This window comes from Notothenia rossii, assembly GCF_949606895.1.
Source record: "Notothenia rossii genome assembly, chromosome: 10".
NCBI lineage: Eukaryota > Metazoa > Chordata > Actinopteri > Perciformes > Nototheniidae > Notothenia > Notothenia rossii.
The window spans coordinates 58,086,640-58,158,728 of record NC_136908.1 but is presented as its reverse complement, the minus strand read 5'-3'; the positions used below and the strand labels follow the sequence as shown (position 1 = coordinate 58,158,728).

Sequence of the window (72,089 nt, the reverse complement as noted above, 5' to 3'; positions counted from 1 at the left end):
CACTTCCTTTATTGACTTCACCAAATGTACGGCAATAGACCCTAGAATTATTTGTTTCTAGCAGTTAATTTCTGAAATAGGGTCCTATGGTTGCCAGTGGAAGGGGAGGGGCCTCTCTATTGAATACCTCCGACTACCTAGAGCATTTAAATTCTTCGTAAATGTGTGTGTGCAAAGTGGATGTGTTTCTTTCCCCTGAACCAGGGAATTAAAACCATCTTCTGTCTGTTTGGACTGCAGTACGCACCCCGTGGATGACAAAAGGTCAACACAAAATTAATATGGGCATTAATATTCCTAATGCTAACTCACAGCGCTCTGTGTGTCAAAGTTTCGAGTGAGGTCTGCACGAAGTTTAATAAGACTTCTCTGCGTGTGATCTGTGCTCAGCACCTGGCAAAGTTCAACACACGAGCCAATGCAGGTGTAAGCGCACAAACTATGACACACGCGCACACACACACACACACACATTGTGAAATATGCTGTTTAAGTGAATGTTATGAATATCTCTGAAGCTACTGATCAGCACAGAGTGTAGCGGTGCAGAGGGGGCTGTGGGGTCTAATTGATTGTAAAACAGTTTAAAAAGTGCCTGAAGTGCAAAAAGACTGAAAGGTTGTGTCGAGTGTTAAGGGATGTAATTATGGCTAGGATGTGAGGAAGGATTTGACTCCACAAATTCCTTTAAACTGTCGAACACTGTGTGTGTAAACACCGCGGCTGAAAATACAAAAAGCAAAGAGAGACGAGTAAAAGTGCTACTGGATAACACAATCATTTCTGCGGGTGCTTTATATCAGATGGATTTCATTCACGACGAAACGGCCTTTCATTTGAAAAGACAGCAGCCAAATAGAAGATTTATGGCTGAAAAGAAAGCCATTTATGTTCGTGTTGAACGCAGGAGACTCGACTATTCCCCATCTGTTGGGGCTCTACCTGGTGTCATTAATGCGGGTCCTTGTTTAGGAATGCACAGCCGCACATATGCCTAATTAATCCAGCCGACAATTAGATATTGTTCAAATTGCAGCTGAGCGCAATTAGCACGTGGCGGTCTGCATATGCCAGCGACGGCACAGATTAGGCAGAGATGCTTGTTAAAATCTCCTACCTGAGGCCAATTGAGCAGCACTCCTGCTAATGATGTTGTAAATGTTGTTGATGGAGAAATAATCCTCTTTTTCTTTCTTAAGCAGAGCCTTTGGAGTCTGGAAACCTGGTTGACTCCATAATAACGTACTTCATTAGCATTCCCTGATTACCTTCCGCTATTGTCTGTAGCGTAAAAAAACAGAGATGGGAATGATATCACCTCTAAATCCACAATCCTAAAAGAAAACCTCAAAGTTATAGATGCAACTTTCCTTCCAAGTTTGATCCAAAAAAAAAAAAAAGTGTTAAAGTGAAGCAGTCATATCCAATATGCTCTTCACTGACTCTTATGATATTCTACGGGTATTAAAAAAAAAAAAAAAATCCCATTATTTTTTCCTCACCAAGAGGGCTATGGTCGTGTGACATGTTGGAGGCCCCATTTGTGAGGCCTCAAGACGAAAAAAGTTAAGCAAGGGAAAGGCAGGAGCTAAGCAGCGAAGCCTCACACCCTGATCAGGCTTGGCTGGACTGTGTTTTTTTTGCCACAGCAGTTGCCTGGGTGACGCTTCACAGACCGCGCTGACCTTCCACAATTTCCAACCGTCAATCTAAATGGGAGCCCCTTATCTCATCTTCTCCCCCACTCACACCCCCCTTCTTTGTAGATGTGCACATCTTTTTATTCTAAATCCAGTCATTATTGTTCCTCTCCACTGGCCAGCAGGAAAAGCCCTGCTGAAGTTGGAGAGTTAATTGAGCATGTCTCTCTCACTGCTGGCTCTGTAGCGACGGCTCCACTGTCTGGCTGTTCTTCGTGCTGGCGAGCCTCTTTCTGCTCGATGTATTTGCCTAGATTGCCGACGCAGGGCCTGGCCGAGGATGTCTTGTCTGCCGGACTTCACTTGAGCATTCATGTCTCGGCTACGGCAGCATCCGCTCATTACGGAGAGAGAAGTGTCAGAACCGGAGAAACCAGACGGCTAAGACTCCTCTAATGTAATCTGGACATAGAACTTTTTCCCTCCTTAATGATATGATAGCTTGACTTCATTTGAACTGGTGCCCTGTCAGGCCTAACAGCTTGAAGTTACAGGACCACGGAGCTCCACGCGTTGCAGGATAGAGAAGCCAGCCTCAACTGCTTTATAATGCAAGTCTTTTTTACTTTTACGATGGAACATCTCATAATCTAAGCATCTAAGAAGTGGTACAATGTTACCTAGGCAACAATTAAACACACAGTGATATATCTCTCAGAAAGATTGAAAGCCTAATCTGAAATGTTTTCTCGTCCTTGGGGGAACAAAAAGGTGAAGTCAGTTATCTTCTATTATTTGGTTTAAAACATTCCCAGCAGTATCCAACATCTCTGCCTATTTGATTCACTTTGAGCATGTCTCTCTCCTGGATGCATTCATCCTCCCTAAACTCCTGAGTTGGAGTGGTTCGCCTCAGGCAGAGGAAGCAATAATGTGAACCCTGGAGAGCTATTCAGAGTGAAGAGGAGAGTGGAGAGGAGCCTCCTCCACTGTTCTCCTCCAGCGGGCCGTTTGGGAGGCTAAACGGCGCCGATATCCCTTATTAAACCATCTGGCTGATGCTAATTAGATTATCAGAGATAAAGAGAAGGAGTTTTCTTTGTACATTTTAATGAGATAATGTGTCAGGCAATTGGAAGGAGAAGCGTTATTTTCCGAGAGCAAAGACTTTTCAGGTGAAAGTGTATATGAATGAACAGATGCACGGGAATGATTAATAGTGCTTATCTGGAAACATCTTGCCGACATAAGAGAAAAAAAGATGAAGAAAGTAAAAGTGTAGGTGTTGTCGTAGCTTCCTTACTGCATGTGGATGAAATCAGGCCACCCACGGTTCCAAAGACCATTCGATTGACACTTGATTGGCAGGTGCTTGATGGCATTTTGATCAAAAACAATCTGATCCTATTGGTTTATTCTTGTAATATCTTGGAGTTAATTGCTGAATTAGACCAGTAGGCACATTGGCAGATAGGCTTCCAGACTACAGATAGTCTTGGAAGCTCTCGCTGCTAATGAGAGTGAGGAGGGGGACTATTGATTAGGCGTGTCACAAGAGGAGGACATAAAAGTACACATTCAATAAAGGACTTCATATCCCGTTCGGCTAGTGTAAAGGTTAAGTGCTGGAGAATATCGCCGGAATCAATAATTGTCTTCAACTTCCCGTATGGCCCGATATCACTGCTGTTCAGCCTTCAAAACACTAACTGAAGTCATATATGAAATGACACATAGGAGGCTTATGGGACTGTTTGAAAAACCGATTTAAAACAAACAGGAATGTCTTACAGTACGTGTTACATTTTAACAGCAGAAATTGGAGCTTATTAAGATTTAACAGCCTACGTACATAACCGCTGCGTCTTCCCCTCGTACAATAAATAACAAACTCAATTTCCCTATGGTAATGAAAAGAGAGAGGCTCCTTAAGCAAGACAAATGAAGGGTTTGCAGCACCGAGTAACAACATTAGCTGGCTAATTAAACAACAATGGAGGATGCCGCTGACTCTCGCCATAATTATGCAATGTGGTTTAATGAAAAAGGTTAACTGCGCAGAAGAAATACGAAGCTCAGAGTCTCCCCCCCCCTGCCAGGAGAGGATGGCTCCCAACAAACACAGCTCCTCCTATTTGTCTCCCTCTTATCGAGGCAGAGTGATATGCATTTCCTGCAACCGCATTGTCTCTTCCTGACGGCAACTCTATCCACTTCACAGATGGATGCACGGTGAAATGGAGAGAGCAGCGGTATTATGTGGCCCACAGTGTTGCTGGGGTGACTGCAGTGCTCACAGAGGCACAGCTAACTGTCACTCTAAAAGAGGAGAGGAGAGAAAATGTACATATAGAAGAAGTTACTTGTTCAGCGATCAAGATCAGTGTTCAGTGAGTGTGAGATGTGTTTTGTAGCGCCACGAGCGCCCCCACTGCTGAGCTCCAGGCTGGGGCCCACGTCTGGTGATGCCTTTCTGGGGGCCATTTCAAACACGCTTGATGTTCATGTCAGAAAATGTCACTGTATTATACTGTGCAGTGTGTTGTCTTCCCTCACTTATATTCCCTACTGAGTGCATCATAACGTGCAATTACGTAACTACCACTACGGGTTTTTGCACTACTTAAAGGTGGGGTAGGTCATTTTGGAGAAACCAGCTCGAGTGCGCTAGAATTTGAAAATACACAGCCGGAAACAAATCAGCCACTTCCTATCTTATCTTATCATGAATTAAATACATGTTATAATTTTATAATCAAACTTGAACTCCATCAATATAACCTTAATCTATAGAAATAACTTCTTAATGAATGTTCATGTAAGCAGCAAAGATGTGTACCGTAATTTTCGGACTATAAGGCGCACCTGAATAAAAGCCGCAGCAGCTAAATTGAATGATGTGTACATATATAAGCCGCACTGGACTATAAGCCGCAGGTGTTTTAATGTTTAATTACCATATGTAAGGGTTCGTGCAGAGGGGATTGTCGGGAAAGAGAGGGCTGTTTGAGGAAGCTCCCATTTATTAACATTTCAACAAACAAGTTGCATATTTGCATAACGTATTCAAGTGTTAGCATTTAGTGCAATAGTAGCTACAGAACATGTGCTGTGTAAACTGTACTGTATCACATAGCGTTTCAGACACACAAACTTTTCAACTTTCAAACTTAAACGGTGCGCTCCCAGCGCACGTACCGGCAGTGATCTACAGCAGTGGTTTTCAACCAGTGGTACGGGGACAAACTGTCTCGCTCTCGTAATGTCTGTCTCTCTTGCTCTCGTTCTGTCTCTCGTACCACTCTCGGTTCCACTTTTACGCGCTACCTGTCTCACTCTTTTCCGGCCCCCAGCTTTTCCTGCTGGAGCCCGCCGCTTAAAGGTGGGGGGCGCGGACCGGCCATAGAATCCATAGAGTTAAAGGTGGTGGACTGTAACCTGTAAAACCCATAGATTTAGGAGGTCCCCTAGTGGCCGTTAACTGTAAAAATCCATAGATTAGCCGCACCGTTATATAAGCCGCAGGGTCGAAAAATTGGGAAAAAGGCGCGGCTTATAGTCCAAAAATTACGGTACTTAATTTATGATTTGGCTAACAGACAACTATGCTAATTTTGTTAGCAAACTAACGGTAACAACAGTACAACAGAAAGTAAGAAAATCCAAACAGATAACGATATTAGCATAGCTAGTTTACATTAGTACAACCCATAAGGTTACTAGATAAAGTTACATTTCAACATTACGGTTTTATTCTTTAGCTTGGTGTTATTGACAAATGTTGTATGGCTTTTTCAAATGAATAAACACATTCTATCGTATCTCTTACTTACAACATTTCAGATGACATTTCTTTCACCAAGCTCAGGATTGGACAGGGTCCTCAGAGGAGACGGACCCCAGCCTGAAGCTACACCTTTCTTTCAGATGCAGCGTTCTTTGTTCAAATGGTTTCTAGGATTATAAAATACTCGCTGGAAAAGTGGAAAAAGAACAACCCAAAACTACAGCCTATTAGTAATCTCTACAAATCTCATCTCTACAAATCTCATCGTAACAGAATGTTTTTCAAAATGATCTCAAATGTCATTTCAAGCAGATATGATCTGACTGTTTGCGGTAATAGGATGTGAAGGGCGTATTGGTTTCGAAGCAGAAGCCTCTCCTGCTTCGTTTAAAAATGCAATTAATTGTGGTTCCATGCTGTGAGGTGTTCATGGCTATTCCACGAGGACTCATTTTCATGCAGACACTTAAATATTCTATTAATTGGTAATGTAAATACCCTTTGGGTTTAGGAGATCTCTGATGCGTTGCCATATAGAGCGATGCTGGAGACTCCTGCATGTATGTGGTGGTTTATACAGAAATGCTGTTAGACCCCTAAAAAAACACCTGCTTTACTCCTCTTCCCTGACCCCCATGACCTGTACAAATGTGGGTATGGGCTTATTTCAGATCATACGAAGACTGTTTTTAACATCGAGGGCCATGTGCCTATTAGACGTGCTTGTGAATGGGTTTTTATTGCGATGGAGGTTGCACTTCTAACTGTCGGGTTATGTGCTCACCATGAACCCTTTCCCCAATAAAAGCCTGGGGAATGTTGGGAACGAGGAGCAGGTGGTCGACGGAAAAAGGGAAAACGAGCAGTAAGAGAAGTGATGCGGAGAGGTCAGCAGATTAGATCATCGGTAAGAATGGCCGACCAACTCGTATTTAACATGTTTATGATCAAATTGAAATTGAAAACTTGCATTTTTATAGATTATACAGCGATGTCAGAACATGTATTGTGTATCTGTTTATCACCAGTCTAATAAAATGCATTTTGTTGTCCTGATTTGTTGTCTTTAGTAAAAGCATTTATATGGTAATGGCTACCATTTGTTGTACTGGTACACAAACATGATTTGAGGAACTACAGACTGAAAAAGCACGAGAAGTCAGAGTGGATTGATTTTTAAGATGCTTTTGAGAAACGACGCCTTGTTCAAACACAATCCCTATGTGCAACATATTACCGCAATGTCTGACCTTCAAGCTCCAAAATGACTTTGACAACATCAACAGATGTCTTGCATATGCTCGTCTTTTTCGAACATCCCATATTGGTATGCTCTCTATCTATTTAGTATCACTGGCGGATACCATGACAACCATTCCATTAGTGTAAGATTGAATTAACAAACAAACACAAGCACTTACTAATTTAGAAAGAAATGACCAAGAAGGTACTCTTTAAGCCCAACAACAAGGCTAACGGCCCGTCTACACTACAGGCATCAAAAAATCTTGAAGCTGGGCGTGTCTGAAGCTTGGCGATTTTTTGCGAGCAACGCGACCAACAACCAATCACATGAATCTCCCGCCCCCGAAATACAAAGCAATAGCAATGTTCAAACGAAGGAAACTGGATATAAACTCTCCAAACAGGCGAAAAACCTACCAGTTTCACCCACTGTCTCTGCCACCTCCCTCCATGCCTGGTTCCTCCGGTTTGTATCCCGGTAAATAGTTCTGCTCGTAAAGAACCGGGTGATTTGCTACCGTAATATCTCGTTTGGAATATGAGGAAATGAACTGCGGTCTTGCTCTCCCAGCTTGCACGCGGTTTGATTGGCTAGCGCTTGCACTGGCGGGATTTGCATATACGGGATTTGATTGGCTGATGCCAAGCATCGAGCCTCAAAAGTTGAACATTGTTCAACTTTTGATGCCGATAGATGCTCGTGATGCTTGCAAAGCCATGCCATGCTCCACACAATGCAGTTCGGCGAAGATTAAAAATCTTCTACGTCACCCCATTCAAGTGATTGGGCGAAGCGTTGAAAGCTTTTTTCGATGCCTGTAGTGTAGACGGGCCTCAAGGCTTTGTTTTATAGACATTTGATATTGGGAAAAAACATCTATTTTGACGAGGTAACAATAAGTGTTTTTTGAAAAGCAAGTAAGGTAAGCAAGTTCCTTCTTGTGCGTGTCGACGGCTCTAAAAGCACTCGCTAAACAGAGCCAGCACACTCCCTGCGATCTCCTGCCGAGGCAGCCTGTTATTTATTCACAGCGAGCCGAGCAAGACTTGAAAACTGTAATGATCAATTATACACTTCTGTGATTGTACATATTGTATAAGTGTTAATTATTCACTAAACAAAGTGACATTAAAGACCATTAGCGTTCCTATTCCACAAAACAGGAAAACACTCCCAGCATAAGCCCGATCTTAGGAATGATGTTTTATTGGTGTGCTGTTTAAAAAATGCATGATACAAAATATTTATATTTATTTTTCAAAGGCTCGGAATGCAAATCTCTGATGATGAGCTCTAAATGGGATGGTGTCTTTTCAAAAATGTATGCAGTGCACAAAGCCCTCTCCCAGCTTGCAGCGTGAGAGGCTTTTTTCATGAATTTGTTATGAAATGTGGGTTGACAAATACGAAAACATGAATATTGAAAGCATTTACAGCATTTCACTTTATGAGTTGACACATTTATTATGCTGATTAAAAGCCTACAGTTCCAAATGACTCTGCGTGTGTGTGTGTGAGTGCATTGTGTGTGTCTAAGGCACTTCAAATGCATTCTGCGGTTCACTTAGAAAACATTCTCGTACCTCAAGGCTTCGTAAACCCACTTGCATTACACAGATAAGATGCCGCTGTGCATATTGTACAAGTTCAAAATATGCACTCATTGCATTCATCAAAACCCCCATGTCTTATTGGAATGGAAGTGCATTAAGCTTTAATACTGACGCCTGAGAAGCCTAAACACAAGTGAACAGCTGCCATGCAAGCACGCACACATCAGCCATGCGGACACAAAGGGAAGTGGAAGATTACCATTTAAATGCTTTAATAAAACCATTTGATTCTTAAAATTATAACAAAGCAACCATGTTGAAAGAACACATGGATAAGCATATGTGCAATGATGGTCTTTTGTGTTGGTGATAGAATGAGCCACAGTGCAAGCTGCAGTCAAATCCAGAACAAAAGATACAAACGGATATAGTGAGCATCAGATGCCTTTTTGGGTTAGAAAATATATAAAAAATATGTATTACAGAGTTATTTTATAATACAACATATCTACAGTAATTTACAGTTCTTAACTCCCCCTTATTCTTTTGCGGGTAACACACCTCACTGCGGGGAATTCCTCTTCTTACTCTTTTAATATTCAGTGTTTGACAAAAAAAAAACCTGCTTCCGCTCAGAAAGAAAACCGGTAGATTGTCAGAGAAGAAAAAGGCTAAATAGCACTACAACTAGCGTGATTGAACCTTGTTGTGTGAAGATCAGAGTCCCAAAATCACACCTGACAATTCAAACACCGAAAGTTACACACACGCTCACACACACACACCCACCCACACACACACTTCACGTGTCCCCTGCCTCGCTCTCCGGGGTGCTGCTTTATTAATGAGTTCAACACATAAAAAGCATCCGGAGGACGGGAAGTGTCACTCATCAAAACGGGCTGTTTTTGAACAGTCTTGGCGCATGTTAAAGAATTATTCTCTTTCATAAGGACAAGAGACAATCAGTGATTGCCAGGGTGTTTTTCAGATGACCAGACTGTGAATCCTCAGACATGGCATGAATATTGTATGTAAAGTGTGCAAAGTTAGGCTGCCTGTTGGGAGGGAGGCAGGACTGAAGGCTGTAGACATTTGTTCATTATGACTGTTTGCAATGGGAAAAGAGTGTGTGGCTTGTTAGTGTGTGTGAGGGAGAGACAACATGAGCGAGTGATTAATTTCATTGATTTAATGCAATGTTTTGGGTAAATACAGACAGGTGTAAACCACAAATGAGTTGAAACAGATCAATGGAATTGATTTTTTTTTTTTTGTGAATAAACTTTCCGGCTGGCTCAATAAAAAGCTGCTTTTCTCAAGACTGACCTGCCAGCAATAACAAACCACGATATGACAGGTGAGTGAAAAGCCTCAACTCTCCACAACCTGCAATCAGTTACCTACAAATACACCACACTATAAATAACACCTCACAGATGCAGATATACACATATGTGGATACCAGTACAAATGCCAAGCCACACACACACACACACACACACACACACACACACACACACACACACACACACACACACACACACACACACACACACACACACACACACACACACACACACACACACACACACACACACACACACACACACACACACACACACACACACACACACACACACACACACACACACACACACACACTCTACTCCTGTGTGATCTTGCCTGTGCCTTCCCAGACTGGAACAAATAATGGGGGGGAAGTCGACTGTGGGATTTCGAAGCTCTCCCTGTCAGTGACACTGTGTCAGCCCTGCATCTCCCTCTACCAAACACACACCTTTGCTCCCCCCCTTACTAAAACAGCATAGGGAACAAGCCCTTTGAATAATAAATACTCCCAAGTTTCCACACAACTCCGGCCAGAGATGCCCGTCCGCAAACAATGTTGATGTGTAGAGGAGGAGAGCCATGGAAGGAGCCAGGATGAATACGAGATACATGTTCAGACGCAACACAGGACTGAAGAGGGGCTTCGAGGAGGCGAGAGGGGCCTGCAGAGCAAGAGAGCTAGTGGCCGGAAACTTCAAATCCCTGTGTACACACGGACAACTGACATCCCTGCAGAATGAGCAACATAAGCAAAAAAAAGTTTGTCTTGAGGGGAAACTGTAGGAAGGGAATATTCGTTATGAAAGAAACAATGCTGGGAGAGTGACCAAAGGTTGTTCTCATATTTGTAAAATGATGGAGCAGCACTTCATCACCTGATGCATGTTTTCACAACTTTTATTTCAATTCGAACGGGTCTTGACAGAAAGTTGATTTCAGATACCAGTTTTGGAATGAGTGCGCCCGTCAACGCACCATTCTGATATTACGTTATTATTTACGCTACACATGAACAACAACACCGTTCACTTGCTAATCCATACATACATCTATCGCTACCTCCATCATTGGCTCCAGAAAAAACTATTGTTGCGTCTGAAATCGATGATGGAAGTATCTAACGTTGCATTCATTTCTGACGAATTGTGGTTGAACTTCAGAAATGTGTGAAAGGCTGTGTCATTTATTCCTAGATGTATTTATTTAAGTATTTTTTCAGCTATGATTGACTGTAGAACTAGATAATACAAGATGGTTATGTGGCAGTCATTCTCATGTTCATGTCACTTCAACATAGAATTAGAAATACAAGCTGTATTTATAAAAAAAAGAAATATCAGATTGGTAGTGGGCGTGATGCAATTTCAAGAATCAGAATCAAAAAGGAAAATGGTAGGAACATCTGTAACGTCAGAAAGTTATCTTGACGTTTCTCCATTAAAATATTTGAGAACTTGGCAAAACGTCCCGAAGGCCATGAGGCATACAGCATGAACAGCTTAGCGCAGACAGAGTGGTGATAACGAACGGGGCCCTCCATGAGTGGCACAAGGTGGCCCCATACTTCACTTTCCTTCCAGGGTGTGTAACAGGGGAGGGCGAGGCTTGGCTGATGAACAGGGGCCATTGTAGTAGTTGATGTGTCCATCGTCAGCCGATATTTAATCCTCCGGTTCCGCAGCGTGGCCCGGACATGACAGAAAATCATTAGCCACTGTGGGCCGTTAACTGTCACATGAGTGATTGAATAGCCAGTGAGCCATGGAGTTTTGTATGGCAGTTAAACGTCTGTCCTGAAGACTCGTGGTGGCGGTCCATTGAGGTCAATGATGAGGCAGATTTGGCCGACAGCCACACCTACTCTCTGAGGGATGGAGCTCCTTGATGTCTAGCATCTGAGGAGGGGGCAAGTAGGGGTCAACCAGAGTTATCTACAGTGGTGGAAAGTACCTCCGGAAATTAAAAGCAACATTTTTCTCCAACTTATATGTATATATATTCTACTAGGGGTAAATGATGTGAATAGAAGTGCACTTTATTTACTTGATAACTTGAGTCCCTTTGGAGATTCGTGTTCATGTAAAAATAATTGAATCAAAAAAATTATTATTAAGTATTACTAGAAGTTAAATGGGCTCTATTGTGCTTTTTTGGGGTTTTCCCTTTCCTGTAGTGTGTTATTTAGGTTGTTGTGCATCTTAATGGACTCCTTTGCCTACTTTGGTAACATAGTGACATCACTAAGTAACACGTGTGCTTCTATTGGCTAGCGCCCCAACACATTGTACTTGAAAGTGTAAGGGGCGGGACATCCCTAAGTGGTTAGCGAATCACAACAGAGCCGGCCAGCTCACCAATCAGAGCAGACTGGGCTCTGGTTTCCGACAGAGGGTGAAAAGAGGTGCTGGAGCACAGGCAGTATGAGAGAAATAAAAAGCTTGTTTAACATTAAACGCCACAGTTGAGGCACACAATTATAATAAGATAAGACTTTTTTGATTCACAGATTTAGCAGCTGCAACATACTGTAACAAGCATTTACACATGAATTATTCTTAATCATAAGTACTTATTTTGGTACTTCGAGTATACCTTGATGCTTAAACTGTTGTGCTTTTATTCATTTTGTGTACAGGACTTTTACTTATGAGACTAGAGTAGTAAAATAACATCCATTGTGTATGTCCAGGCTCATATAAACATTGCTATAAAGGAGGCATTTATTACAGAACGTGTACATTTTGTGAAATATGCTCTGGAATGACCACCTTTGACATTAAGCATGTCCAAGTTGGCAACGATATTGTCTCAGTGGACCATCTAAAAAAAGATATTCCATGAAACATTTTTCATCCAACAGCTAACCTCTCGCCACACACATCCTGTACACCTCCTTTCTTTTCTTTAGCTGAGCCTTGACATCCACACCTAGCTGCTGCCTGTAACCTACACATAGTCTTTGCTGTGTTATCCAGCAGGGCCGAATCTCCATCCCATTCCCCTGTGGCCTCTGTCTGTGTCTTGGAGAAAGTACACAACCACTCCTTTGCTCTCCGGGGGTGGAGGAGAGGGGGGGGGGTGAGCTTCTTCTGTGGTAACGCGGTCCACTTTAAGAGGACGGATCACAGATGCCATTAAAAGCGAGATAATTCTGCCTGTCCTTCGTTTATTAAAGCCACTGCTGTTAAATGTTTCTCTCCATTTCCTCCTTGAAACACATGAAAGAGGGCGAAAAAAAGAGGTAGCAAATTGTCAAATTATAAATTAAGCTGCTGCTTCAATTATTTGCTTGGTTTGATAATAACGTGGTTAATTTTTGAACGAGGTTAATTACAAGAGGGTTAATGATATTCTAATAAAAACCAAGAACTCATCACATTTTCCCGCCTAAATTACACTGACATATATGAGCCAAATATTTTCTCCAATTAAATCATAATTGTTAATAAATATCTTACAATTTCCGAGGGGGCACGAGGGGCTGGGGCCGTGTTTCGGAATGACATATTTGAATAGATTCTCGACACATTCTGTAACAATAATTGCGATAACCGACTTCTCACCGGAGGTAATCTGACTCTTGCTGTCTTTGGTAGGTGGCCAATTTATTTCATGAAGTGGGGTAGACATTGCACTTGCTCCACATGGTGTTATTGAGTGTGTGTGTGTGTGTGTGTGTGTGTGTGTGTGTGAGAGAGAGAGAGAGAGAAAGAAAGAAAGGGCGGGCAAGGGAGGGACAAACAGGGGGCAGGAAGGTGCGATCGCTCATTCACACTAGAGCTGCTTGACGTTGAGCCCTACGGGGCATGATTACTAGGCCCTGGGTGATCCTTCAGCTCTCCGCCTGACACTTGCTGCCTGTCCCCCCCCCCCTCCCTCCCTCTCTCCCCCTTCATCCCTCTATCTCATCCATCTCTCTACATCTTCTCTCTCCAAGTTTCCTTTTTATGTTCCCGCAGTGTTTTATTTACTCGCGCCGACGTCTCGATAATGCGTATCTGCCAGTCGGATAAATAAAGCTGTTTGTCTTTGTACAGTGCCCGGGACACTTACAGTTAATGTCTCTTCATCCACCTCCGCTATTTATCAGACTTCAGACGTGCCTTCACTGTGTTTGTGAGTCCCCCGCGGCACATTTCAACAAGGCTATTAGATTTCATGTGCTTAGGAATAAGTGGTATGTAAAGTACAGACTTCAGGGGTGCAGCATTTAACAGCAAATATCAGGTTTTACTTATAAGAATTTCCACACAACCAAATTCAATTTTTTCTTTTTTGATTTTGTTTGTGTAGTGAAAAACTAACAAAGCGTGATTATTCGCTTTGCCCAACCACCTGTTCATTCAGTTCATTAAAGGGGCCCTATTATGCTCATTTTCAGAGTTCATATTTGTATTTTGTCCCTCTACTTTCATTTTGAAAAAGTGCCACTTGTAATTGAACTGATAGAGAAACTGACTGAGGAAATGATCATAAAGGTGACAGACAGTTGGGGAAAGCAAATGATCCCCCTGTGAGGCTAAATAATGGGCCTGATTTGGTGTTTATGACATATTTAAAACTAAAGACCATCTAACGATCACTCCAGCCACAACGTCAAATGGGTCAAGGAACGTAAAGTGAGACGGCCCATTCCCCATATCTTATCCCCCTACTTCCGGTACCATTTCTCGAAAATGGAGCCAGGGACACAAAGGTGCGACTGATTCAGAATCAAAGGGAAGTTTTGAGGTCTATACACTGGCTTCCTGTCTGCCAAAGAAATGATTCAAACGTGTGCTGAACGGTTTAGAATAATATATATTTAATCTTCTGCTTCATTATAAACTATCCAGACATCTCTGGTTGTCTTTAACTGGTCTGCTTTCTGTCCACAGTCAAAACTAAACATGGAGAGGCAGCTTTCAGTTTTTATGATGCATATATCTTGAACAAAATCCCAGAAAACTGCAGGTCCAATGCAACTCTGACTAGTTTTAAATCACGGCTGAATACGTTTCTGTTTGCAGCTGCCTTTTATCAAATCAAATAATCATTTATCCTATTCTTACACTGCACTGGAACTTGTATTCTACCATGCTTTAATTGTCCATTCTCTTGTCTCTTTAATAACTGTTTTAATTGCCTTTTAAATCTGTTTTATGCACCTTTATGTTGCTTCAGTGTTTTTGAGCAGAGTGCTGTGGAAGTGAAGGTTAAAAACTTAACCGTTGAGTTTCAGCTCATAGTCCAAGGTTTAATCTGCTCTTGTAAGAAGGACTCAAGGGACTTGTGGCGACTTCTTTAGGGGGCTAAAATGTTACCACGGTGGGCTAGCAGCCTCCTTTCATGCTCCATCCAACAGAGTTCGTATAGACATGCTCGGCTTAAAACCACCTTGTTAACAAAAAAGAGAGTGAACAAAAAAAGAATTGCACTCTGTACAAATCCTGACACTTCTGCAATGCGCGTACTTGAATTTTTCAAACACTTGTCTTTTCTTTACCATAATAGATGTCAGCTTCCTCTGATGTAGCTCAAGTAGGGGAAGCAGCACGTAGGGTCTCACTCTTTCTGCATTTGAAGCTATCACTCAATAGCGGATCTGTGTTGTTCCACATCAAACGAGGGAGACATTCGCGGCATCACCTGCAGAGCGCTCCAAAGGGATGAAGCAAAATATCTTCAAATCACTTGTCCAAGACATTTCCCCCTATTAAGGCTGCCTCCACACAGGCTTTAAGGCGGAGACAGGCCCTTTAGATAAGCTAACCAAACCCGAGTGTTACAGCCGGGAGATCAGACACCGAGTCTGTGTTCTATTACAGAACTCACTTACAATGGCAGGCCATTAAAAAACGGGGGGAAAAGGTTGAAGGTTTAACAATGTGAATGAGCACATCACCTATTATCTGTTGATGCAAACATCAAACCGTCCACAAATCATCACCCAATAGCCTTTGTATGTACAATGAGAAGGACAGAGGAACTATTCTATAAGTCCATCAACAGTGAATGTTATAAGTGCACTTCTTGCAGTTCATTCCTCATAATAAGCTGATTGACAGCTGACAATGTACTCAAAATAAATACAAAGATGTCACGGAAACAAAGCTTGTCATTTTGTACTATTTCCTTTTTTCTAATATTGTATTGAAATGAAGAGGCTTCAGATCACTGTGGCTTAATTTTTGGTCAAACACCTGCTTTCATTTTGAGTAAAATATATTAAAAAAACATTTCAACCCTTCACTGCATGCTTATCTGTATGAATGTGTATGACTCCCAACAGCGAATATGAGGTACCAGCACTACACAGGGCTAGATGCGTGTTAGTGTGTGTGTACGTGTGTGTGTGTGTGTACGTGTGTGTGTGTGTGTGTGTGTGTGTGTGTGTGTGTGTACGTGTGTGTACGTACGTGTGTGTGTGTGTGTGTGTGTGTGTGTGTGTGTGTGTGTGTGTGTGTGTGTGTGTGTGTGTGTGTGTGTGTGTACGTGTGTGTGTGTGTTGTAATCTCAGCAGCAGATCATGTTTTCCAGGCCTCAGATGAGGCAAAGCAGCTTTGGCAGCAGGCCGTTTCATCTCAGGCACTGGGGCCCAAAACAAAGAGAAAATGATTGATTGGATGATGAATTATTTAGAGGTGGAGGGCTGAGGAACGAAGAGAGAGAGAGAGACAGAGAGAAAGAGTGAGGAGGCAAGAGAGAGAGAGAGGGTTCAGCTTCCCTTTATCACTTTCTCTCGGTGCAGGGGATGGAAATCCGAGTAAAAACTTGCCCCTAATTGTACTAATGCGTGTCACCGCAAATTTGCCCAAATAAAATATTGATGTGGACGCAGTGACAGGGCGGCACGGAGCTGCGCGCTGATTGGAGAGGAGAGGTGTTTGCTCAGGGATCTATAGGACGTTTGAACCTACATGTAACACTACACCCAAGACAGGGGGGGGAACAACCCTCCGCAGCACCAGCCACATCCATCCTTCCACCTTACGCTGTGTGCACATTGCACTTTCAGGGAGAAAAAACACTATCAGTGAGTGTTTACCGGGTAGCTTACCTGTAGATAAGCTAATATTGTTTGAATGGCAGCATGAAAACAATCGGAAAATGTCAGCGACAGAGCTGTGAGAGTGAACAACTCAGCCGCAGACCCGTATGTGATGCCCAGATGGACCACAGGGGGCACTGATGTGATATGTGAGGGAGACACAGACAAGAAGAGTGTGAGAGACAGAGGAGAAGAGAGACAGGGAGAGAGGGAGGGAGAGGAAGAGAGATGCAATGAGGCAAGGCTACAGGGATGAAGGCAAAGCGGCTCTCCCTCCATTTTTTCAATATCCCCTCCTCATGAAATTTCATTTGGATTGTAAATGTTCAGTAATTTACCATCATAAATGTGTAATGGGCCCCTGAATCCAATGACATTGTGCTGGCTAATCAACTCATTTGAAAATGAATATAGATCTATTAAAGGGAACTCAGCATTTCCCCTTTGTTAAGGCTGGCATGCTGTCAAACATGGGAACGCTTCCTAAAAGGCTTTTTGGAAAAAGGGATCCTCTTCAGGGAAAAGGGAGAATTAATCTACTCATCAGATGTTTTGATCTTAAATAGAAGATGATGAATGAGATTAAGTGCTGGCGCTAAATTCTGATTTGTTTTGTCATTAGAAAATCTGACGTGTAACGGCTCGGAGAGGAAAGGGACTCGTTTGAAAAAGCTCGTTCGAAAAATAAAAGCGGGGACGGGAAGTTAATGACACTTCATTTTCAGCTGGGAAAATGGAGCGAAATTAAAAAATTCTTGAATTTGAAAGCGGTCCCATGGCAGGCCGCCACAGAGTCCTGCAGAAAAACACACAATAACACACACAGGCAGGATTACTGCTTCTTATCTATGAGAGACGGGGCCCGAGGCGCTACCTACAAACACTTAATCAAAAAACCAAGTTCAACTCGTGGCAGCCGGTGACTCTTAGAAATAGAGAGTGATGGAGAGAGTGCGGAATGCAAATTGCAAATGTTGGGAGTCTGTCGACGTGTGTGTGTGTGTGTGTGTGTGTGTGTGAGAGATGTGTGTGTACACTATGTTTGACTCTCAAAGCGAGCGAATCAGCTCCTGGTAAAAAACCAATAGGTTACAGCGTGTGAATGAAATTACCAGAGGTTTGACTGAGCTTCAGTTGGGCACTCTAGGATCCACTTACATACTTTCCACTGGACCATAAGACACCTAATGGTAAATGGACTGCATTTATATAGCGCTTATCCAGTCTGTGCAACCCCTTAGAGCGCTTTTACATATAGAAGCCGGTCTTCATCCATTCACACATATTCATACAGAGGCTGCCATACAAGGGTCCACATTCACACACAGTCACCACGATAGAAAAGGGAAATTGGGTGTATTTTGCCCGAGGACACATCAACATGTTGAATGCAGGGACTGGGGATTGAACTACGGACCGTCTGATTGGTGGACATACATTCTACGTTAGCCACGGCCACACTAACACAAATTCACATATTATTCTTGTCTAGTCGTTTTCAAAATCACATGCTTTTTAGATTTCACTTTTAGTATCTACTTCTGCTGCCCTTACAAAGTATGTCGTTTTGCATGAAGTATATACCATTTCGTCCTACCCCTGTGCAAAGGATTATGGGCCAGAATAGCCACATACTGCAAAAAACATGACGGGAAAATCCTGCTATTTTTGGCATGCTGCATTTGGATACAGGTTTATATATGGATACTTACTGGGAAATGCTAAATAGTTCATGTCAGACTAAATTGTGTGGCAATACGGCATCATTGCGACTTTTCAGGAAGCGATACTTGTGTAGCTAATAATGTGTAGCAATGCCATTTGTTGTAAATATTGTCAATTTAGAAAAAAAAAAAGCAACTCGACTATTGTCAAAACAAGTGATATACACCGTTTTTGCACCGACCTCTACACCACTGCAGTGTCTGACTCGTCTCCTCTCCACTGTCTCCTTCTTCCTTCCTTTCTTTGCTCTCCAGTCCGTTTCCCGCTCTCGGCCCTGATGCAGCAATCAAGGAAAAGGAGTCATTTATCAGGTCTGATGGCGGCAGGGGGTGTATTTTGTACTGGTCGGGGGGGGGGGGGGGGGGGGGGTGGTTAGCCTGGATGCGTGGCTTTAGGCTATTGCCCTGTTGTAAGGTCATTGTAATTAAGTCTTGTCTCAGAGTGCTTTGACTGTGCCTTTGAGGTTCAAATGTCTTTCCCCTCCATCCTCAAAAGTCCTTCCTAGCACCATTTGCTTATGAGATCATCCCCAAAAAAAAAAAAGTCTTATCCCAAACCAAATATTAGGCTCTGTCTGTGAATATTGATTTATCTGCGGACTCAGATGGGCTGGAATGAGTTAGATTCCCCCTAACTTCCTCAGTGATTACTTTGTGGAAATAGAATATTAGAGTTTCAGTGATTGCAGGAGATGGGGAAGCGCAGGGCTCCAACGAACACTTAAGATTGCTAATCTCAGATCCTAAACTTGCTCCAACCTCGATTACAGGATTCTGGAGTGAGAAGGAGAACAAAGGAGATGACCTATTAAGGGATGAAGTGTACATCCATGCCATCTCTCTAGTGCCTTTTGCATCCTTGCTTTTTTGAACTTCTTGAGTAAGAAAGAGTAAAGAATAGATGATGTAAAGAGCCTTGACTAACACCATATCACGTTGAAGCAAACTTTCGTAGTGGCCAAACGCTGGTACTACACCTTCTGTGTTAGTCACGTGAAGTCAATGGGCTCAAAATACCTTTTTCCATTGACTTACAACGGGAAATAGTCTTTTTGCATATCATGTATTTTGTTATTGCTATGTTTGTAAAATGTAATGTTTCTTAAATGTGTTATGTAAGGGACTGCGGATGGAAATGAGCTCAAAGCTAAATCTGGCACTGTTACGCTTAACACATTTGACTGTTATAAGTGTTCATTACTGTGCATTGTCACTGCCAAATAAACGATTAAATAAATAAATACATTTGTGGAACTTCCGAGGACAAACACTGTAATAAACCATAAAAGAAGTTGTAAAATCAACCAAAAAGTCATATTTTTATCTTGACTGAGTTAAGATGTGATGTGATGTAGCGGTACACAAGTTACAAGATGCAATTACACATGCTGTATAGGCCCAAAGGAAGGAAAAACATCCAACCCGAAAGAGGAAGTAGAGAGTAAGAGGAAATGGGAAAGGTCCTGGTATTTTGGTTCTCGAAAGTCAGACCATTTTGGCTACAAGTGCCACTGAGTAACTTTCATAGTTATGTAACTAGTTCTCTTTATACATCAATGTCATCCCAATCAAGCCCTGCTATGATGGCAAACATGTCCAGATGTGGCTGCTGTTTGCCAGTCCCCACATCCAGCCTTCCTTTGAGTGCGTCATTGCGCTGAGTGGCCCCAGGTGTTATGGGCACATGTAGACCCCTCCATGCTCCCTCATGCACTAGTTCTGCTCTTTCCTCCACTTGTTTGGATGAGTAAACCATTTTCCAGTTCGTTATGGCAAAGACCTTGTCAATCACCAATCTGGGAGTGGAACCCAGAAAGTTCCACCCAAAACTCAAAGATGTTAGTGAACTGCTGACTTCTACTGTGTGTCAATATTGCTTCAGAGTTGCACTTTGTCACCATGTGCTTGTTGTGTTCCTAAAAATGCTCATTATGAGGAGCTCAAATTCAGCATTTTCAGCATTCAAGAGTAGCTTCGGTTTCCACATAACAGTGATTTGATTCTTCCAAATTCTAAAATCATGATAGACCTCAAATAGCCAGAGATCAATCTTTTCAGAATGGAAAAACAATAACATAGCCCAAATATTGACAAAGGTGTTAAATATATAATATAGTTGTAGAATATGAGCAGTTGATCCAATTTGAGGACACATTTTTGGGGGGGAAATGTTTGAGAAGTCAAATATGAGAAACTTGTTGTCTGAGGTCAACGAAGACGAGAAGCTGTGGGAAACTGTTTGACTGCATCCCAAACTCTGTATATGAAATAACAGGACACCAACCATAGAGCAACAGCAGACCTATGGGATTACAGAACATATTAAATGCCACAGAAGAGGATTTGTATAGTTTTTCCAGGACCACACACACACACACACACACACACACACACACACACACACACACACACACACACACACACACACACACACACACACACACACACACACACACACACACACACACACACACACACACACACACACACACACACACACACACACACACACACACACACACACACACACACACACACACACACACACACACACACACACACACACACACACACACACACACACACACACACACACACACACACACACACACACACACACACACACACACTTCTTCCATGACCAAAGCCATGACAGTGGCGGGGAAGTTACTGTTCCCACAGGGAGGACAAAGTTTGCCAGACGATGCAGAGGTCCAGTTCCAATACTGTAAAAATATATTTCTCTACGGAGCAGTAAGTATTATTCCTGGGCCTCTGGATCATCTCTTATTTTTTTTCCATTGTTGTCACTGAAAGAAGTCAAACAATTAAATTCAGCGTAAAGAAAATATTGATTTAAATCCTCAGACACCACATTCGTACAGTTTTATTCAGACCAATAATTAAACAGGATATTTTATGCAACGGCCCATTTACATGCATCAAAACCTGGATAACCCACAACAGGAAAGGGAAGCCCCTAAAGCAGAATAGGGTCCGTTTAAAAGCTAAGAAATGTTCATCCATTGCTTCAGAATTCACCAAATTACGATAAAGAATATGTTGTTCTTGTAAAAAGCAGCTTGTGTGACAAAATGTCTCCAAAACAAAATGCATTTCTTTGAGTTCATAGCGTATCAAACTGAAGTTGTGTGCGATGTTTGATACTCGTGACATGATGAACACAGGCAACACACAAGGCTCTTATTCCACTTACATAACATAGTGGGATTAAAAACCTTTTCTTTTTTCTGTGTCTGAAAATGCTCCTCGCACGTCTGACAGTGGGCTGAGCTGCATTTCAACTAGCGGTGTACTGTGGCGTATCTTTGAACAACCAAACAACTCAAGTGAAGTGCCTGCAGTCCTTTAAGCACTTTATCCTCAGAGCTCCATTGGGCAACAGACAGGCACACAAAAAAAAAGGAAACAAGACAAAAAATGCAAATGAACTCCTCAACACTTCTGTATGCCATTCAAACACAACACAAAAAGGCATTTCAAATGTTTCAGAATGCCAGACTCATAACTGCACTTTACAACAATGCTGGGAAGGGGAAAAAAAAAATGTGGGGGGGGGGAGTGATAGAAGCAGAGAGGGATGTGTTTTTTCTGAGGCGCCGCGTTGGGGATTCCATGTGTCTCATCATCTTGTTTAGAGTGCATTAGCAGCCAGTGACACAGCCTCCCTCCCTCCTCATCGCTCGAGTTCTTCTTGTTGTCGGGCAGAGTGTCCTGAGGCAATAACAGCAACCATCAGCACTCCTCCGCCTCCTACACCTCCTCTTCATGCAGAGATATACGCCAGGGCCTAATTTTCCATCAGCAAAGCATGAAATCAAGGGAGGACGCCACACAACAAGCACTCTTAAGAGGGGACACTTTGCCAGCTCGCCCACCAGTACGAGCAAACACACACACACACACACACACACTCACACACTCGCGCACCGTGCAGAGACGCCTCCTAACTTCTGAATAAATTATTAAATCAAGTGGATGCTAAGCTAAAGTGACAATCAGAGGCTTGTTGATGAGAGCACAAATGTGACTTTGGGAGATGGTTTTAAACATTTGATGAAATTAGCAGACGGTTGTTGTTTTTAGTTTTTTTTTTTAAAGATGGCGATCATTTCATTCGGTTTGAGTATCCAAATGCGTACTTAAACATGTGGGAAAGATAGAAAAAGCACATCTTCAAAAGTAATGAGCTAGAAAATGCACATAAAAACACTATAGAAATTATGTTCGATGTTTTGGTGGATTAAAATATTCAAGGTTCTTTTTTTTTTATCATGCATTTAAATGTCATTACTGCAGTTCCATACGATGAAAAACCTTGGCGTTCTACAGTCAACATGTACACAGTGTTACATACATTAAGTAAGAGTAGCTAGTTTTAAATGGGCTTTTCAATGCTATTTTTATATATATTAAAAATGATTTAAACATACATCTGACATCACTAAAATGTCCATTCTTTACATTCATGTGAAGTTTGATCAAACTGGGAGTGACACATGGACAGATTCATGTCCACACATAGCTACAATGGGATTCTTATATGACAGTACATGAGGGTGGATGCATTATGTTGCAGCGTTGACCCCAGCGAGAAACAATAATTATGTCTGAACTGGACCAGAACAATTCAATAAGGACAAAAGAGCAGTAAAATACGCTTCTTTGAGGAAGTTCTTGTGACTCAAGAGGGCCACCATTGTGTTTTCAGAGCAGAGACACTGAGCATATGTTATCACAGACCAAATCTAAGCTTTCCACCAACTAAAAAACAAGGCAGCTAGTTATTAGGACACTGACAAACACTACAGAGAGTGGAAAACTATTTCTCTACTACACACACACAAACACAGAGAGAAGAAAAAGCTCTCGCAGTGCCGACTGACAAAGATGCCCTGCAATATAGATGACGAGAACAAAGCTCCACATAACAAACTCCAGTCATATTGAGACGATTTCCTTTTCAATAATGAATCGCCATCAGCATCAGGCGTCAATACTGCCTCTGTGTGTTGTGTGCGCCAGCGTGTGTGTGGAGGAGGGGGTGGGGGGGGGGGGGAACATCTATCCTCAACGAGAACAAAACTTCTATATTTAATCTGCACTGAGAACAAGCGCGCATGCAAAGTCAAAAACAAAACGGGGATAGCAAGCCGAGGCTTTATGTGGCATGCAAATCACATCCGGACCAACCAACTGCTGTGAGCTTATCCCCCACATCTCTGTGATTGACAGGATTTTTAAAATGTGTAGATTATAAATATTTATAATTGACTTAATATTGACTGGATTCTCTCTGTTTGGTTGAACTTGTATGGGGGGAGAAGAAGGAAAATAAGGCACAAAAGCTTTAATTTCTCAAAAAAAAAGAGCACAATGCAGTTCATCTGTGGCTCCGTCTTCACATAAATTACCCTCCCTGTAGTGTGTGTGTGTGTGTGTGTGTGTGTGTGTGTGTGTGTGTGTGTGTGTGTGTGTGTGTGTGTGTGTGTGTGTGTGTGTGTGTGTGTGTGTGTGTTCAGTAGCCTGTTTTGCTCACTGAGGATAATGAGCGTTGCTTCCAATGTTCTGCAGTTGTCTCCTTGACAGTTCCTCTGTTCTCCGAGAGGTCAGCGCGGTCACTGTAAAGTCGCGCTCGCCTTATAAACAAAGTGGGCCGGATCTCTGAAAATGACTCCAATAAAAGCAACACCAGTTAGCCTAACCACGGCTGGGAAAGGAGCCTAGTCTGGAAAAAAGGGCAAATAGTTAGAGCGGTGCAGCAAGAGTGTCAACAACACTCTTGCTCAAAGCTTCTTATGAGACAACATTTTCAGAATGTTTGCTTGTTTTTACTCCACTTGCTGCTTACTTCTTAACAGTGGTGTAAAGTAACTACCGTAATTTTCGGACTATAAGCCGCGCCTTTTTTCCCATTTTTCGACCCTGCGGCTTATATAACGGTGCGGCTAATCTATGGATTTGTACAGCTAACGGCCACTAGGGGACCTCCTAAATCTATGGGTTTGACAGGTTACAGTCCACCACCTTTAACTCTATGGGCTCTATGGCCGGTCCGCGCCCCCCACCTTTAAGAGGCGGGCTCCAGCAGGAAAAGCTGGAGGCCGGAAAAGAGTGAGACAGGTAGCGCGCAAAAGTAAAAGTGGAAGCGAGAGTGGTACGAGAGACAGAACGAGAGCAAGACAGACAGACATTACGAGAGCGAGACAGTTTGTCCCAGTACCACTGGTTGAAAACCACTGCTGTAGATCACTCCCGGTACGTGCGCTGGGAGCGCACCGTTTAAGTTTGAAAGTTGAAAAGTTTGTGTGTCTGAAACGCTATGTGATACAGTACAGTTTACACAGCACATGTTCTGTAGCTACTATTGCACTAAATGTTAACACTTGAATACGTTATGCAAATATGCAACTTGTTTGTTGAAATGTTAATAAATGGGAGCTTCCTCAAACAGCCATCTCTTTCCCGACAATCCCCTCTGTGCACGAACCCTTACATATGGTAATGAAACATTAAAACACCTGCGGCTTATAGTCCAGTGCGGCTTCTATATGTACACATCATTCAATTTAGCTGCTGCGGCTTATATTCAGGTGCGCCTTATAGTCCGAAAATGACGGTAAGTAGATTCACTAAAGTACTGTAGTACAATGTTGAGGTACTTGTACTTTACTTAAGTATTTCGATTGTGTTGCCATACCTCTACTCAACTACAATTCAGAGGTGAATAATGTTATTTTATTCCACAACATTTACTTAATAACTTTGGATTAATAATGTGAAATATAATCAAAGCTTAAATAATACTTTAGTTACACCTGGAGCAAATTCACAAGCTACCCTGCAGCATACAAAGTAATTAAAACTAACTGCACCTTTACCAGCCTCGATGCATCAATATTATTCTGCAGAATGAGTACTTTTGTTACTTTAAGTATATTTTGATGCTAATACTTTTGTACTTTTGAATGCAGGGCTTTTACTAGTAACACAGTATTCCTACACTTTGGTACTTCTACATTTACTTAAGTACAAGATCTGAGTACTTCTTCCACCTCTGTTTCTTGATCAAAAGTCAGTTCCCTCCAAAATCAAGGTGTCATCACACAGTCCGGTTCCAGAAGAGGAAGGTTGTGAGAAGGAAAACAGGGATGGGCTTCAACCTCTAAGAAATTGAAATAGCCTTTTTTGCCCTTTGATTGAATTGCAGTATGTGGGCTCACTACACTGTATAAGCCATCTCTGTGTCTGTCTAACTCTCTTTCAGCTCCACATCAAAAAGGCCATCTGCAGTAAAAAAAAGTCCAGCCAACACACCACACGCCCCCATCTCATCCACAAGTTTCCTCCGCCCGGCATCCAGACACGCCACTGCCCACCGTCTCATCAATTTTCCCCTTTGATTTAATCACCGACTGAAAGTGGCTTTACAAAGTTTCACAACTGAAACTATCTTTAAAAAAGAAACAGAAACAAAGAGTTATGATAGTTAGAGTCTCTGTGTGATGCCAAACAAATACACAAAGATTTATTTTACAGTCTCAATAATGCAAACTGCTTTCAATCCCACAGAGCATTAGGATTTAAAGTGAGCATGAAACACAAACCCTTCAAGCAGATTAAATTTCAAATCAAGCAGGCCATGTAAATGATGTGGTGACAGGGGGCCCAGTGCAATTAGCATGCCAGGCTAGTGTTAAAGCAATTAGGCAAAACAGACGGCTAGAGCACCAGGGCTAAGCATAGGAAGGGAGGAAGGACGAATATTTCCATATTGTTCTTCGGGACATTAGTGCGCGTGTGTGTGCGCGCGGTGTGTCTGTGCATGTACAGTTTGTTTGAGGTCGATCGGCACTCGACTTGTTTGTGGATTCCTCGGAGGGAATCAGAGGTTAATGGGAACTAGACGTTGTTTACTGACAGCCTTTACAGCCATTTTTCCGAGAGCAAGCTGGGGGGAAATAACAAATGCTGTAACAAAAAAAAGAAAGAAAAAAGAGACACTCACGTTGCTTAGGGGAATCACGAAAAACATTTACTGGTAAACAAGCCCAGAGCGGAAACTCCCGGAACCACTTTGGGGAAAAAGCAGACACATTTGGGCAAATCTCTCAGGTGGAGCCATCAAAAGCGGTGTCGGCTTGTACGCGGAGACGTGGCAGGAACGACCACCTGGAGACGAGGAATGACACTCGTTTGAGCGTAAATTACTCAAACAAGCATGCCGGGGAATGGCATTTAATACTTGATGTTTCCCAGTGGGAACGGTGGTGGGTGCCTCTAAATCAAACAACGAGTTATGATTTACAAACACGAGTTAAAAACAAACATGGCACACATTGCACGGTGAGTTGTGTAGGATGCGACGCGGGCCTTTTGGGATGCAAAGTGGGACAGCGACTCATCTCAGCGACGCGGGGAGAACAGCAGTTATAATGAGCGGTAGGGCGTACAAATAGGATTTTACTGTTGTGCCGTATTTGTTGTGTTGATTTCCAGCGCATCTTTCTCTGTTGAGTTCTGTGCACAGTGCAATACAACACAGGCAGGCTACAGTATACCATACAGGTTTTTATATCGCATGGTCCCTTTTGAAGATGATGTGTTGATGTGTATATTATTGCTCACTACGTTAAAACAACATGTTGCTATTCATTTCTGAGTCTTTGTTCTGACTTGAGGCGGCGTTCATATGAATTTCGTGATGGTTTTAATATCCCTGAAGGTAGAAGAAAGGCCCCGTTTCAAATTGTTAACAGTATTGAAACATAATCTGTGTATAAGGGGTTATTCTTTGGCTCATGCTACAATGTTCAACCAAGTTTCCCTGAAAATCAGGGCAGTTGTTTTCCCATAATTCTGCTGACAAACCAACTAACCAGCAAAACGATCAAATAACATAACCTCCATGGCGGTTTGACCTTAAGGTTATCAGTATATCAAAAACACTGTTACAATGGATTTCAATCCAATTAAATGTTATATGTGTGCATTGTTGTACATGCATTAGTTTAAAAAATAGTTACTTTTAAAAGAAAAACAGTACTAGTATTGAATTTAACGGCATTATATCGAAAAACGTGTTCCTTAGTGTATGTAAGGGTATACGAAAAACGTACAATTAAGAGATCTTGTTACATTACATGTAATTTGTTAGACGCTTTTATCCACAGCGACTAACTTACTCAATACTGTGGACAATCCACTCAGGAGCAATTTGGGGTGAAGTGTCTTGCCCAGGGACACAACGACCTGCTGACTGCAGTGGGGTTTGAACCTGTGCTCCCCTGATCCGAACACCAACGCACTATTCCACTGCGCCACACGCCTCCCTTGTGTACTAGGAATGTAACTTAAAGGGGACCTATCATGCAAAATGCACTTTTGTACGTCTTTTATACATGAATATGTGTCCCCGGTGTTCCAGGGAACTCACCAAGTGTCAGAGAACACAACCCTCTCTATTTTCCTCCATACCCAAATCTCTTAAAAAGGGGCTGCAACGGATCTGATTAAGACGGATCCAGATTTGAACACTTCTATGACGTCACAGAAGTGGCGCTACGGCTATTGGGCCAACTCCACCAATCAGGAAGAGACAGCCACGGACATTGCCGTTGGAAAGCGCTGGAGACGCTGTAGTACATATGCCAGGCCTGTAGATGGTGCTGTTCTCACAGAATCAGCCCATGATGCAAAGACAGTGTTAAATTGAGCGAAATGAGGAATGGCTAAAATGCATGATCTGTTTGGTATTTTGAAAAATAAAAAGTATAATTATGCCTTATATAGGTATGGTCCTACACTATATTATTCAAATATAGCATGATAGGTCCACTTTAAATGTATACAGCATCACGTAGCATGTGATTTTTGCACACTAATTCGACACAGACTTAAATACTGTTAAAGGCAGCATAAAAAACAACCCAATAAAACCAAAAGTTGGCCCTCATCTGAATTTCTTTTAAAGCGGTCATTTTCCTGAAGACGTGAAACAGGGCAAGGGCAAATCACCAGGTTAATACAAGGAAGTGACTCATGCTGGCATTCTAATATGTTCTGACTCAGCGTTGTGTGTCTGGCTGCAGTCAGCATGTTATTGAAGAAGTTCAGACAAAAATGCTTCAGGGTGTATGTGTGTGTTTTTTTTAACCGTCACATTTTCCTGCCACTAAAGTGTGTGACCTGAGAGAGCAGCCAATCAGGAACAACCGACTTGCATGTGGTGTCAGGGGTTGCTTGGATACCACACAGTGGATAGAGGTGAAAGCTAATTACAGCAATAAATGTCTATTAAGGAAAGGTAAATAAAAAACGTATAATAAATGGAACACATTGATAGAAGCAACACACCATGTACATTTATATTTGTTCTCCTATAAAGAATGTCTTTTTTAAACCACCATGTAACTGTAAAATGAGAGTAATCACAGCAGCAATGATCACACTAATTATTAAATCCTACTTTTGCTATCACATGTATGTATCACTGCTACCAATGAGTAATCTGCTCTATAGGAAACCCAGCTTATGGTGTAACCCTTACAGAGACATTTACTTTAAACAGTCTAAATGTTCTCAACTCAATTAGCTGAAATTTAAATTACATGGAGTTTCCAGAGAGTGTGCTAATTAGCTCCCGCTCAAGTCACCGCCATGAATGTATGCTATGTAGTACAACCTATCAGACTATGTAGCGCCATATGGTCGACATGGCCTATGGGCTTTGAGAGAATGACTTCAGGGAGAGAGTCCAAGCCAAGCAGGTGAAGCAGTGTTTTGGTTGCAGCGTAGCAGCAAGCACATTTTTGAGTGTGGAAAAGTTCCAAAGTCCACACTAGATGATCAACAAATAATTCCAAAACCAAATAGACAGAGAGAGGAAGATTCTCACACAATAACAGAAACCGAAAACTGAGTAATGCGATGAAGTCTGGCCTGAAGCCAAGTGAAACAAATGACATAATGTAGCTGACTACTGTATCCAGGTAACAAAAGCCCAATGAACAACAAACTGACAGATCATTCCTAGACTGGGTCATTTTCCTCCACACATACGTCTCCCACCTCATGCTCATATATTGAATGTTAACTTAGAACGTTTGTTAACGTAGATTATATAAGAAGTGGAAATAGTCACGGTGACGTCACCAATTTGTGGACTACATTTTATCTTGGTCTTTTGAAACCAGAAGTGAAACAAGAAGATTATAACAGAATGGGGAACAAGACTTTTTTTTTTTTTTATTTGCTTTCATGAAGTGAAACAGAAAGTGAAAGTGTTAAAGCTCAGAGGAGAAACATGTCTGTATTGAAAATTTGAAATGGAATTGAAAAGGAAAATGTTTACTAAGATAATAAATCAAGTGAGAAGTTGGGTCATTTTCTCATAGACTTCTATAAAAAAGGACTTGTTTTAATTTTATTATCAGGATACTATGATAATATAAATGCTACATTATCAGCTGTAAATGTATCTAAATATATATCTTGCTGCCCTTCGAAAATGTGTAAATTGCTTAAAGCAACAATTTGATTATATGGTGTATTGATCATAAAATACAGGCTTTAATGGAAGTACCCTCTCTGATAACCAAAATAATAGACAATAAATAATCCTTCGGTAAATAATTTTAAAATGACTGGTTGTCTTCCACATGTGTTGTTCTTGACCACTTATGAAGTAGTGACATTCTCTCTACACTGATTCACAATTACAGTACAGTTTAAGCAGCATAAGAAAAGCATAGAAGAAGCATATTTGAATCCTACTTTGCTCTCGCTCGGTAAGTACAAAATTGCAGGGTACTCTGCACACAAATGTTCTTGGATCTTACAAATCACTGTGATTGCACATCTGGAAATGTAAGCGTATTTACATATGTAACCGTCCCACTATGTCCAAACCCATCAAGTCATTTGTTGTGGAATACATCCTGCAATCTGTCAGCCTGACTGAATATACGTTTAAAATTGTATTTGTGGGCCACGATATTGTGTTGGTAAGTCCAACTGATCCTCTGCCGGGGAGTCCCACACGGTTAAAGAGGCCCTATTATGGTTTGGGGGATTTCCTTTTCCTCTGGTGTGTTATACAGGCTTTTCAACATGGTCTGCTAACGCTAAAATCCCCAAGTTTCTCTCCAGCTAACCAATCAGAGCAGACTGGGCTCTGGTTTCAGACAGAGGGGGAAAAGAGGTGCTGCAGTACAGGCAAACCTTTCTGAACATTAAATCATGCAGATAAAGCACAAAATACAACCTAAAAACAAATATAAAATGTCCTCTTTAAGAGAGTATTATACATCGAGGATGGACAACGGCATAACTGAGTATAGACCTATGACCAATGAGTGCTTTGCTGAATTATGTTATGGCTTCCCATGATTGTTTTATGACATGACCTCCCTATGGAGAGGCGAAGTCCCTCCCCTTCCAGTGGACCTCCATGGGACCTTATTTCGGAAAAATCATGTATTGAAGTCAATGGAGAGAGAAAGATTATCTTTTGATCCCGTTTGAATTGTGCAACGAATTACACATATGATGTTTGTCAATTTAAAAGATAATTTTGCAAGTAAAAAAATTCAAATGTGTCCTAAAACTGTGAAGTAACACCTTTTTTTGTGTGAAACGCTCAATGAACTATAATTCTGGTCTCGAACACGTCACCAACACCAAGATGGCCGTCACGTTGGCACATTTCACCTCTTTCTTTCAAAATGAGGTGAAAAGTATTAAAAGAGGTGAAAATCACTCAAAGTCTGGGCATGTTGAGAGCTGTACATACACGCAAGGGGAGTTAGTCGGTTCCGTAAGAGCCAGCATGCGGGACCAGCTTTACAAGGTTTCGGTGAGTAACACGAGTGTAATGTGTAACGTTAATGACATCACTTACTCAAACACAAACTGTGACTTTTTTGACATGTAAATGATTGTTTAAGGTTGACAAACATCATATGTGTAATTCGTGGCACAATTCAAACGGGATCGAAAGATAATCTTTCTCTCCCCATTGACTTCAATGCATAATTTTTCCGAAATGAGGTCTCATGGGGCGGAAGTAGAAGGGCGGAGTGGCAGAAGCTCAAAGCATGGTACAGTCCCAGTCAAGAACACAACCCATTTGAGTCACCACAACACACTTTGATTATAGAGTTATAACTGGAATCATGTTATACACTACAAACAAGCTCAAATGGAGACTGGCACAATTTATGGAACACAGTTTGGTCAAATGATACAACAATGAGAGTCAGAGAGGGGATGGATGTTCTGTTCACCTGTCACATGCAGCCATTTCCTAATTTCCAGACTATCATGAACAAGACTCGGCTTAGAAACAAAGAGCCCGCTAACAAAGCTTCCCATAGAGAATTGACTGGGGCCTTGGTTGCTATTTACATACAGATGCACCGGGAACCATTTGCATAATGTTTTTTTGTAGCAGGGTGCTCAGGGGAGCAGCATTGTAACATATTGGTGCCTAATGAACTCTGAAAAAAATTGATTTTCCACAGAGTAAATTAAGAAATGCATTATAGCTGTTAAAGCAATCTTGGGGGAAATCGGAGCCTTCCTGTGCTAAACTACGCTTGATAAGTAATAAATTACATGATACACTTATTTGCTTTAATTCATGCAAATGTTGCCCAATTAATGTATCACAGTAGTTCTGAGGGCAGCCACTGGAGATTTAATTATTTATTGGATTTTGGTGTGTGAATGTGCTTGTGTTGTTGGCATACGACGCATGCATGAGAGTAGTAGAGAATTGTTTGTGGATATTGTGTAATTATTGTAGGTTTAATTTTAAATACTTGTATGTCTATCAGCATTAGAGTTAAATCTCCTGTCTGCCGGGACTTTCTGACAGAGGCCTGATTTTCTTTCAAAGCTCTCACACACTTGGACTAGTTTTGGCTGCCTTCCTCCCCTTCCTTCCTTCCCCTTGCGGGCTCCAGGGTGAGTCATTGTTTACGGGCCTCTCACTCTGCTGTCCTATCACCCGGCCCTGACACTACTTTTCCATTTGTTCACTGCCCCCGCATGTGGTCACAAGACACCGGCCTGGCGTTTCCTCCCCGAGACGTCACTTGGCCCGTCTGCTTCTGTCTGCGTTATAATCTGGCTGCAGCATTTCATCACTGAGTCAACGCTTTAGTTATAGCGTCGCACGAGGGACTTCTAATCAGTGGTGGAGTCTAACTTAAGTACAACTAAAGTACGTTTTCTCAAGTACTGTACACTGTACTCACTGTAAAATGTTGAGGTACTTTACGTCTATTAGTTACGATTTACTTTAAAACATTTGGCGTTTTGCATTCAAAGAGTATATTAGACATGATGTTTTGCAATAAATTAATAAAGTCAATAATATGGTAGTTTATGCAAGAACAGCTCAGTTGATTAAGACGATTACCATAATAAAACAATAATTAATATTCTTATTTAATTTGAATAATGGTGAGTTTTTTGGGTGTTTTTTTGGGTGTTTTCTTCGTTTTAACTTGAATACTTGGAAGAACATTTGTAAATGTACTTGCTTACTTTTACTTAAAGGGGACCTATCATGCAAAATGCACTTTTTTATGTCTTTTATACATAAATATGTGTCGCCGGTGTGCCGGGGAACTCACGCAGCGTCAGAAAATAACCCCTTTCCTCCGTACCCAAATCTTTTAAAAACGGGAGTACAACGAGCAGCTACAGATTTGCTGCCGATATGACGTCAAATCGGCAGCGGACCCACAGAAAGTTTCTATCAGAAACAATGCCTGACATGTTTTGGACGTAATCTCGTCTTTGTTTACATTAGCAAGCCTTGCTAACACTCAGAGCTAACCTGTACTGTAGAGCACATGTGTTTAAAAAGCAGGAAATAAAAAAAGGAACTCACCTTGAGATAAACCCGCAAGAGAAAAAACATTTGAGCTCCATACTGTTTCAGAAATAATCCTTGATGTGGTTTAGAACAGGATGGCGTTATATCACAACCAAATGTAACTTTATCTCCGGTAGAATTCTGATCAGGCATTAGCTCCGCCTCCTGTTCTTTTATTTTTTTTTCAAGCTAAGGACCCAAAATCTGCATTTTTCTAACAGGGCTGCAAAAGAGGGGTTTGAGCAGTATGAGGGATGGCTACAATGGGCGATCTGTTTGGTATTTTAAGCAAAAAACTTCACAGACATGTTTTTTTATAGGTATGGTCCTACAATATATTTTTCCAATATAGCATAATAGGTCCACTTTAAATATTATACAGTGTGGTATTAGTATTCTTACTAAAGTAATACATATGAATACTTCTTTAGCCACTGCTTCTAATACACTTGTGTTAGCAGGAAAGGGATTTATTGTATTGCTCTGACACACTTTGACATTTTTGTCACCAGGTAATAAACGTGTGGCTCACCCCACCCTCACTGGCCACTAATCTAACGTTGTGTGGTAAAAAGAAATATCAATAGAAATACGAAAAAAAAATATGTTTTTCGGAAGTAAAAACGGTGACCTATTGACCCTATCTGAATGTCAGCTGTTATATAATCACACCTATGGATAAACACACCTTATTGGAAGAGCGAGTGGAATCTCTGGATGTGCGTAGCATTTGGCGGAACAGCTGGAAAGAATGACTGTAGAATTAGCCTTTTGTTTCAGGAGGCTGCGGGAGAGAATAGGCCTCTGTTTCCATCCCCATAACCTGAAGTCATTTCCCCCCGTGACGGTGATATAAAGTTCACTCAGAGAACTTTCTACAACTGTGTGCAATCAGAAACTTTTATGCAAATTGGAGTTTTACTAATGCGATCTGCATACCTGTGCAAAACACAAATGCAAACAAGAATGACACGATGGCCCAGTTAGCTATCAGCCCGCTGTCAAACCCAACAGGAATTAGAAAGGAGTTAACGCTACTTTGTTTCTCTCCCCTTCAAGTACTCTCTCTACCCCTGCACTCACTTCTGAGGCATCCACTAAGTATCCACCCTCATCACGCCAATATTAAAAAGCTTAGCAGCCAATGGTTTTTCAAGTAAATTAGAGAAAACAAAATCTCCCAGATTAGTCAATTAAGTGGCACATTAGCCCGAGACTTAATTAAAAGATAGCAGGGCATACAGTCTTTAAGGATATTGAGAGGTGGCGGGAGTGTTTAAACAGCAGATTGAACAAATGGCACTTATTAAAAACTTGACTGTGAGTCACTTGACACCTCACATATCCCCTGCACCTTGAGCTACATAAACAGAGTGTCAGCTCCCTGGCTTCCTGCTATGCAAATCTCTGGGATGAGGCAAAGAGAGGAAGTGCACTCGTCATACAGCATCCCCGCCTGGAACGTCAAGACGCCGTCCTACAATCAGAGGCTTAGCAACCCGAGCGGAAACATAGCGTTTACTAACTCGTACTTCTCGACACCACTCCTGAATAGTGGTTATTAATGTTTTTAAGGGAAAAATAGAAGTTAATTGTGCCACAGGGGGGGGGGGGGGGGGGGGGGGGGTCACGTTTAAGATGCATCTTGTGACACAGACAGTGTGTTAGTAGGTTTGGTTGCAGAGTGAATGCATTCTCACGAACACAAACCCCTTCAGAGATAATATGTGCATGCTCGGTGTCAACCTCTCTTTGAAAGGCATCCTTAATTAAACCTTTTGTTCTTCCGAAATGAAAAAAAAAAAAGGCAGAGCCAGGCGAGCAAAAGGCAGTTATTGTGTCAGAGTGCCGAGAGTGAAGAGCGAGGTACACTAAAACATCACAGTTCACTGCTCGTGTTGCCGTCTCAGCGTCACTTTCTATCTGGAACAATGCGACAGCTGACAGCTCGCACCTAAGAATTATCACGCTAAACTGAATTATTTCTGCCACGTGTTAATTTATTAACAACCTGTGCATGCTCTAATGTAGCCTGCATTTGCATATACATTTTTAACCTGCGAGCGACTTCGTCTTGAATATTCTTTCGGGAGATGAGAATATTTCAAACTGCCTTTTGTGGCACCGCGATTGAATTTTGAAGATTGGGATGTGGAGGGGGAAAAAAGGAAGAAAGACACATAAATCTCACATGTCCGCAGGGCACATATTCTTTAAGGACAGATATCTGCACTTCATCACCTTGCAACATATGAGCTGTGGCATCTCCGATCTGAAGCCTCCTCCTCCTCCTCCTCCTCACTGAGCTTTCCTCTCCCTTTCTCAAAGAGGCACCTATGACTGCCTTCAGATGGCTTCAAATACCGCTGCCTTGTTTAGATGGCTCCCCAGGACTTTTCTGTTTAAGAAGAGCAAACATACAGTATTAATAAGCGCCAATGAACTATTCATATCCGGCTTCAAAACACTACAAGGAAAATGTAACGTGCAGATATATAAGAATATGTAAACCAGCGCTACTTTAAATGTGTACAGCGAACATAATACGACATATTTAAAAACACACACAAATACTCGAACAAAGTATTTTACCGAAGTTTTTTTTTTTTTTGCACAAGATTCAGAAAACAGGTATCTGGGAGGGGGAAATCTCACCAATTGACACCTTCCACCTTAAGAATCCCCTACGCTCCACCATATGCATCATTAAACACGCCTAGATAATGTCGTTTCCCACTCCCATCCATCTTTACATTAACATACATGTCTCAAATGTATATCATTACAGAACTCTAAAACAGTGTTGCATTTATGGCAGTATTTGTATTTGTTTGTAATCCAATAACAGGTTGAGGAATCCAGAAGAAATATCTACAGTGAACCAAAGTGTTTTTATTATTTTTCAAAAACCATAATTTATGTCCTGGTTACTAGAGATAAGCTGGAACTATTTTCTACCAAAGAAATAGTCCCTATGAGATGTTTTTGTACCAGTTATGTATCAGTTATTCATAACAATACAAATGGCTGAGCATTCACGACAGAAGAAATGAGGACACAGTTTCTGGAAAGATTTCAAGACAGTTTTTTGAGACCCGCAAACTTAATTAAAGTCCCTTTCATCGTTGGGTTGGAAACAGAAATTCTAAAAAGATTTAATTAAAAAAAAGAAATCTGCAAAATACATGTGTGCAGGGTAAAAAAAAAAAACACGAAGGGGAATAAAAAAATAACCTTTTTAAATGTTGACGTACCATCCTTGTAGATCGCAATATTAAAGCTTAAAATAAACCGATAACATTTCATGCCTGAAATGGTGCCATATAGCAGGTTTACCCTGACAATGCCCCCCCCCCCCCCCTGTATCACACACATGTTAATTCACACTTTGCGAAGTTCTCTTCCGCAGAGGATGCGAGCAGGTGTTGCCGATGCACACCTGTAAACTTTGCAATTCCCAGCGGCGTGTGTACAGAACACCCTGCCGACGCCGTACCACCTTCCCTTTTATCCGCTCTACACATCATCACAAACAAACTGTCACCGCAGCAGTTTGTTGCGGAGCGGCTTGTAAACAAAGATGCAACATGGGATGTGTTTATCTGTAGCAGATGAAACCATTACAGACGCTGACAGGCAAATAAACACATGGAGGCAAAGCATCTGCTACCATGTGGGGGTAAGTGTTTGTTGTAGAGTCACTGTGTATCAGGAAAACAATTTACCAGATCTGACAAACAATTATAACCCTGTGTTTATTTACACGTTTAAAGAAAAGACACAACAGCTTTGTCTTTGCCTGCGCAGAATACACTCATGTTTGTTTGATGTGGTGTTTTTGCCTGTTGTTGCAAAGCATGTTTGAGCCAGGCTATTCGTGTGTGTGTGTGTGTGTGTGTGTGTGTGTGTGTGTGTGTGTGTGTGTGTGTGTGTGTGTGTGTGTGTGTGTGTGTGTGTGTGTGTGTGTGTAAGAGGCTTTGCCTGTCAGTCATGTTAACTCAATGTGAAGAGGCTGTGCCAAGCGGAAAGTTGAGTCCTATATATTTGCCACAATGGCTGGTGTTATTAAGACCTTGATCCGTGTTTTCTTTCTGCATGGAGGGAGGTAAGCTACTGCTGTGTGTGTGTGTGTGTGTGTGTGTGTGTGTGTGTGTGTGTGTGGGCTTGTTTGAGACGGGTTAGGAGGACACACACAAACTCAGCTCTGTAAACATCCCTTTTTAAAACCACCATGAGGGAAGTTTTCCGCTATTTCCCAATTGAAAGCATTTCTGGATGCGTTAAAAAATAAATATGGTCTGAACATAAACAGCCTAATACATAAAACAGAGAGCATTATGAATGAGCTTTCTCTGACGTCATTACTTCAAGGGCAAAAATCAGGTCGTAACATTTCCACAACACCTAAATGTGTTATTTAACTTAAAATCTGCAAAGCGAGCAACTGATCGTATAAACATATCCCACTCTGTAGTTAATACTCAGATACACTATTAAAGAACAAGCGCGCCTCATAAACAACCTGCCAATCACCCAGCAGATCCAGATGACTGGAGGCCAATGGAGACGGCGTTCATTTAAGTGATGTTAAGAACAAACAATCAAAAGTGCTGCTCGGGAGAACACAACACATCCACATCAGCAAATGACATGTAACAATGGTGACATCTAATTTATAGCTCAAGGAGCGTGTACAAGCAAATAAACAGGCATCTCTGGTCCGCACGTCCCTCTTAGTTTGCCTCTCCCACGGTCTGTTGACTCACAGACGCCGGGGCGGGGAGGGGGAAATCGAAAAGTTGAAAGTGCGCAACTTTGAGCTGATGTCTCATTCACAGGTCAAAGACCCCCGCTTTCTGTGCAGGCATCTGTAAAGCATAAACATGGAAAAAAGATTCCACTTGCAAGTATGCCACAACATCGGGGATGTGAGGAAGGAGGGGGGATGTTTTCAGCACTGTCGAGGAAGAAAGGAAACGATTTGAAGACATCTCAGCGTCTCTTCTCTCCTTTCATACCCGCGTTCCTTAAGGCAGGTGTTGTCAGCGCCGTCTGCGCGGGGTGGCGGAAACTTTGAACCTCGCCGTGCCCCATCCATGGGCTTTTTTTTCCAAGCTCGAGTCTCGTGATCTCGCTAACTGCCACGTTATCTCTGCACCGCCGTGGCGACGCCTCCAGGTAACAAGGAGATTAGAAGCAGTCAGAGGCCCATGCATCACAGCAAAGCTGCAGCAAAAGGGGGTCTTTAAATATTTAAGGTATGAGTATGATCACACATTGTTACTCTAAGAAGAGAGGGGAACAAAGAATACAAATGTTTCGCTTGGAAATCATTTACATTTCATTGCCGGGACTCTGTTCTGAGACAGATGCAATTTCTGAGTGTTGAAATGCAAAAAGAATGTAAAAGACTATCCACACTTCCTGCTATCGGAAAATACACAAAATAGCTGCCACTGCTAATGCAATTTTGATGGATTTTTCTACCACATCAATAATTTGTGCGGTAGAAATAACAAGCAAACAAATACCATGTGGCGTAGGGAGGCAGGCTTCTCCGGCCTCTTGTCAAAGTCAATAAGAGTCTTCAGGTAATGACCCTATTAGCATTGTAAACCAGGCCCTTGTGTGAGAGTGCTAATGGGGCCACTACCTGAGGAGATTCATTGAAAGTGACATTACTTGAACTCTCCTCTCTTTTTTTTTTGTTCACCTTCCCTTGCTCAGCCCTTTGAAGGATCGTCTCATCTTATTTTAATGTAGTGCCACAAGTCCAAACAGCGAGGTCAAGTCTTTTCAAACTTTGACACAAGTGAAGAGGAGGAGGAGAGGGGGGGGGGGTAAGTGTGGAGCGTTAAAGTAGCTACGCATGCCCCTGTTCGGTGTGGTTTTTAAATAAAAACACGTTGTGAAGGAGCACTGCTTTAAAGGTGACAATATTACACAGAAGAAACTAACACTGACTTTAATTAAATGTATTATGTCAACAGATTTCACATCACTATATTAGGTTAGTTGAAAGCAATAATATTAAGTTGAACATTATATTTTTTTGTTCAACTTAATATTATTGCCAACAAACTAACCTTATACAGTTGTGTGAAATCTGCTGACATAATGTATTTAAAGTTTCAGTGGATGTTTTTAATCCATCATGACACATGCCATAATGCTTGTCATTTTCTGATGTGCTTACTTTCAAAAATATTGCACACCAACGCTGACAGTTATCTGTATAATTATCCCTAATGACTCAAGACACAATATTATAAATATATCAAAATTAATCACCTCAACGCTAGCTGCCATGGTTTTAATGGATCCTATGGATTGCCAGAAGACTTGTAGGGGGGGGAGGATGGAGTTAGATTTTCTGACAAAAACAAGCATTGATGTGGAAAAAAACTGATGGAGAATAAAGAGAACATTTCCACCCCCTCTTGTCCTGTCTAATTAGTCATATTATATGTAATTAGAAAATTGATATAATCCTATCAGTATACAACTTTTAGGTGTCCGGAAAATGAATACTGTTAATGTACCTTTCCTTCGTATAAAGCAACAGAAAAAGCAGTCGTTTGTTCTCATGGTTGACGGCAGTAAACTTTCATTTTCAGAAAGTTGTATCCAACCCAATCGAGCAGAAGGATGGGATGGATGGATGGATGGATTAATACGTAGCGAATCAGAGGAGGTGGCCACCGTCACACTCTAATTTATTTAATATTGTAAGAGAAATGACCTTGAGATCAGAGAAAATTGTGAATTTCTCCCCAGACGGCAAACAGAAACAATGGAGCCGTCCTAATTGTGACATTACAATCCGGCACACAGTGAGCGATCAGAGGGGGATTGATTGGAGGAGTGGAAAGGTGGACGACTTTGTGAAAAGGTCATTGCACACTCTACCTGGAGTTTTTAATAAATCCAACCCACCGCCTGCACTGAGAACACGGAAGAAAGTGAAAGAAAAAGTACAACTCCTGTGTGATTACAGACTTCCTGGACAGTGATATTTTCCCCAACGCATTAGTGAAGCAAGATGGTAATTTCCCGGGGCCAGGGTGTATCCAGGCAGAAAATGATAAAAGGAAATAGATAGAACGAAAGGGGGGGGGCTCTCTTTAGCTTTCTGCCCTCCCAGCAGGGGGGCTGACGTGGAGGTTAATTGGGGGGTTAAGAGGAGGTGGTGTCGGCTGAAGGTCAGACTGCTATTCCAGCCAGCAGGAGGTCCCTGATCCTAGATGGACTTGTTGGTCATGTTGTCATGTAAGTGCTAACTCTCTAATAGAGGCAGGAACAGAGCTGTGAAAGAGCACAGAGGCAGATGTGGAAACTTTCTGCTGCAAAGAGAAGGAAACACAAACATTTCAGAAAACACACAAGTAAAGGATATACAAAGCTGGAGAAATCATCTGTGGGTGTTTGCACCTGCTATATCTGACTACTGTTTATGGATTTCAATGACAACTTTTTTTTTTACGATGTTGCATTTTAGTGTTGCCTCTGTGTTTAGTGTCCTGTCTGTCTGTAACTTTGTGTGGTAGTGTTACCACTGACAGGTCTTTCTTGAAAATGAGACCTTGTGTCTCCATTGCCCCTTTCACACCAACGCGTTTTCAGGTCCGGCTAGGAGCTGGAGCCTGAAAAGTACCGGTTTTTCCTGTTCACACCGCAGCGGCGCCGACTCTTAGCTCCGGAATCCGGTTTACTTCCAGCTCCAAAAAATTGTCGGTCTAGAGGCAAGAGCTTCGGAGCTAAGGGGCGGCGTCGCTTACGTCGAGGCGTGCAGGAAACTAAACCCGCCTCCCCTGAACATGGGTCGACTGAAGAGTCTCGTCATGCCTGCCTACAAGCAGTAGTGCTTAGCAAAGTGACTAGAAGGCAGCCACACACTTATAAAAAGAAACACACTTTATAAAGTCAGGCAACACTAACCAGGATTCGTGTGATTCTGTTTATTTGCACCTTACTTTGACCATCCGTTCACTGTTATTGATCACTGTGGAGAGCAGGCAGACGTTTTGTTTTGTATTATAGCAGCTATCGGATGGAATCAATACATTGGCTGCACAGGTTGTCATGTCCGACTATCACAAGTAGAATAATGAAAAATACGCGGTAAAATGCGCCTGTGGAAAACGGCTTATGCCACAATAGGATAGCAATAGCCAGTAGTCAGTTGCGGGCCACAGATGGGAATTAGCTATAATCTGGCATATTGCATCTCTTCTCTTTGCTGAGATTAATGTTTTTGTATGCATGGTCCTTCTATAAATAAAAAAATTAATTAAAAAAAGTTTACCTTCGGTTGCTATGGTAACATCACCCATTTTATACCAGAGACACTTTAATAACAGCGTTGGGATGCCAAACAGCGTCAATTCAGACTGACACACATACTTAAGGGGAATTGGGGATATGTATCAGCTGCTTGCAGGGCCGGCCCGTAGCACTGGCGTTATAGATGTTCGCCTAGGGCGCCAGATCTGGGGAGGCGCTGCGCTGGTAGAAAAACATATTTGACCGTTGGTGCTCATCCTAATTTTCGGCCTTGATGTAACAACATTCATAATTAAGTAAATGTAACACCCTTTTTTGACCCCGGTTACACTTTTCATTTGCCCTGTACGATGGGCGCTGTAAGTGATGAAATGGGGGATGTTGGCTTATCTGGCGCCCGCAGCTCACAGCCAAAGTGCGAGTGAGCTTGGGAGCGAATGAGGGAGAGAGGGAGGGTGCACCGGTACCGGCGCTGTTGTTATTAGAATCTGGTGCTAGCTGCTCTAACGGATATTAGAAGAAGACGTTTCTACAATAATGTGGAGGGAGAGTCCTCTCCAGTCAGACTGAGAGGCTGATAACTACAGCTCAGTGAGGTAAAGGACTCTGAGTGTTTAGATAGTTAACTTTAGTCTAAGTTATCTCAGTGGGTCTCAAACGGTTTGGTCACAATTTATGTAAACAAATATTTCCAAGTTACTCCTTTATAATTATTGGGATAAAACAGGTTTGAAATCATTTCAATGTATACTATATGCAGTAAACCAAAAATATTGTTTTAAACTGGAGAGATTAAAAAAGATGCAAGAATAAATAAATGTTAATAGGTCAAATAAGATATGAATGAACAACAAAAATAAAATAAGTTACATTTATTTGTTATTGGCTATGGTAGGTTATTGGTTATGTTCACATACTTATTTGATTAATAAAATGTAAACCAATCTTTTTCATATGGGTGTTTAAAGTTGTACCCCCTAGATCTAGTAGTAATTCTGCTTAAAGTGCACCAGATTGAAGCATTTTACTTTAGAGGTCACATGTCATGGCCATTTCCACTGATCATAATTCCATTGTTGAGGTCTACTAAAATAGAAAAATACTGTGCAATTTTCCAAACTCACATTGGTTTCGCATACAGCATCTCTGTAAAGTATGTGTATTCAGCAGTATTCACTTTCTCCACTAAACGGCTCACTGCAGCTCCCCACCCCCCCCGCCCCGCCCCTCCGTGATTTCCTTGTTTAGCGATACACATCCAAACACAGCCAAACTCAACCTGAACACACACAAAGTCACAGCCGAAATAAAAACACTAAGTGTGGCTTGATATTGAGTAAGAAAAAGGTTTATAGGTTGATAAACGCTGTGAGAATGGGTCTGCAGAGAGAATTTCGCGCGATCCCAACTGTCTTTTATCAGCCTGCAGCACGGAGCAGAAATCAGCAGGGCTGCCTGCACTGAGTGTGTGTGTGTGTGGATTGGTCAATTTGGACCAATCAGCGGGGGCTTAACGTAACGGCTCCGTGGACATAACGTAACGGCTCCACGGATTGGCCCATTTAGTTCCGGGTAGGTGCTTTCGTAAGCACCTACCCGGAAGCATCAAATGGATGGTGACGTCATGATGACGTTTCACCAACGAGGCGTTTTGGGGAGGTATTTTCTGTTTTAGAGTTTTACTCGCTACAGGGTGTACTTTGAGGGTTTTGACTCTGCACACCGTTTACATGCAGAAAAACCTTCATAACACACAATGGGACGGGTAATAACCGGAAAAGCATGACATGTGACCTTTAAAATGTAAAAAAAAAAATCCCGGGGGGGCATACCTCCGGACCCCCCTAGAGGATGTGACGTCCACCCCCCATTCTATTGTGTATTCCTTGGATACTCTATTGATCTTTATCTTTTCTATTGTACGATTCTCTGGCTGGGGCGCCAACTCAAATCTCGCCTGGGGCTGTAAATTGTCTAGAGCCGGCCCTGGCTGCTTGTGTGAGAGTCAGACAGTGAATACTTTAGAGAGGCCGCTCTAAAGTATTAGCTAACCCGGAGCTAACGGGAGAATAAACTCCCGTGGAAGAGCAGCCAGCACTGCAGCGGTCGGTAAATGCCGCTGAAACACATGAATAAACAATGAACCACGGCACTCTGGAGAAAAGTTTAAGCTTGGAGAAGTCGTTATTTTATTTCATCTGACTTCGTGTGATTAAAAGCAACACGATCATCGACCCGACGCAGTCCCCCGTTGTTGTTGTTGTTGATGTTGTGAGCGCCGTTGGGGAGCAAATCAGCGATGTAAACGGTGACGGCTCTGGGCGGTGTGAACAGAGCGGGAACAGAAAAGGGAAACCGGAGCTGAACCAGAAAAGCTCTAGCTCGGAGCTAGAATGGGAAAAGCGCTGGTGTGAAAGCCGCAAATGAGATTTTACACCTGTATAAATAAAGGCTAAATACATTTTTTAAATTAAAATAACGTGGGACATGATGTTAAAATTAAAGTTGAAATGTTCTTACTAGTTGCTGTCAAGACAGAATCATCAATTCAACAGCAGAAGTGATTCGGTGACAGAAAAGGCAGATAAAATGGAGGGAAATGGCAACAGCTACTGTGCAGAACTGTCTTTCAATTCCATCTAATAATAGCGCTGAAGCTAACAGTTGTTGTGTTTTACATTATCGACCAATCCAATGAAGATTTCTTGATGTAAATGAATTGGTGTATAAAATGGCTGTTGTGATTTTCCCACAGTCAAGGGAGATGCATTCAAATGCCTTGCTTGCTTTGGAACAACAGTCCAAAAGCAAAACAGTCCAAAGATATTGCTGAATATAGAAAAGCAGAAACTGAGAAGCTGGAACTAGGAAATGTTTAGCAGCTTTGCTTAGTGTTACTTGAAGTCGTGTAATTACTGGAGCTCGATTTGTTATAATTCGTAGGGTTATTTTGAGATTTTACAGTAAACTTCCGACAGTCCAATCAATCAATCAATTAGTCCACGGCTTGGCTTACACTACTGACTGATGTTATACCTTAGGAAATTAAAAGCACAAAATCTGCTGCATATCGTTTTTTTTGTTGTTGCAAGTATCTGTATCTGAGTTTGATACAGAACATGTACATTACTACATTTATGTCCAGAGGCAAGATATAGAAGACTCTATATATTCTCATTTTGCCCCTGGGCATTACCAGAGTAGATTGAGTGGAAGAGTTTCTCAAACAACTGGAAGACAAAATGGAGACTTGTTTAAAGGTCCCATGTCATGGCCATTCCTACTGATCATAATTCCATTGTTGAGGTCTACTAAAATACATTTATACTGTGCAATTTTCCAAACTCACATTGGTTTCTCAGACAGCATCTCTGTATCGTATGTGCATTCACTCTCTGTCCTAAACGACTTGTTGGAGCTCCTGGCTGGGAGTTTGTGTGTGTGCCCAGGCTGCGTTCCACGGTATCTCGCTGTCTCGCTGACCCCACACCAGTGAGCCAGCTCACAGTGTCCCGCTCCTCGCAGCAGCGAGCCTCGCAACGTCCCGCCGAGTGTGTGTGTGTGAGGAAGTCAGCGGATTGGTCCAAACGTAACGGCTCCGTGGACGTAACGGCTCCGCAGATTGGACATTTGGACCAATCTGCTGAGACGTTACGTTATGTCACTATACCCGAAATACGTCACTGTACCCAAGAAGTAAACAATGGAAAAAGATAAATGTCCAACGAGGCGTTCTGGGGCAGCATATAGACAGGTCTTCTCTGTATTAGAGTTTTACTCCCTACAGGGTGTACTTTGAGGGTTTTTGACCCTGCAGACCGTTTACATGCAGAAAAAGCTATAACACACAAGGGGACGGGTAATAACCAGAAAAGCATGACATGCGCCCTTTAAACAAATTGTGTTCAAAACCAACAGAATACATTTTTGGGAATGATTTATTTTGTAAAAACTGATCTCTTTCAAAAGAAGATAATATACAAAACTAAGAAAAGGAGCAAAGTTGAGAAATAAAAGTGTAAGGTACAGGAGGGAAAAAAGAATATACAACAGTAAAGTATAAGAGAACAACTACTTGGGCTACATGTAGACATTCCTCTCTTTTTAAAGTCTTCACATTATCTATAGTGTTTTCTTGACACGTGACTTAATCATAAACATTCAAATGAGGTTCTGCACATTATCTGCTGCAGACGTGCCTATCCGATACCTAAACACAATATCAGTGCGCCATTAATATGAGCTGTACATGGCAGCACATTTTCTTTGTTGGCGTTAGGAAGGGACATTTCTTAAAGCAAGCGATGCTAATGAAGTCCAGCATTAAGTACGATCACTTAAACAACATCAAAGCGGATCTGCAAGACAAGAAAATGACTCCACTGGTGATTCACCACAAACTCATCTCCAGATACACAGAATTAAGCAACAGAAAAAAAAAGGAGAAGAAAACTGCCTTTACCCTGCATTAGTTTACCATTTCAACGTGACAGTCCATGATTCCTTTTTTGCATTGAGTCACTTGGGCTTGATACCCGAAAGCCGCTTATATGGCAACCAGGGTCACCATTTTTTAATTCCATATCACACCCCTCGAGTGCAGTTCAACAAGTCATACTTACACAGTGTGTATTTAAAATAGCATCAGAGGAGATATGTGTACCATGTGCAGCTGACAAAGCCTAAAATCGTAAATGGCTGACGTTACATTGTTTATATTTACGTTGCAACGAGCGGGCAGAAGCGTTCATTTTCATTAAAGATGTGACTGTATTTCCAGTAAATCCAAGGCTTAATACTGCTCAGTCAGGAGAGAGATGAGATTCTTTTGTAAAACATGTTTTCATTGACCTTCCAGCATTATTTCGCAAACAAATTGTCGGTATTTTGTATGTGATTAAAGGCAACTTCAATTAAAGGGGCCCCGTTATGCTCATTTTCAGGTTGATATTTGTATTGTGTTCCTCTACTGTGACATGTTCACATTCTTTAATTAAAAAGCTCTTTATTGTTCTCATACTGCCTGTGCTGCAGCACCTCTTTTCACCCTCTGTCTGAAACCAGAGCCCAGTCTGCTCTGATTGGTTAGCTGGCCTGCTCTATTTTCATTGGTCAACCACTTAGGGTGCGTCTCGCTTCGGTTATTTCTAATTTCCTCGCTCCTCGGGCTCGGTATCACCGGAAGTTGATTTGTCTGCGCCATCTTGAGTACCGTCCCAGTGGCATTATTTTTGCGGGGGGATCGAGGAGTGGTAACGGGGGAGCGATAATCGAGGAACTACCAGACCATCCTCCGGTGAAATCCTCAGACAATCGCCCCGCCCCCTTACTGTGTATCACTCACTGATTGGACGATGCAGCGCATGCACTGATCTGGCTGCTGTCAGACGATCAGCTGTGCAGACGTCGCTTCACGTGACGCTCCGGAGAAAACGACGTCCCATTGCTCTTAAAAACGTATTTCCCCGCTTCTCGTGGTTTCCTTGCGTCTCTCCATGCTTCCTTGGTGGGAGGGACTAGTCGCAGGGAAACGACGCAAGGAATCCATTTAACCAAAATGAGATGCAGCTTTAGAGATGTAGATAGCGGGAGTGTATTCGAGAGACACTTTGGGATTTTTTTTTTGCAGACCATTTACGTCACAAAAACTTCTATAAACACACTACAGGAAAGGGAAACCCCAAAGAGCATAATAGGGCCCCTTTAAAAAAGAATGCTTGAAATAGAAAAGCAAAACAATTTTCTAAAACTGGCACACTTCTTTTAAAACCAAAAAAGTTGCATTGTCCTGATTCCCCTCTGATATTTCACCAGTTTTGGTCGTTCTACAGTTCTACAGTTCTACAGTAGATAACTGTAAATGAAAGTCACTGTTTCTAAACTACTTTTCATAACAGGAATGTATGAGCTGACACATAAACCCTTTACAGTGTTGTACAGCACGAAGACCGCAACCTCAGTTTTGGAGCGGAATTAACAGCAACACATGTATTGTAAATGGAATCAGAGTAAATAAATCATTTTGTTTAGTATGCACACGTTGTTCATCAAAACGACTAAAAAGATAAGATGAAAGTAGACAGCATTCCTGAATAAAATCGTTACTGCACTCTATGATAATACTTTTTACGTAAAGGATAGAATACTTAACACACAGAAGATGTATTGTTCATATATCTGGAGTTACTTCTAGCTCTTGCTGAGCTGGTTTTGATGAAGAAGCCCAGTGTCAAAATACATCTTTCAAAGCATGCTTTACTCAGCCACACCACACCACACACACTCACATAAAATGGGACGTTCACAAACACATTTACCGCACACACACATATTCCCTGTCTGCTGCTGAATTCAAAGTGACAGCAGCAGCAGTTTCCTTCCATTCCTCTACCCAGGGTCCAGTTATCCCCCCTGCCGAGACACAGCTTCCCCCCCCGCCTCCCTATGTGGGGAAGCAGATGCCGCAGCACTCCATACAGAATTCCAGGCAATCTGAAGACTCGCAGCAGGCGTCCATGATGCCGCAGTCCATGTCGCAGGGGCAGTTGCAGTCGTCGCCCATGTCGTCGGCGCAGCAGCAGCAGCAGCAGGCCTCCGATGTGCAGGCGCCGCACGAGGCCTGCGTCACCACCATGTTGCAAAGAGCCTGGAACTCGCAGAACAGGCACGCCAAGATGCAGTGGACGCAGCAGTCTGGGTCGAAACCCGACGGGGTGAAGCAAAAGAAACACGTGAACAAAAAAAAAAAACACATTCCAAAAAAAGCAATATACCAAATAAAAATATGTAAATACTGAAATTAGTAGCCATTAAATGAAACAAGCGATGTGATTGGATGAGGATTCGCATGCTTGGCAGGTGGTAACTTGCCAGGAGGGTGGTGAAAATAAGAAATATTCAAATAAATGAATTCCTCTCCTGCCGTTTTGATTAACGGACTGCTAAATAATTGTGGCATTATCATGCAAACTGCCAGGTTGATCACACACAGATGATTAGAAAAAGTCCAACAGTGTCTCCCGGTAAATAGGTGGATTAATGCCGCCAATGCTCACACCTCTGATTAACATTTAACCTCGTCGCAGACTGCCGTCAAATAGCTGGTGGCAACTTTCAGCTTCTTGCAGCACGGCAATAAAGAGTTCCCCTTTAAATTACCAATATACCCATTAACCATCACAAATCTGTTTCTCAATGGCGGAATTAGTTTCATTAAAATGCGTCCGTGCTGAATTGGTAATGAAAAAGAACAAATTACATATTTTACTTCCACACACACACACACAATATGTTAGTGATGCCATGCAGGGAGTGCAGGATGCAGAGGACAAGAGTTTTCTTACAGAACTCTTTAACTACAGGGAGAAAATGTCATTGGATGAAACGCAATTTAATTATTCTTCAAGACTTTTGATGATTATTGTGTTTTTATGGCCTTATGTGTTTTCTTTTAATGCCATTAACCTGCCAGGGACTGCAAAATGTGTCTCTATAGCTAAATCTGGCATATTTACATGTTGGACTCAAGTGCATAATGTTAATGTGCCTTCTTAAATAAATAACAAAATCATATCAAATCAAAGAGGTTATTTTTGTTGTGCTTAACACAAAAAAAAATGTTTTTAAGTGAAATGTATGATACAATAAAACCCAAAGAAAACTGATTAACAAAGTACATAGTGTAATATACATGTTATATATTGTATTACAATGTGCATATTTTTACTTGTGTTTACTTAAAACAGTTTTATTTTATTTAATATTTTAATGCACATTTGTAGTTCAACTTCTTATGTTTATATTTAAAACGTTTTTTTATTTTATTTAATCTATATTTTGTGTTTTTTTCATTCTCAAATTTAGCAACAGTCACGAAAAGCAAATTCCACCACAATGAATCAAGTATTCTGATTCTGTCTACAAACTAACTATCACAATTGACCGTATGATATCGTTAATAGCTTAACACCAGAACTTGTGTAGTTGCAATAAGGCACTAAATTATACTCAATATCACTCGCTAAGTGTGCATGGCATAAACTCCTTGCAGCCGTCTCCTTTTTGAACCGAGGCCAGAGCAGCGCCACTGCTTCGGAGTGTTAAAGAGACATGATGTGGATGGATGCAGAAAAATAGCATTACAAACAGGGCACATTTGCATAACTTTCATCAGCCCATCTTGAGCTGTCAGAAGGAGCTGTTACTGATTGGGTTAGAGGGAGAGCGAAAGGCGGAGAGTGTGGAGGGCGGCATGGGAAGGCAAGCTGAGGACCGCTGGATGCTCATGTTTGATTAATCAAAGTGGAGGGAATTTTTTTTTTTCTTCATCCTATTTTTTGTGGTGCTCAGGGCTGACCAGAAGCTGACTGTGATACAAACAAGATAGAGAAGGGGAACATGAAACGAGCAAGTGTGTGAATATGTATGTGAGTGAGGGTACCTGAAGTTTGAATGCATCTTATTATCCTTATCTGAGGCCATAATATCTCAGGCCGTAACACTGGCAGTGGTGGGGGGGAGAAATTCGGAACATCTGTAGTGGACGTGCAGTAAATTGGATTTTTTTTCATGCTGGTGTTACGAAACTCATACTGGCATTGGGTAAAGTGTACTGCCATGCGAGCGCTACAAAATGAACACAATAAACAGCGCCCAGTCAAAGCCCCATGCACAAAACCTCAAAGTTCAGCCAAACAAACTTTGAAGGACCCAGAGGGCATAGCCATGCGCTCAGAATGTAACAGTAGAGTGTGAATAGGGTATAAACACATAGGCATTAAGCAGCGGCCGGCCATCTCAGCTATTCACTTGGATGTATAATTCAACACCAGCGATTAGTCTGGATCTTAGAGAAGCCAGTAAAAAGGAGAGAGAAAGACGGGGGTGGGGGGGGTCGTACACTGTACACAAGAGAGCAGGACGAGAGGCACATCTCCAGGAAAACAGAGAGAGACAGACAGAGACACAGAGTGAAACCAACCAACAGACAGACAGAGCAGCGCACACTGACACGTCTCCTGTTTAATGTCAGTGAGCGGCGATGAAGCCCAGAGTTTGCAGGGGCCGAAAACAGCGTCCGGCGCCTCTGAGGAAATACTTTGAGACATCTGGAAAGCTAACATCAAAAAAGAGGGAGCGGCATGACACAAAACAAGCTGGATGGGCCTCAGAGCGGCAAGCTGTGCAAAACATTCAAACTCACAAAGAGAGGCAGACAGAAGGGGGAAAGAGGTTGATCAGACCAGGCCTTGGTGGCCATGGAAATGCACAGATGGGTAAAGAGGGCAGAGGACGTGGGCTGGGTGGAGAAGGTCCACCACATGCACTTTGAAGCAGGCTTGTTTATAATGCATGACTGAGGGAAAAAGTCAAAGCTAGAGGACTTGCACAATACACATCAAGGTTTGTAGCTAAGCTGCACTACGCTCCAGGCATTGACTTAAATCTCTAAATGAGGCTCAAGCAGCTTGGAGACCTCAGCTGATTACACACAATTAACAGAAAAACACAAACTGGTTGACAAAAGGTAAAGACAACACCCCCTGCTGAACAAAAGCAGCATGGTGAATGCCTCCTCAGAAGCTGTGGTGTTATCACAGATCGGCTACGATGCCAACGGCACGTGCCAAGAATCACAGAATCCCCAGAGCTAGATCCAGCTAGTTTACGCCTTTTATTTCCTGTGTTCAGGGGGCTGTTTAGGAGGCTAATTTCACAGGCAAACAGATTATGTTAATCCGTGTAAACATTCAAACACCACAGCTTGGCTGTTTTCCGGGGGGAAATAAATAGTTGAGAGCGAACATATTGATTTTGAGAGCTCTCGCGTCTGCAAATAAGCAACACTAAAGCCATAATGAGACAGACTTGTTAAGCTGCTGTTGTTGTGTGTTGTATGTTTTTGCACCCTCTCTGCTGTTCTTTACCAATTAAGATGTGGAAAACATGACGTGTCTGGAATATCTCTGGTGGACGCATCCCACGTTCACTTGCGAGGCATTGTGTAAGTGTGTTTGCTTTCTTGTTTGTTCTCGTTCTGATGCATATTTCACTCATCAAGTAAACATCTGACAGCCCACTCGTATCCCTCAAACCTGACCATTAGTCATCTTTGAACACATTATTCTCCCATCTTCACTTTGGAGTCCACATGAAAAACAGCAAAGGCCACGAGTAGGTAGTGAATTGTCCACAGAACACAGAAGGTTGTCCACACACGCACAGCCACCTAGCCAAATAGTTGGAGGAGGGATGCGACGATAATGAGGGCCGCGGTGGTGCTGACGGGATGCAGGGAGAGCCAGAGAGGGCCCAGAGAGGTGTGAGGGGCCCGAAGAAGGCTGGTCATGACTTTTAATAGGCACCCTGTGCTCGCAGGCCTCGTTAGACGGTCACACCTATCTCCCCGATGGAAAAGGACCAGCCGCCCGCCTTCATTACCGGACTCACCTCGGCCTAGCACCTGACAAAGTGACGGCTTCCCGGCATCGCAAACGCACTCTCTGACTTGTTGTTCAGGAAAATAAAAGCCACAGCAGCGGGAGACGATGTCATTTGCTTGACGGGAGTTATAGATTTCAGGGGTCATGCACTCCCATTAATAAAAGGTGAAAGAAGGGACGGGTTTATATCAATATGGGTATTATTACAGCAGAGAGGAACAAAGAGAATGAATTGTTAAGGTGATGGTTGAACGTATATCCTAAATATTATGTGTTAGAGCAGCATTTCTGTCCCCTAATGTTTTGATCAACTACTCACATGATTTGCTTAAATATAGCAATGTATGCTTTTGTGTGACATGGAATAATGACTGATGTGTTCTTTTTATTTTAGAAAAAAAAAAAAGTTTTACGGGAGTTGAATTAGGAATGTTTCAACGCATACGACAAACTACACGTCTTTTTATAAACAATGCAAATAATACAATTAGAACTGGCCTCAATTCTTGAGACATCCCTACGGCCCCATGGAATGAATGAATGACCAACAGAAGATGGGACGCAACAGAGAGAAGCATGCGTGCAAACAAGCGTTAGAGAAGTTAGTAGTACTGTGTCTGCGCTCTCTCTTACTCACTGTCATGATTTTCCCTGTGTGTTGCTACTCACCGTCGGGTAAAGGAGGTTTCTGTGAGCTGCTGGAGCTGCCTTTACTGCGCCGGCTGCCATCGCTGTTCACCGACAAGCTGGACCTCAGTTTCCTCTGCATCCTCTGCGACACCGGCGTCAACGGCTGCTTCCTGGGCTGCTCCGTGGTCGGCTTCTCTCTTGTGCCGGGGCCAGCACCACCCGTGGCCCCCGTGGGGATGTTGGCACTGCAGGAGCATGTGCGTGCGGCCCCCGGGTGGACGCCGTTGCTGAACGTGGGCGTGCCAGTGCTGTTGTGGCGAAAGCCATTTTGATCCTTGTGAGCGTCTCCATCGGCAGGCTCTGGTTGAGACTGGGGTTGAGCTGAAAACATAAAAGAAATAAGATTTGTATTAGTTTAGTAAAAGACTTATGGAGCTTTTCCACTACAGGACCTAGCACGGCTTAGTACGGTATGGTTAGGCCAGGCTCACTTTATGCTGTGTTTCCATTACAGTTTAGTAAAAGGGGTCGTAACTATAGAGCCACAAAACCAAAACATCAGCCGTTAGCCGTTAGCACTCAGAGCTCCTCATATCTGTTCAGAAACTAGGCAAAAGTTAAACAAGTACAAACCACAGACTGTCTGTGTCATGGCGAATACAGTCGCTGGTTTATTTATGTCTGTATAGGCCGTTGTTGCGAGTGTGGACGGATCCGATCTCCATTCAGAAGACACGCATTTCAAAAGGTGTTTCGCCTGCCGTCTTGTCTGCAGACCGGTATCAGTGTGTTGTTACTTCGGCATCATTTTGAAACGTGTATTACAATGAAATCACGGTAAAATATTCCCTTGCTAGCGATTCTCTCTGACCACTCAGCAGTCCAGAGTGTTTACGTCACCAGTTTAGCATATTCAGCCCGGTTGTTGGCCCGGTAAGAACCTCGATTTTGGAGGGCCAGAAAAAAGGTGAAGAAGTAGCCCTGAGCCGGAACTACCCCTTGTGGAAAAGCAAAGAAAAGCGAGCCGGGCTTAAACCGTGCTGCAGTGGAAAAGCGCCATTAGATGTGTAGTTGCATCACATGTACTTGTATTCAGGGTTGTGGGAAACGGTATTCCGATCTCTCCGTCTGTACGTACACAAACTGAAAGATTGACAATAGAGTTGACATCTACTCACATCAGGTTTAAGGAAAGTTAAGTGATTGCATTTCACCTTACTTGCATTTATTTCGCTGCAAGCTCAAGGTCTTAATGTAGGACAGTCTAAACATTAATATAGAAAGCATACACAGGAAGGCTGCACAATTATTTGAAACTTGTGTATTGTATTTGTGCAATATTCAAATCGCACGGAGCTAAATAAAAGGTTAAATATTTGTTAAAAGACCATTTTGATTAATATATTGTGTTGCAGCAGAGATATCAAAACCTACAAATCCTATTTTCCAGACTTAATAAAACATATGTTCTGGAGCAGATCATCTTAAAAATCACATCATGATCAATTTCATATATTTTTGGTGCAATTTTAAATTGTGCAGACCTTGAAAAATGACACATCTGCCCGTTTTCCTTTTTGATATTTAAGATGGGAACATAAAAAGGACAATACTTCAATACGAGCATATAAAAGGAACCACTGCTTTACTTCCATAACTTACTTTGTAATGTCTATGTATTGCAAGATGATTCCTTTTACCCTCATGTCGATGGCGTGATAACCCTGTAACTTTATTTTAACTGAAGAGAACTTTGTCGGCACCTTTCACTTCATACATTTCACTCCCATATAAAGTCACTGTAGCTTGTGATGTTCAAAAGGGAACACGGTGACGGAGACAGCTAAATCACTCTGGGCAAATCTTGCCACCATTCCCTAACACGATCATATCGATCACATGGCAAACACTCGAAACCCGGACCGACAGAAGGGAGCGCAGAGATATAGGAATGCGTGTATGTGACAGGTTCACAAAAGCCACCGCTGTAGGCAGACACGCGTTTTTGTGGGAGCAGGGCGAGTTGAGTCAGTGTGCGAGAAACCAGAGTAAAAAGAGAAAAGAAAAACCTGTGATACTGTGCATATACAAAAAGAGCTGCTGTCTGCAACGGTAATGATCTCCTTTCCTCTGAACGCTCAGAGATGGCCTTTTCTAAGTGTGTGTGAGTGTGACAGCCACAGAAAGTCAGGAGACAGCGACCTGTCTGATAAGAAAGAAGGCGAAGGATGTGAGTGAGTAAAGGAGGTGGCAAGGAACACCTGCACATTCAGCTCTACTGGGACCTACTCCCGCGTTACCTTCCTCCACATCAGAGCCGCTGAGCATGTGCACGCGCCACCAGTGCACGCTTAACTCCAGATTTTGTGAATTATTCATCTCTTTTTAAGTCTGTCTGTGTGAACCGTGCTTCTATTCAGTTTCCTGTACCTTTTGTATATACATTAAATACAAGCCGTCTATTCTAACAGCTGTCCAAAGAACAACAAATGCGGACGAAAACAGAAACTTAATACGACGCCGGTCATTTTTTTCCATTTCTATTTTCCTTCTGTCGGCTCACCAACAAGTGCAATTACGGTTAACAAGAGAGAGTGTGGGAACCGGGGCCTGGCGCTTTTTAACAACACATCACCCTGGGAGAGGCCGGACGTGAATGTAGATGTAAAACAAAAGCAATTAAATACACACACTGGGTTTCTGCCTTCTCCTCATTCGGGCTTCTGCCTCCGTAAACAAATATAGACTTTAGGGATCAGGATTCCATGCAATTTGAAATTAGACAACTGGGTAGCACACGATGGAATTCATTATGCAGTGATTTAAGACCAGGTTGATGGATTTTCCCCTCCAAAAGAGAAAAGCCTCGCAGCCTAGCCATGATAATGTGGAGAGAGACTGAAAGCTTGCTAACAAGGAGACACGGAGAACGCTACATCTGTTGTTGTTCCTCACTTTTAGCGCTGGCAGCTGCAACTTGACATGTTTTTCTTCCCACAGCCTTTTGTTTTAATGCTTGGCAAACAATTATCATAAGGGGAGGCTAGCTACACATACAGAAGGAGGGTGATCTACATATCAACAATATGGGTCCTACTTGGGTTAGCCAAGGAAAGATTTTTGGCGTTTCAAAGAGAAGTTTTCTTTCAAATTGATTATTTCACCAATTAGGTGTGCCACATATAGTTATGTCTTACTGATCGGTCACTTCAGGATCCTAGACCAAGTTAGCTTTTCAGCAAACTGTAAGAGATTTTTTTCTGCTACTAGGTTAGATTACAATCTGCAAATGTACGTTTTAACATTTGCAGAAGCCAGAAATAAAAATCAGCAAGCTAACTGTTCTAATCCCGCTGTTTGCAATTATTTAATTCCTTAGATGTGGCCATGTATTTTAATGCATAGAAAGCACTCAGAAAAACCCCCCTCTATATCTAATGATTAACTAATCTGCAAAGACCCCACACAGACTTAGCTAAACTCACAGCTAACCCTGCACCGTAATGATAATTCACCTGTTTCTTGAGTATTTTTAAGTCAATACTACGGAGCAAAACTCCCATATAGAAGTCGGTTCCTTAAGTCAATCACCCATATCGTCTTGCATAAATACACACTGCTCGGTCACATTGAGGTTAAACGAACTAGCATACATAAACACATGTTCAAGCCCAAAAAGGCCGAAGTAGACTGGGAGGCATAATTACCTTTCCATTTGAGGATGTCGAGCTTTCAATTTGCCAAAGTATAAATAGTTATTAAGAAACCACCACATATGTAAGCGGCGGCTCAGGTTTCTGAAGTCCTAAAAAAGTGGTTGGAGTTGGGCTGAAGTGCGCCCCGGTGGAAGGTTCCTGGAGGCTTTACACCGTCTCTTTATTTTTATCCTGAGGAACACGGTGACTGAGATGAATGGACACGATGGAGTAATATTCATAAGCATTGATCATGATAATGATGATACTGTCAAAAGATGGCAATGACAGACTTGTACAGTCACCGTGAGACAAATGAAGACATAATGAGAGAAAGCAGAAATACAGTCGGCCCTGTTGGAAGTATGCCACGCGGGGTTGGTTGGTGCATCAAAGAAATTAATAAAATGATAATGCGTATGGATTTTTACTAGGTTAGACTTTTTAGATTCACGATAATATATGTCCTTAATGGCATTTTTTGAAATACAGTTCAACTCCCCATCCGAGGATTCTGATAACAAATGCAAGTACGAGCTTCTGCTGCTGCATTGTTCATACTTTATAAAAACAGCAGGAAACAAAAACGGCATCAAAATTTGATACGAAAAACTCCCAGCAAGTTTCTTTTAAAATCCTCCGAGCTGTACAGTTGCAAGGTTCTGAAGGAAGGGTGTGTGTCCTGAGATAACTGAAAACACACAACCTGACAGCTTGCATTAAAACACCATGTTTGGGAGAAAGAAATGGACACACAGATGCGCACACACTTCAAATTGGACTTGTAACCGCCCTATTTCGAGCACATCAACAACTGTTGAGAGTGTACATTTGTAGTTGAATAAAACATGGAATCCCCCTACACACGCTGTCACACACATCACAGGGGAAACTAGGGGGTGAGTGCTTCTTGACTGTCTAAGCAGCATCCCAATTTGGTCCCAGCTACTACTAGCTGACAGCCTCAAATATCTGGGGAGCATTTTTAAAAGGCCAGTGTTTGATGGATTCATGAAGAACACACAAATATAATTGCCATTTGTCACCGAGTCTTCAGTGACTGCGCCACACAGGGACCGAGCACCGGAGTGCCTGGAGAGCGCCGGAGCCGTGCGCTCTGTATGTAAAACTGAGTATATAAACACCTCCGCTTTTGTCACAAAAAATAGGTCCTACAGGGGGGAGCTGGAAATTGTACCCAAAAGACAGTAGAAAAGAGGAGCAGTACATACATATATGTACAGTATGTCAAAAGCCTACTAGATCTCACACACACAGACTTACCAGGAAGGAATATGCATACATGCATGTCAACTGAAACAGAGCTGTATAAACAAGAATTCTAAAATAGTGGAGAACATGTGAAAATATAACACAGAGGTCAAACGGGGCAGTATGGAGATTCTCATTTGCGAGTCACAGGTAAGGCAGGCAGCGGATTGAACAACCACACAAGCTCTGTTTCTAAAGCTCACCTCTTTTTAATAGTAATGCCCCTGAGACTGAGAGGAAGAGGGAGAAGAGAGGAGAGGTGTTTGCATAGGCTTATTAGAATGCCCATCATAGACAGAGCATACAGTTATTCAAATGTCACATCATGTCAGCCAAATAAACACCACAATCCAGATCTTGTGTTTATCTCCTAATAGCCGTTATTACACAGCTCTACGGCTTTGGGAGTTAACACTGAATAGAATATGAACGCCTATGCGGAGGCACCTATATATTTAGTGACGAGTCCCAAACAACAGTGACAGTTAGCTCTGAAATGCTAATTCTACTAACACGGCGAGTGTTTTGTTTATCTTTTTGTGCCTTGTATTAGAAAAACATGTATATTTTCTGCTCGGCTGGCCATGTACCTGCATGATTGAAATGCTAATTTGTAAATGTGCAATGACCTAGCGAGACTCCTCTTACCAGCAGCACCACCACCACCACTCCTACCCCCCCGCCAAAACAGCCTGAGGTATCATCTCTCCTCCTAACAAACAGCAGCGTGCGGAACAGCCCCTGCCTTTCAATCCAAAGGGATATATTTTCTCATTAGAAATTATACATCTTCCCTGTCCATATTTATAGACGCAAAACCAGGGGAATTATAGTGCAGAGAGAGTGAGGGGGACAGGGGGAAAATAGTACAATGAATGTTATTACAAAGGGCTCTGATTGAAATGTTCCTAGGGCATATCAAAGCCTCGTTTACCGTTTGACCTTCCCAACTACGGGACAAGGACTTTCTTTATTGTCTAGAAAAAAGGACGCATCGTAAGGGACAGCATCATCATTCAAGTGTCCCAGCACAACAAAACCCACAAACTGCGATGAGCATCCATATAATGCAGATATCAGAGGTGTGAAATTAGAGTAAATTGGCCATGTCAACTGGCGAACGAGAACGAGCGTTTGATTCGAAAATACGACTCCTTCGGTGAAAGAATGGGGAAACAACGATGGTCTCGTCTCGATCTGTTTACACAGAATGGACGGCGGGCTAACAGAAATGTCACTTGTTTCAACAGATATTTAAAAACTCCGGACATCACACAGCAACCCTGGCCCTGTCAGTTGAAACACACATTGTTTTGTATTTACCCAAGATGAAATGACGAGGATTGGCGGTCGGCACGGACGATGATGATGATGACCGCTGACGATAGCTAAATTACCTGCTATGATATTGGATCCTCATCAGCAAAAGTGACAGGCTGTATGTGTGTGTGTGTGTGTGTGTGTGTGTGTGTGTGTGTGTGTGTGTGTGTGTGTGTGTGTGTAACCTGCCACAGAACTCTATTAGCTGTCTTCACCTGTCACGGCTGATCACATAGTGTTGCATCTCATTTAAGCAGGAAACATCACATTTTTGTCCGGTTTCCCCCCCCCCCCCATCTCATTCCAGAGCAATCAGTCAATATTGCTCAGCTCGTTTACAGTGGTGACACACTTATTTTCCGCCCCTGTTTTAATTCTCTGTGACAGTCATTCAAATTTGGCTCCAACAACCTGCTGAAGGGGAAGTGACACGTGAAGACAGAGCTTAATAATATCTCCCCCCCCCCCCCCCCAACCCCCACCCCCCTTTTACCAGCACCAACACCGCCTCCACTCAACAAAGAGAGAAGCAGGGCGTCAGGGATTTACTAATTTCAAATTTTGCTGCTGATTGAGTGGAAAAAATAACCCCCTCGGACCTTGTTCTGCTTAATTACATTTTACAGTAGCAAAGGCAACTTGAAAGACAAGAGCTTGATTTGACGACATGAAACTCTCAGCGTGCTCATGCGTAAGGTGTGTGTGTGTGTGTGTGTGTGTGTGTGCCGGGAAGGGGGTCATCAATTATCCTTTGATTTCAAAAACGGAACATTTTCCCAGATTAATATGTCCGACTGCTATCTAAATCATTGAGAAGGCCCAATGAGATGCCATTTTCTCTGACATGAATCATGTGGAGGGGAAGCCATTCACACAGGGGCCCGAACCCCACAGCCCCCGAGCTGCGACCACAGAAGTCTCCGGTCTCTCCGCTGTTGTGTGGAACTTGGCATGGTGCTAATTTGAGTGCTTCTAATGTAGCAGAACGCAAAAGGCATTACGGAGCGTTCAAAGCTTCCCCACCTGGCTGCTGTGAGAGACACTAAATGGTCCCTTATTCTCATTTCTGAATTTGTACGAGCCTGTTTCAGTATTAAGCTTTGTCAAACGCCTTTTATTCTCCCTCATCTGTTTCTCACCATCCGAGAGGAGAGAAAAGAGTGAGGTATAAAGTCAGCCGAGTGCGTGAGTGCAGTATCTTTAAAAAGCTGCACATCTTGCACGGATTTAGGTTTTACACGGCTAGCTACCACCATTTCTAGAAAGATCAATTATGACGTGACTCAGAGCAGGCCTGAGGGAGCTGCCAGGCTCCATACTCCCCAAAAAAAAAAACGTGCTCCACCCTCTCTTCGCCAACAACTCAAAACAAAAACGGAGCAACAGAGCAGGAGCGAACGGGAGGGGGTGAAGCCAGGGGAGGGAAAGTGGGGAATGGGTTTTCAGTTTCAGTTACATCGATGACTCAAATATTCCACCAGCTTCAAAATCTCCCCGCTGAAGTAGAAGTTCCACAGGAAACTCACTCGTTTGAAATTCAACGGCCGGCGCGCAGACTTACACATGCGCACACTTGTACTTGTACACAAATACACACACATGCAGACAGAGAGGCAGACACACACTCCGGATAAATACAGTGTGCATCTGCGACAGATCCACAAACGCAGCATTGTGGAGTCGAAGGTCTGACGGTACCACTCCCTAAAAGCCCCAAAAACAACTGAGGTCTGTCCCCAGGTCAGAGAGGGGATAGACAGTCTATCAAAACACCCCCACACCTAGTTCCTTTATTTGCTCAGTATCAATCTCAGCATTAACCCTCTGCTAATGGGACAGCTGTGGGTCAGCACCTCGCATCTTCGGGGTGCCAATCAGGGCCTTAAGCTGAGAGATCAGCCTTCGGGACAGAGGTGCTCGTCTGCCTCTGAGTGGCTTCTTAAACACGGAGACGCCCGTATCGATTTTAGCTCTCGCCTGAGAGAGAGGAGAGGGGGGGTGTCGCAGTAGCCAGGGCCTGTGTCGGCAGCGGCTGTCTGTGAGTCTGGACGGGAGCCAACCCCCCCCCGGTCCCCGGTCACCCACCAGTGATCAAGGGGGGCCTGACTGAATGACCTAGCAGAGAGGCACTGAACCTGCAAACACGAAGGGGGCAAGGAGCTGGATGCTCGAGGGGGTCGGGGCTGCAGGGGCAACATCAGCACAGATCTCAGTAATAGAAAAGGGTTTTAACCTTAATGTTGAAGCCAAAACCCTGTTAGAGGCCAAGTAATCCCCCCTGCGCCACTCTCATTTGAACTGACTGACTTTCACCCTCTCGGTGAGTGGCTTGTGAAAGGCTGTGACACTTGTGTAGAAGTGAAGCATACAATTTAGTGCACGATTAAAGATTAAAGTAATCAACAATATGGAAAGCAGGGCTGCACAATTATTCGCAAGTGCAATATTCAAGTTGCAGACGGCACATTAGACTAAATATGTGTTAAAATATCATTTTGAATAAGTATTGTGGAGCTGCAGAGATATACAAATGTGTATTCTACAGATATACCAAAACATATTTGTGTTGATACAACTCAGTGTTAAAAAGTAAAATCATAGAATAGCTAAACAGGTTTATGTAACCAGCAAGAGACAGCACCTATGCAACATTACAACCTAAAATGTCTCATATCACAATATCAAGTATTTATGTGTTGCCGACCCCTTACAGAAAATAGCTAAAAGTAGTTTTATACTATGCTACTTTCACTAATGTAAAATGTCTGAATATTTATTCCACCACAGCAGATGGGTGCTGCACAAAATAAACTGTTAGACGCAAATGTCAATTGGTCTAAACGGGATTTTGAAAGATTTTTTAAAAAAAGATTCCAATTCCCTGCAAAAAACAATGAGTCTTCCTCCACAATTAAAATCCATATATGTTGCATGGTATCTGACAGAAGTACTTAAAAGACCGCAACCATGAATTGAGGTATGCATATCTAATCATTTGGCTCAAGTATTTTGAATATCTTAAAAAATAAAATTAACAGTGAATAGGCTCGGGCACTTGGGGTAAAATATGCTAATGAACACACTTGAAATGTCCCATATGAAATCTATCTGCACCAAGACAATGGAAAAATAATTACAACAGAGGTAGAATTACAATGGGCATTTTAATCAACCCCTACACTAGCATTTCACCCTATTTATACCGTTTTTGATTCCATGACCCACTGGTTAGTAATCACTTGAAAATGATGGGTCCGTTTATAATAGGCCTTAGACACATTATGTCTGCAGAGACAGGGCTCTGAGGATTACGATACAGATATGAATCTTGAATAACAACAATCACTATGCGCTTCCTATGGCGGAAAAGAAAAACTGCCAGGAGGTTAAAAAGTAACTTTGAAATATACACGAGGCAAAGTGTGAGTGAATGTTGATTCTATACTTCTATTTCAGTGATAATGAAAATGATGATGAAGGGGTACTTGCCCTTTGTTTTATCTTAGTCTTACTCTGCCAACTGTCGAATATCATAACACTTTATAGTTTTGTATATAAATCTTAATTGTTGCACTGTCAAGGAATCTTTTCCTGGCAAAGAGAGGTGCAAGTATGAGACACTCCCCCGTTAAACAATCCCTTTTACTGCATTTATTAGGGGTCACAAATTCACTTCTAAAAAGGTCAATTTTGCGTACAGGTAATAACCTTGAAAGTGTGCCACTAAAGAGTCCAATCAGGGATTCACACAAAGGCCAGACTAATGTCTTTCCTTTAAAAAGGGAAAAGAAAAAGAGTCGTGTTATTTGACCTTCCTTTCTCACTACAACCTTAGATAAAATAAAAAAAAACCTGTTCTTAGGAAGCTAGTAAGGTTATCAACTACAGAAGCGTTCAGAGAAGGGAAAGTATTTGACAATTTGTTGAATAATTTGACGATTAAACTCCTAGAAATGGTGCTGGGTGGTGGCAATTTATTCTGAGACAGGAGCCGCAGAGCCAAGGCCCTGTTTGCAGGAGATATCAGCTGCTTGAAAACCCAGAACGGTCTCTTGAGGAATGTCTGTCTCCCCCACAAGACTCTCCCTCCTCCCCCTAGGATGGCAGCGCCACAGAGGAACCGTTCACTGACAGGGGGCCTAACAGGAAGGGCAGGATTTTACTATTCGTCTAACAAGCCACAGTGGTTGGCACAGGGGGTAATCACCGCACTGCAACTTCGTGTGAATTTATGATACTCCCTTCGTTAACATTTCAGCTACTTAGGTCACACTTGATGATTAATGATGTTCAGTTCCACAGTGTTTAATGTACTCTCCTGAAAAGGCCTGCTGAAGTTTACGTTGCTTCTTTAAGGGGACCCGGTTAAAAAGACAGCTTGTCAAAACAATGTTATCATAGCTGAAATAGGATATGCGCTGTTTTTACAAGGTCACAACAAGCTTCCTCTTGTTGTGAAAAGTCGCTGTCCACAAACTCTACACAAGCTCTCAATCGGACAGCGGGGGATTGGGCGGAAAAAACAGCGAGGGGCCAGGATGTACGCAGGCATATGATTTCTTATTGATTTCCTGTTTCTGCTGTGAGGAGGGCTCTCAATTACTCCAGCCATCGAGCAATCCGATTGGTCACCTCAACCAACAAGACCACAGTGAGACTACGACACAGGTAGGTTAACTTGAGCCCCCCTTAATGTAAGAACTCCCAGCTTTGATTCAACCACAGTCAGACACAGGAACAAAGATTCCGGTATTTGACATGACTATTTATGTTCTTGTAACTCTCTCAAAAGAGAAGTGGCATATCTGCCTTCCTCTAACATTCCCTTACAGACAGACAGACAGACAGACAGACAGACAGACAGACAGACAGACAGACAGACAGACAGACAGTGTGTGTGTGTGTAAGAGAGTATGTGTGGATGTTTGGGGGTGACATCAATTACAACGCAAAACTGTTGTCACAGGGGCTTATCTGCTGAGATGAAAGCAAAGCATGCTTCCCTTCAGAAGTGCAATACTCCACACACCTGCCAAGCAAGAGAGACCTCTTGACAGAAAATCTCTTTTTTCCTTTTGCAACTGAATCTCTTTTTCTGTGCCGATTCAGTAAACAAGCCACTGGCAAGTCATTAATGCTTCCAAAAAAAAAAGTCAGGAAAAAAGCGCCCTGGAAAAGTTAACAAGCTAGAAACAAAAGAAGTGTTGTGTCAAACGCAAACACAATCCTTATTATAGCTCGGCACTTACATGGGTGGAAGCAATCAGCTGCTATTAGCTTCTGCTGACACAACTCACTCTTCTTAAGAACAATAAAATACACACAAAGCTTTTAGCCGGTTTCTTTTTATGACCTGCAATCCATAGCTCAGTATCAAGTCATTTCACTGAGCAAGAGTGCATCGAGAGTTCGAGGCTTAATTAGACCTGCTGTTAACTCGAGCAGTTCAACGCCAAATAATTGTTTTGTAAAAACCTCCTTGTGTCAGGACATTTGCATAAAACAATGTGATTATTTCAGAGTTACAAAACAGGTTGCCAAACTTTCCCAAGTTATAAAAGCAGGTTATGAGATGCAGGAAAAAGCCAACTGTTATTTTACAATGAAAAACCAGCAGACAAATGATCAATAAAAGTAGATTAATGGTAGGAACAAAATACCGCTGCCTGCCATGTTGTCTTAGTGTGACGCTGAAGCAGCAGCTGGAACAATTCTTCCTCAATAGGTAAATGTTTGGTACGGGGGGGAAAAACATTGTGGCTAAGACGCAATCAGTGCGTTAAAGTTGTCAATGCCAGAACCACAGACAGGATTTCCCTTCTTCCAAAACACTGGAACGTCTGGAAGCAGAAGCAAAAAATGGAGTGTCTTTATGGTAGAAAGACAGAGCGTGCTATCACTCATTTTGGTGCTGGATCTTTCTACTTGAGAAAAGCTAATAATGGCCATCTGACCCTGTGCGAATGTCATAACAACTTTCTCAACAGTTGGAAGATTAAATTAGAATCATCTAAATGTTTAATTGCTAAACACCCACCGCAGTTAATCTTAACTACCCGACTATGAAAAAGCTCAAATATGTTAATAATTTCCACTCGCTCCCTATTAAACGGCTCGTTGTTGGTTATCGTTCGAAATAGCACCAAGATATCACGCTGTTCTCCCTGCAGCTGTTCCAGGTTGTTAAAACTTACTTCTTACAGGCTCGCCGTAAGTAGACTTCTCCTCGGTCACGTGACTTTGTCCTACAGCGTCCGGTTTCCTCGGAGATGCTGTTGTTCCTGACGATCCACTGTCACGAGCATCTGAGGATCGCAAGCGTTAACAGTTAAACGCGGACAAAGAATATAAAAAAAGGAAAGCGTGTTGAACAGAAAGTTCAACAGAAAGATATTATGTTTCATTTAATGTTACTCTATTAGGAGCTCAACTGTTTGAAATGAAGGTGTTTTACAGGGTCAGCCTTAGTGGACAAAGTGTCACAGCTGGACGAGGCTGACGTACAGAGGTATTTTTTTTTTTGCCAGAAAAAGCTCAGGCCGGGCAAATGGTTGCTCAACATGGTGGGGCGGTTCAGGTAAAGGCCTTGCCAGAGCTCTGGATCTCATTTTCTCTCCTTCTTCTCCCGGGTGCGCTCTACCTGCCAAGCTTCTTTTTACTGCCATGAAAGCTGCATTCATCTAAATTGGAAAAAGTATGTGGGCAAAGACTCCAGGCCTGATAGCTGTGCAAAAAAAAACACAGTTTCACTCATCTCTCTAAGCCCTGTCTTTTAGCTTTTTGACTTGCTGACGCTTTGCACACTGCTACTTTGTTCAGGAAATAAACCTTCCACAATGACTTTATTCACTGCTTACGAGCCAGATGCTTTTCATTGGCTGAAGTTTTTCTCATAGCTTGCACGTTTTTCAGTAACATACCGCCTCGTGAGTCACTTTTGTGATTTTAAAAAGGAAAAAAATGGGGAAGAATGATTCAGCAAAACTTAGCAATCTTGTTTACTAAAGCTTGAAGCAGTTGTTACAATGCTGCAACACTCTCTGTTTGTAAGCAGTGATGGGTGGGGGAGTGGAATGGATGGGTGCAGGCTAGCAGCCCTAGATAGATATGGCACATCTCAACTCGGAGCTGATGTACAGTATGGTAGCAGAGTTGTGTTAGCAGCAGTGCTGTGTGATGCATCGCAGTATTTAGTGATCACAGTTAGAAATAAATTGCTCTATTCTCAGTACATCCACAGTCCCCTGAGAGGGGAAATCCAGTCTTAACTACAAGCGCCTTTGAAGGTCCAGCGAAAATCCATTCGCAATCCAGCAGCCCCAGTGATTGCTTACTTTGTCCTACTTTGCTATTTTTTGACAGTGCCATAATGATGCTTGGTATAAATAGGATGGTTAATGGTTCATTGCTTGTTTGAAGAAAAATGAAAAAAGGGGGTGTGGGGGTAAGCTTATTTTACATGTGATAATCTTAGGGGCAACTAGAAAGTTAATTAAAAACTATAATTGGCTGTGGTTGCTGTTAAGAGTCACCAGGGCGTTTCTTCAGACTTTATTGAGGAAAAAGCAAAAACATTATCAAGGCTTAACACTGGAGCACAGATACTGATGTGTACTTAAAATCACATGAATATCATTTAAAAAGACAGGGCTGATATTGTCCAAAGCTGTCCTACAAATGCTCCATACACACCGGTAAACTGGTTAATGCGGTCACTGAAAAATTGACATGGCCTTATAAGCAACATGAGTTCTTGACCATAGATGTCACTCGTATTTATAGCTATAGTGCATTGGCAGCAGGGAGAGAAACTACATTAACATTCACAAGAGAGAACTTCAAGTACACATGAGCACTGCATTATATAGCAGATATTCTGAATTGTTTGCAAGTCATAAACTACTTCAAACTGACATGTTTTGTGTTAGTGGACCAAAAACATTGGGTTACGTGGCTCATGAGAGTAGAAATATGCTAATATGTGTGAATTGGTGCATAGCTGGACGTATTTACACTTTAGGAAACACTTTTCTTACCACTTACTGAAATATTTGTTAAATTACATCTTGTTATATGAACTCTGGGAACTTTTTCGTTGCCCCCTAGGAGCCCTTAACCCCACCTTGGTCACCTCAATGTAACTTATTTCCCCTGACAGTGATGTGTGGCCTATCCTGTGTGTCCTTACCTTGTGAGGCTGACAGCAGGGAACTTGTCTCTTGCTGAAGGCCCTTCCCTGGGACTCCCGGCCCATCCGGAGTCAGGACAGTCTCCTTGGACATGAGACAGTCGTGTTTTTGGGACACACACAGCCGCAGAAGAAGTTCCTCCTTTCCCTCAGCCCTCAAACCAATGTCTCATCATCAGCTGAAGACACAAAGCAACACCGTGTCAACTTGAGACAGCCGTCTGCTTATTCACACAGCGAGAAAAGTGACGTCGAGCTGCAGTAAAAACTTAGTGGAAATTTCCCTTCTCTCGCTTCTTACATAAACTTGCTGAAAGACTGCATGTGCAGTTCCCACACTCCCCTTTTTCTTTATCAAAAAAAGCGTCAAGCTAAGTGCTGTTTATAGCTAAAGCGGACATAGTGTTTATAAAGAATGACTTACCTTTCAAACATGACAACTCCCTCGCTTCAAATGTAACTTATTCCCATCCTCCCTTCCTCCCTGCAACTCTTTCTCGGGAAGAAAAGACGAAAAAAGGGTGAAAGAGAAGCGACCAGAAACTTTTTTAACGGTAAGTTTAGCAGTCAGCGCGTGTCCCAGTCCCACTTTGTCCAGATGTTAACAATAATACTCCTCGCGCGACACTTTCGACGTGCAGCGGCGGTAGTTTTCTGATAGTTGCGTCTCAAACATTTTCATCATATCCGGATTCCTGCAGTGCAGCCTCTCTTCTCTCTCTTTGCTTCCCTTCGCGGCAGAGAAGTGAACAAAGCCCTCCCTCAACAAGTCTCCCAACAAATAAAGTAAGGAAAAAGTTTTAAAAAAACGCTAAATTAAAACATATCGTTAAAATATTACATTTAGTGAAGCCTACGTTGGGGCTGTACACGTTAATTGCAGGTGTTATTAAAAAGAGAATATTTATTTATTTTTCCTACGTTTTCAACATGTGGTATGGAAGACGATTAGAGCCATAGTGACTTTTTTTTCGAAATTTTAGAGTCGGAATTCTGGCTTTAATCTCAGAATAAACAAAAAATCTTGACCTGATCTCATTAAAAAAAATCACATGTGGCCCTTGTCCTCTTCTGTACTTTTGAAACCAGCATTTAGTTGTTTCAAGATAATATATGAACATCATACATTATGTTGACGTCGGCCTACCGGTAAAAACAAAGGAAGAGAACGAAAAATAAAATAAAAGTGATATTTCAAATAAAATATAAAAATCCAATTGGTTCTGGTAGCCTCAAGTGACTAATGCAACTTTGTACGTGACTTTAATCTTAATACTTTCCTTTTGGGGAAAAAAATTGCTTTAATGCATTTTAGTTTAATGCTTATGATCATGCTTTTATTGATTCCCATTGTGGAATAATATGCTTGTTGCAGGCCAGCAATACAGAAACATTGTGAAAAATGAAGTATGTAAAACTAAAATAATAATTGAATACTCAATATATGAATACAAGACCAGCTAGAGACACACATTACAAGGTAAAGTGACATTAGTGATGGATAAAGCAAACAGTGACACCAGATAAAAACCATTAAAAGTTAATCAAAATGTAATTCAGTGGAAATGTGTGTTTCTTCAGTCTTTTAGTGCTTGCACATGATTAATTTAAAACTTTTAATATGATTTAACAGCTCTCTTTAACAGCTCAATAAAGACACGTTGGATTGTTTTATCAGTTTGACTTTATGACATTTTATTAGAATGAATTATAAACATCATAACTGTACTCATGAGACATATCAGAAGCTTGATACAGAGAATATCAACATTATTTCTGTTTAACCTGATAACTGATCCCCCCGTTTAAAACAAAAAAGGTTTAATACAGTTTATTTTATCTGCTCTATATTTAATGTTGTGTTGATATAACTTTTTAAGCAGTTCTACCCCTTCCATATCCTAAATACAGTAAGTCTCTAGGATTTATTTTATTTGAGATTTGTTTTAAAGGGGTCGAGTTGGGCTAAAGGTGGGAAGTTAAAACTTCCAAGGGTATCATTTAGTGCAAACATAAGTAAGGTTACTCTATAGGATTATTTACATTATGTTGTCTGAGAATGTGAGCTTCACTGGCCCTTCAGTGTCACCGGCTTACACTATCTCTACGAAAATAGGAGAACAAATATTTGCAAGAAAGTTAGCCAACATGAGTTAAAAAAGTTTCAACAACTATAAATATAGCGTGCATTAAAATCTAAAACCACCTCTTTAGTGCCTTCATCATTTTCTACTTTTCCTAATTTCAATTCATACATAATTCACTTTAAATAAATGCCGGCAGAGCCCCATGCTGTGTCTTCTATATGTAGTCAGCATGGTATTGTTAGTGCAGTGTCTTGCTGATTGCCATCATAGCCATTGAACCCTATTGGTAGAAGTATAAGTGAGATTTAAGCCTTGGTAACATGAGAGTGTGGAGGTGATTGATGTGAAATATGCCCTCCCTCATTGACTGGCTGAACTCCATTTTCTGCTACTAATGCAGAAATCACTCCGGGTCCCCAGCATAATGATTTACGATGAATCTGTGTCAATGTTGAACTCGGCAAACCCCACGTAATCCATCTTGCAGATATACCTACCTACCCCGCCCCACCTTGCCTGCTCTCACCCGCCCGTCCCTTGCTTTAGCAAATGGAAGGTAAGGAATGCGTCTCCCTCTCTCTCTCCGTCTATAAGTGTTGAATCCATTACAGGGCTGATGTGTAATCACAGAGGACCTCTGTGCCCCCTCATACTGTAATTACCTGGATACAGATACTCCCTCACTCCATCCCCTAGAGCTGCTCAAAGCCAAGAACTCTGTTAACCAGCATGCAGTGCTTTCGGCCTGCCTATCTGGGTGGCGATGTGAAGATATATTTGAGAGATGGGGCCTGTTTGAAAAAAGATCATGGATAAAATTGCATTTAAGTAATGGGATTTTGACCTTGCAGTGTGTAATGGCCATAGTTCACCTCGGAGATTGAATCATGCACAGAGCAAATCAAAGCCTGCTTGCACCTCGATAAACTGACTGCCAAGACCCCCCCCCCACCCCTAGCCCCCCACCACCACATATGGAAATATTTTGAGGAGTGTACACGCAGCATGACTGCACTGTGAAATCAACCCCGGGTGTCTTTCTTTGTCTCTTTTACATGGTGACATCGCTGTTGCTGCTGACAAACATTATCTTGTGTGTGATCATGTGCATAGTGTCAACCCCCCCCCGCCCCCCAAACACCACCACACTACTCCCTCCTTTCAAAATAAGTCAAAGTGGAGCCGGCTGTGTAGACACAGTAGGCTGTCACACTGTGTCAAGCGTCGGTGTCAGCGTTGCATCTGTTGCAGTCACATCTCAGAAGACACAAGGAAACGTCTCTCTGTTGACTTCATCTGTTTGTTTGGCATCCTGCCTGATTGCTGGAGTGTGTGGTGGAGAAGAGAAGCGCCGGCTCAGTCGGTGCACACGCTGCCAACAGGGCCTAATCCTCCTCTTGCCCAGAAAAGAAGGGAAACAGGCCCCAAACAAACAAGCAAGCATCTCTGTTTGTGGCTTTTCTTGGCTCACACACAAAACACTGCAGAAATCCATGCATTCTCACTCTTTAAGATTCAAAGGCTTTATTGTTATATGCACAACAACTTCAGCGTGGCAATGGAAACCTTAAGTCCCAAGAATATAACATACAAAACACTTAAGACATACAAAGCAAGGAAATAAAGCATGAGTAACCTTTATTCATGTAAAATAGAATCAGATAAAACTGAATGCAAGATTAGATACAGTGCAGTATAATGAAATACAGTTTATTGTTTAATGTATACACATATGGACTATTAGCTGCTATAAACATATGTCATGACACTTCATAGAGCACCTCTCAGGACTTCAACCGTCTTATTGATCTTGGGATAAAACCAGTATTGAATACAGTGTATGTTTACATTCTATATATATATATGTATAACAAAAACAGTCCTTTAACACACTATTGTTTAAAGTTAAGTTTTGTTTCATATTCATCAGTAACTTGGAACTTTAGCTTCCTGCTAACCACATTTGTTTTTTCTTACAGCGTAAAACTTTTTCCATGAACTCCTGTGAAAAAGGGAAATGGCTGCAGGACAGAATATCTGTAATTATCTCTAACAAGCGTATTCCTTAGCGGGCTACCATTCTAATAGAAATGCAAAAGTTGGCCCGCGTTGGCCTTCGCGTCTGCTTTAATGGCCAGGCGAAAGAGTTGAGGTGTCGCTTTGAACGGCAAGAAGTGGCACCTGTACCTGATCAAACCTTCAAAGATTTCACACACCGGTCCACACAGAATGAGTAGTACTTAATAAGTAAGGCTTTTTGAAGCTGACCGTGACACCGGCTGAACCCTGACGCCCTCACATGATTAATAGCATTATGCTAAGTCCTTTTTTTCTCTCTAAGTAAAGGATTGTTTGAGGCTGTCTGATCAAAACATTCAACTTTTTTATTGGTCCGACTGTCAAAGGAGGCAGACTTTGTGTTGGGCGGTTTGTATTTCATCTGTCTGGATGGGGAATGGACATGAATAGGGCCTGACTGGATGGACTCATTAAAGAAAAACATCTCTATGATCAGAATGAAGCCTGTTACTGCATGATTAGCGTTTCAATGCAAACAAACACCCTTTTCCTCACCGAGCGGGGGGTTGAATAATGACTGACTTTCTGCTTGTATAGCTGCACATCTGGACTTTGGAGTGAGTAGAGCGCACATAATCACTTGCAAATGTTCACACGAAAGCACCAGACTTCATAAATATGTATCCTCGAATGAAAAAAGAGAAAAGCAAGTGATTGACGATTAATAGCGACGTTTAAAAACAGCCCACTCGTAAGGTTATCCTAATAGCGTGGCCTGTGCGATTGTGAAATCCACATGTGGAGAAGACGCCTGCGCCACAGCTTTCAATGGGATTCAAAATGGCTTCCGCCGGCTCCTGGAAGAATACAAAATCAGAAGTGACATCCATCTGTGGTTCATTTAACGTTATT

At 42.2% G+C, this 72,089-nt stretch overlaps 1 protein-coding gene across 1 annotated transcript; it reads right to left on the bottom strand.

The window, feature by feature from the left end:
- Positions 1 to 45,444: 45,444 nt before the first annotated feature.
- Positions 45,445 to 67,808, bottom strand: mdfic (MyoD family inhibitor domain containing). The gene is made up of 5 exons (XM_079655730.1): positions 67,496 to 67,808; positions 67,072 to 67,250; positions 65,078 to 65,188; positions 52,636 to 52,977; positions 45,445 to 48,217 (listed from the first exon to the last, which is right to left on the bottom strand). The coding sequence occupies exons 2-5, from the start codon at positions 67,163 to 67,165 to the stop codon at positions 47,967 to 47,969; spliced, it is 798 nt and encodes a 265-aa protein (XP_079511856.1). The 5' UTR covers positions 67,166 to 67,250; positions 67,496 to 67,808; the 3' UTR covers positions 45,445 to 47,966.
- Between the last annotated feature and the right edge of the window lie 4,281 nt (positions 67,809 to 72,089).

Bases quoted from the DNA above. Each gene is read 5' to 3' on its own strand.
- mdfic (XM_079655730.1), bottom strand. From the start codon at position 67,165: ATGTCCAAGGAGACTGTCCTGACTCCGGATGGGCCGGGAGTCCCAGGG. The intron at 52,978-65,077 runs GTAAGTTTTAAC...TTATGTTTTCAG, and splicing joins TTACGGCGAGCCTGTAAGAA to CTCAACCCCAGTCTCAACCA. The intron at 48,218-52,635 runs GTGAGTAGCAAC...GTTTCGACCCAG, and splicing joins GAAACCTCCTTTACCCGACG to ACTGCTGCGTCCACTGCATC.